Source organism: Astatotilapia calliptera, chromosome 4 (assembly GCF_964374335.1).
Source record: "Astatotilapia calliptera chromosome 4, fAstCal68.1, whole genome shotgun sequence".
NCBI lineage: Eukaryota > Metazoa > Chordata > Actinopteri > Cichliformes > Cichlidae > Astatotilapia > Astatotilapia calliptera.
The window spans coordinates 28,871,897-28,943,985 of record NC_137425.1 but is presented as its reverse complement, the minus strand read 5'-3'; the positions used below and the strand labels follow the sequence as shown (position 1 = coordinate 28,943,985).

At 42.9% G+C, this 72,089-nt stretch overlaps 1 protein-coding gene, 1 long non-coding RNA gene and 2 pseudogenes across 4 annotated transcripts in view; all 4 read left to right on the top strand.

Moving 5' to 3' along the window:
• Positions 1 to 316, top strand: part of LOC145428601 (histone H1 pseudogene) — a 7,980-nt pseudogene extending 7,664 nt beyond the window's left edge. The window contains exon 1 of the transcript XR_013908901.1: positions 1 to 316. This exon is cut by the window's left edge and continues 7,664 nt beyond it. The product of XR_013908901.1 is annotated as a histone H1 pseudogene (transcript).
• A 17,230-nt stretch (positions 317 to 17,546) lies between these two features.
• On the top strand, positions 17,547 to 23,419 carry LOC145428599 (uncharacterized). Its single transcript, XR_013908899.1, has 3 exons — positions 17,547 to 20,131; positions 20,352 to 21,631; positions 22,217 to 23,419. It is a non-coding gene; the product is annotated as an uncharacterized LOC145428599 (long non-coding RNA).
• Positions 23,420 to 36,812: 13,393 nt separating this feature from the next.
• On the top strand, positions 36,813 to 44,799 carry LOC113012366 (histone H1 pseudogene; annotated as a pseudogene). The gene has a single exon (XR_013908900.1). The product of XR_013908900.1 is annotated as a histone H1 pseudogene (transcript).
• A 6,319-nt stretch (positions 44,800 to 51,118) lies between these two features.
• On the top strand, positions 51,119 to 57,829 carry ube2z (ubiquitin-conjugating enzyme E2Z). The gene is made up of 7 exons (XM_080301024.1): positions 51,119 to 52,220; positions 54,164 to 54,236; positions 54,776 to 54,963; positions 56,159 to 56,270; positions 56,352 to 56,464; positions 56,580 to 56,670; positions 56,858 to 57,829. The coding sequence occupies exons 1-7, from the start codon at positions 51,769 to 51,771 to the stop codon at positions 57,038 to 57,040; spliced, it is 1,212 nt and encodes a 403-aa protein (XP_080157150.1). The 5' UTR covers positions 51,119 to 51,768; the 3' UTR covers positions 57,041 to 57,829.
• Positions 57,830 to 72,089: the final 14,260 nt, after the last annotated feature.

Below are 72,089 nucleotides of genomic sequence, written 5' to 3'. Positions count from 1 at the left end.
CTCACCGTGTTATCTAGGATGAACCATCTAGGGTGAGGGGGAGGCTACCCTCTTCCTGACCAAGGATGTTTGACCCTTTGATCAGCAGTCCCCCCCCCCCCCCCCCCACACACACACACACACACACACACACACACACACACACACACACACACACACACAGGCAAGGTACTCTTTGTGTATGTAGATGTCATATGTTAATGAACTTATGCATATTCATGTAACCTCAATAAAAGGACAGTGATACGGGAGAACGGACGAGACCAACTGGAGTCAAGCGGTTGTCCGGTTCTCTCCCGTGCACGAGTAACATGAAGAACTTTGCCTACTTGTGTCTTGCTTGCAGTGTAATTATATTGTCTTCAACGTTCCAGCGAATAGGTTTATGCTACAAACCTATCACTCACTATCCATTGTAGGGTATTGCGATCTGATACGGTGCCGTTACCATACCAGACAGTGATGCAGCTGCTCAGTGTCTCTGTAGAAGGTGATGAGAATGGGTGTTGGGAGATGGGCTTTTCTCAGCTTCCGCTGGAAGTAATGACACCTCTGGGCCTTCTTAGTTATGGAGCTGGGGTTGAGGGACCAGGAGAGGTTCTCCACCAGGTGGACACCAAGGGATTTGGTGCTCTTGACGACCTCCACAGAGCGTCCATCGATGTTAAGTAGACAGTGATCTCTCTGTGCTCTCCTGAAGTCGACAATCATCTCTTTTGTTTTGTCCACGTTCAGAGACAAATTGTTGAATCTACAATAGTCTGTGGTCCTCCATCAGTTCACCTCTCTGTATTCATCGCTCTTGCTGGTGAGACCCACCACAGTCGTCAGACTTGATCATGTGATTCGAACTGTGCATTGCTGCACAGTCATGAGTCAGCAGAATGAACAATTATACTGTCATAGTCTGCACATAATGACTGAGCAGTAGCAATTCCAAATTTGGTAGATAATTGAGAAAAACTTGCAAATTGTCCATCTGCATATAATTGCACAAAAGATTTGAGACCCTTAGAGTGCCAGAAGTGAGCCCGCAGACCAAGGCTCTTCCTAACCTGAGACCAAATTTTAAGAGTATGATGGCTATTATTACTATTACTATTATTATTACTAGGTAAAGAGAGCCTCGCCTCTGTCAGTGCGCCCCAGGGCAGCTGTGGCTACAATGTAGCTTGCCATCGCTAGTGTGTGAATGTGTGTGTGAATGGGTGAATGACTGAATGTAGTGTGAAGCGCTTTGGGGTCCTTAGGGACTAGAAAAGCGCTATACAAATGCAGGCCATTTACCATTTACCATAAAGACAAAGAAAGAGGAAGTGATGAGCCTGAAGTTGCAGGTAAATAAATCTTCCTGTTTGAATGAGACTAAATGGCAATGACGGTTCAAGGTAGTAGTGTCTCCATTACAACATACACCTGATATTTGTGGATTGGAGATCCAGCTTAAGTCTTTGAAGAAGAGCTCTTCTCAAAATTGATGTTTACCATTTCAAATAAATGAGGTTATTAAGGAAGCGAGAGATTTAAAAAAGGATTTGGGAATCAGGATGGGAAGGTAAATGGACTGATTCTTATACAGCGCTTTTCTACAGGGTGGGCCATTTATATGGATACACCGTAATAACATGGGAATGGTTGGTGATATTAAAGTCCTGTTTGTGGCACATTAGTATATGTGAGGGGGCAAACTCCTCAAGATGGGTGGTGACCATGGGGGCCATTTAGAAGTCGGCCATCTTGGATACAACTTTTGTTTTTTAAATAGGAAGAGGGCCATGTGACACATTAAACTTATTGGTAATGTCACAAGAAAAACAATGGTGTGCTTGGTTTCAATGTAACTTTATTCTTTCATAAATTATTTACAAGTTTCTGACCACTTATAAAATGTGTTCAATGTGCTGCCCATTAGGACTGGGCCATATCATACCGTTCACGGTAATACCGGTATAATGTTGGGCAACGACAAGAAAATTAAATATCGCGATAGAATTTGGGTAAAACGCCAGGCGCTGTGCCTTTGTTTTCATACGCACATGGCGGGAAAAGTGTGCCGGCGGCGACGGAGAATGAGGAGGGCGAAAGCGGATCGTTGAATGAAACGGATGAACCAGAAGTGGTTTGTAAAAATGCTGCAGCTTCAGTGGTGTGGAACTGGCAGAGGTGGGTAGTAACGAGCTACATTTACTCCGTTACATTTACTTGAGTAAGTTTTGGAAAAAAAATGTACTTTTAAAGTACCTTTTTTGCATGATACTTTTTACTTTTACTTGAGTACATTTGTGAAGAAGAAACGATACTTTTACTCCGCTACATTTGCAAAATTCGACTCGTTACTTTTTTTTAAATAATTAATTTCACACATTGGATAATACTACTAATATAAATTATGGATCATGCCGCCACTGGAGCTACCGGTAACTCTTTCACCAATCAGACGTAGCCATGCGGTCACATGACCAGATATAAAATGGCAGGCCAAGTAGCCCAAGCCTTTCAACTTCCAAAGACGGACAGAAGAAATACATCAAAAAATGGCAACCGTCTCCGCTAACACTGAACAGGACAAACACCCTTGGCCGCATATGCAAAGCATGTTTCGCTTTAAAGGAGTACAAAAGGACAGCTATATAATGCGATGTCTTCTGTGTGAGCCAAAGCAAACCGACGTTTCAGTGTCGGTTTGCTCAACATCTAACTCAACATCTAACTCAACTCAACTCAAACCTGAGGAAACATGTTTTAAGTTTGCTTTAAATTCCTTTTTTAGCTGTGGTTAAGTGGATGTCAGTCTTACAGCTGCTGTGTCGAGCTTGATTCCTTGAGAGTCGGTGTACTACAACTTTTTGATGTGTCCATAGTCCAACACACATGAATTAAATGGCTGAATGTTGCCACCTCAGTATGCAGTCAAGTACCATAGAGTCTTGCTAATGTCCTAACAAGCAATAATTCGGCGTTTCGCGGTGAGGACATGTTTAATGGTTTCAGGACACTGGTCCTCGAAGACTGGAGCTTGACACCCGTGGGTTAAAGAACCACAGTCTTAGGTCTTGCCCATATTAAAAATGAGATGATTTAAAAAAAAAAAAAATGCACATATCCAGAATCACTCCCTTTCTCCTAGAAACCACATTAGTAATGTTGAAATCTCCCAATTCTTTGAATCTTTGGGCTGAAGGAAGGACAATACTCGGTGTATTTATGCTCAATCAACAATCATTTATTTCCATACAATTCAACACTTAAGAGCATAAGGACCATCATGATGGGGAGACATGCCTGAAGAGGGTCACAGCAAGTCTCAAAATGGTGACTGGTTGCTCAGCTTTTTATAGTCTCTAGTGGCCCCCATCTAGTCGTAAAAGCCAAAACATCACATTCTTTCTCTGTTACAGCGCCTAAGTTATGACCTCGGCAGTTGTCTCTCTGCTTTCTGTAAGGTGGGGGTGTGGAATGTGGTCTGTCTATCTCCCCTATCTTAGACACAGATTCTCCTGCTTACAATCTTCTCTTCATGATTCAACAATTAAGCATGTAACACATTCACAGCAGATCAAGGATACAGAGTGATGCACACTTATCTAATAAACTAATAAGTGAATATGTTCTGTTAACTCAAAAGTATAACGAGAACTAAACTACATACAGCTCACACACTCTATATTAAAGGGTATAATATGATCTACAGCAGTATTCTAATTCAACTACTTTGATTACATATATAAGGTAACATATAATAACAGAATAATCTAATAATTCCCCCTTTTGATCTCTTAAAAGAGATCACTTATAACATGCACTCCAGGGTCGCAAGGTCCAGTTCTTCTTGGTCCTGAGGCCCTCTGTCCCCCTTTAACGGGTGGACCATATGTGGGATGACCTCTGTGTTCACGCAGTTCAGATGCAAGCAAAGTTAGATTTACGACCATAACAGCAGTTACAGATGACACTCCCATCACTCCCCAATTCTCCCACAGCTTTATTTTGGTGCTCCAGTTTTCCACCCCCTTTTTAAAGCCACCTTATACCTTTCAAACGTACTTAGACTAGAACCTCTGTCTAAGGAGCTTTTAACCTTTATTTTTATTGCTGCAGCTACCAGTGTCTTCCAGTTGGGTGATTCTCAGCTTCTTTCTTCGACCTCCGGGGTTAGACCACCCTTTAGTCATTGCACAGTTCTGGGGATTATTCTGCCCCGATTTCAAACAAGGATCTGTGTGTTTTGGGGTCACCACCGTGTCCCCCTTTTTGCCAAGAGGCTCTTGAACCTCGTTGGTCTGGTGTTCCTGGTTTTCGCCAACCCCTTCATGGTTATTGCTGTGTTTATGGGATCCATCTTCTCCAGGAGCCCAAACGCCATGACACTTGACCCCAGTTGCTGTCTCGGCAGTCCCTACATCTGTCTCTGCTGTGAAGGGTCCTCACATCTCCGTGTCCCCGTCTGGTGTCTGTTCCTTTCTCTGCAAGAGACAGAAAACCAAAACACCTCTCTCCCTAGCCTTGATAATCTAATATTGTTATCCATTGTTGTTCTAATGATTCAAATTTGGTTTAAAATATTATGTTCAGGACTCTTTGACCCAGGGACTTATTCTAATCATGATCTATGTGTGTGTAAAAGAAATCAAAAATTAGTGAACCATTTCTAAGTCTAACACATTATATGCTTAAGTTTTACCATAGCTAAATTATTAAACACTCAAATAACGTCATAAGATGTTCATAAAACCATTGTTTGATGTTCGGACTCAACTTCTCCCTTTTTGACACACTCCCATGTGTCAATTCATTGGAGCTAGACAATTAAAAGAGAAGGTTAGTGACATCATATCTCAGAAAGTATCAGAAATTCTTCTCTCGAGTACCGTTGCTCCAGCCTTGTCATCCCAGAGGATCCTCAATCCCGGAAATTTCCCTTCTCCTCATGTAATAAAGTCTGACATCCTTCCATGCCCTGGTAACTGGTCCATCCAGAGCTGTAACATTTTGAAATGTACATACAACAAGCCAAAACACACCTTGGTCACACCAATCCTTTTCTGCCCTGAAGATGTCCAACGCCATCTTAGTCTGGACCAGGGTTGTAATAGTTTTGCAATTTTCATTAGTTTTTATTTTTATTTAGCTTCGACTTCAGATTTTCAATTTTATATCAGTTTTAATCAGTTTTTACCACTTGTTTGCTAGTTTAGTTTAGTTTTGATTAGTTTCAGTTATAGTTTTAGTTGTGTCTGCAATAATTAAGTGTAGCAAAATCCCAGTCCCATCATATCAGTCATGCTCTTGTGCTTGTCCTTGGATATTGTGACTATTAACTCTTGCAGCACCGGGTGCTCCTAGTTTTGTTCAAGTGAATTTATAAACTTTGTGAAGGGAATTGACTCCTCTGCACACTGGAATAAACATAATCAACCTGATCCACATTTTACTGCGTGTTATTTCACCATCTTATTGATTCAAATGCTCCATCCTTATGTGGTTTGCGACATTATGTTTATCCACTCTGTCTCTAAATGTTTGAAGAATTTTCAAGTTTGGGGTCAAATTTTAAGAATTTGACCATAAGTGAAAGTTATGGTGTCATCACCCCCGTCGGGGCTTACCTTTCCCAGTTGTGATGATATTCCTCCCTATTCTTTGCAAATACCCCCTGTTGGTGGCGAGAAACTGTTGGTGTGGTCAAGTGGGTGCTATAGAAACAAAAGCTCAGGACAGAACAGTTATCAGTCATGTACTTCATACAAATTTTGCATATGTTTTATTTCATATTGATCCTCTGAGTGTAATGGTACATTTTAATTTGAATTTATCCAAACTAAACACAATATTTTCTTTATTTACTTTGCTCTTGTTCTTTTGCAGTACCACATCCTATCAAATGTCCCTGTCAATTATATTCTACATTTAATAACTTACTATTTCAAGTGAGAACCTAAATCACGTGGACCAATGTTCATTATTGCATATCTCTATTCTGAATGTGGCAAGTCATTCATAGGTATTGTTAAAGTTTTGGCGATTTTCCTCTATAAAATTTAATTGACTTTTTACAGTGGCCTGCTATGGTTAATAGTAACATATTCCAGTCATGAGTGATATCAATAGTTTTCTCCACTGTAGCATTTGGCATTCCCAATAATATAACATGATACCTTAATCAAAACACAGCTAATATAGCACAGTTTTCTTAATGCAAACAAGAGTAACTCAGCATTACCAACCCAAGAGTTAAGTCTGCAGTTCCACTCTCTCATGTGAAGCCACAGTCTCCTCCTCCAGCCTCTCTTATCCTCCTGCTCCTGAAAAAACAAAACAAAGCGAAGCATCCACCCTTCTCTTGTCCGCTGGGTGAATTGTTTATTGGCATTTATTAATCCTAAAGTTGATGCAGTCATTGTCTCAGTATCAAGTCAGTCAAAACTTTTAGTCGTCAGTCCATCACAGTCCATTCACATGCATACCTCCACACCCATTCATACCAGATTTTGCTGATAATGGAGTCTCTCGCGCACCCTATTCGAGCATCCATCATCAGCAAGATGACGTCATCATTTTAAAAGGAAAACAATTCCTTGTTGTTGTTTTTTTTTTCTTTTTTGACCGGATTGACTCGGTGCAAACCTTTTAGATCAGTGTTCCCTATAAGTGAATTTCTCCCAAGCCAATTACAATCATGGAGAAGCACACTTTGCAACTGTTTACAGTAATAATATTTCATAGCGCTTTAAATTTCAATCTTTCAGGCCTGGTTTAAAGAGCGGATTGTTAAATCATGAACTCACAAAATATCAACATATCACCACCGGTGGATCACACCTCTCAGATGTTTTTTCTTCAGTGCACTGTAACAAAAACGAAAACAGACGTAACCAACAAAATACTAATAGAAATAACACAAACTAGGGCCCGTTGCAGACATGTCCAAGCATAAAACTATCCCTCTCTCGCTTACGAGAAAGAACACAAGCCAAAGCTCACTGATAACATCAAGCTAGCGCTAAGCAAAACCAAAAAATCAACCAGAAATTCACAGGAACGTTTTGCTTCCTGCCGGGACAATATTGTGTGGGGATGAGAAGCTCAGGTGCCGTAACACCTTTTGTTCCTCCTTGAATTAAATTTCAATCACAGAAAATGCCGTACTCCAACCTAAACTTACACTATTAATTCATCATTTTTCACTCTGTGCCACTGTTCCTCATCAGGGCTGTGTGAAGCACAGCAAAGAATTCAGTCAAGGCCTTGAGCCATAAACAGACATCACGCACAGACATTGTTTTCATAACCAAACCGTTTTAGACCTTATTCCTAAAATCTACATAAATGCCCTCTGAGTGACATATAACACATTCTAAGTAATCAATGGTAATCAATGGCTCCTCATAAAAATTATGCATTGGGATGTTTGTGTGCAGCATTTTGCATATCAGCATAAGCAAAGCATTCTTCATTGCATCAGCGTGTGCATGTGTATGTGTGTGCATCACTTCTCAGTGAATCAGCATTCCAATGTGTGTGTGTGTGTATGTGTGTGTGTGTCATTTCTCACTCACTCAACGAGTGCACGTGTTCATGTGTGTATTTCACTTCATTCTGAATCTGTGTGTTTGTAGACGTGTGTGTGTGTGTGTGTGTGTGTGTGTGTGTGTGTGTGTGTGTGTGTGTGTGTTCATCACTTTGCTGTTCTGGTGTTCTGGGTAAACCACGGCCTGAAGCGTGCCCTGGGGTCCTGCCCTCCTCCTTTTCAGTTTGTTTGCGACCATTGCTGCTGCTGCTGCTCAAAGTTCAGTCCGTCCTGGTTCTGACCCCAATTGGGGCAGTCCTTTTTCCAGTGTCCATGCTCACCGCAGGTGAAACCTGCATCTTCTTCTGTGTTTTTTGTCCATTCTGAGGTGCCTTCCGACCTCAGTTAATCCTCCAGTGTCGGTGTTACGGCTGTGGCCATAAGAACACTGTGTGGGCTGTTTGCTCTGTGTCTCTTTACTGTGCTTAAGACTCTCTACAGGTACCTCCCCTAATGAAGAGTAGTGAGCTGATTGGACCATGGAACAGGTGACCACATTCAAAAAGCCGCTCTGACAGCTCCAGAGAGAGAGAGAGAGAGTGTGGAACGAGCGAGTAGCCTGACAGCCGTCGCAGTCCTGACCCTGGTTTCCCCAGCCTGTGTTTATCTTGTGTATTTGTGGGAGTGTGAATTGTAAAAGCCGCTCCTAGTGCTTTAAATGAGAGCTTAGGCACTCGTGGGCTGAAGCGGAAGGGGTGAGCTGCCTTTTCTTTTGGAATTGTTTTCTCCTGTTTTCTTGGTCAGGGAGCGAGGGATAGCTCTGTCATTTGTTTGTTCTTTTTTTCCTTCTTAGGGTTTAGTTAGTCTTTTCTGGTGGGACTTAGTTGGTTTTGTTTATTATTTTGGCCTGGGCTCACCCTGGAGCTATGCTTCTTGTCCTTAAATAAAATCCTTTTTTTTTACTCACAACTGGTTTGGATGTTTGGCTTGGGAACCAGGGCGGGGATTTGTCTCTCTCTCCTCCAACCTTATGTGCGTCCCTACCCGCCTAGACTAGGGGCGTAACATAAATGGGGGCTCGTCCCTTTTCGTTCGTGTGGTTGGTTCGTTTCCTTTTTGCGTTTGTGGTGGGGGGGGGAACGTCGTGCGCGAGTTTTGCGGCTCTGGAGTGCGCGGATGCGGTTGGGTGTCTGCGGTGTTGTGTTTTCCTTTTTCGCTTTGCTCGTGATGTCGTTTGACATGGATGATTTTGCGCAACGTCCCTCCATTGAAAAGTTGGAGCGGTGCACAAAAGCAGATTTGTTGGTAGTGGCTAACTTATTCAGGGTGGATGTTCCGTTGAATGCTAAGAAGGCGGAAATTAAACACTGTTTGGTGGAGAGACTGGTGGACAGGGGAGTGTTTGGGGGGCAGAAAACCTCGCCGAGTGGGTCTGGGAGTTTGGAGACGGCAGTGGGGGCGGAAGCTGCTGGGGCCGTCCCGAAGCCTTCCAAGGGGCGGATGCCGTCGGGGGCGGAAGCTCCTGTCGCCATTCAGTCTCCTGTATTTGACCCGGCTGGCCAGGTTGGGGCGGGTTTGGTGACGGAGGATCTCAGGCTTGCCCTTCGCTTGAAGGAGGTGGAGTTGGCGGCTAAGGCTAAGGAAGTCGAGCTCATGCATCTCCGCATTCGAGCTATGGAGCTTGATCGTTCTCGAGCGAGTGACGCTGCTCCCGTTCCTGTAAGTACACTCCCCGACACTCCCACCATAGACCAGTTTAACGCTAGCAAACAGGTTGTTTTGGTACCTCCTTTTAGGGAAGGAGAGGTTGACTCATATTTCACTGCTTTTGAGCGCATCGCAACCACTTTAAAATGGCCAAAGGACGTCTGGAGTCTGTTGCTGCAATGCAAATTAATAGGAAGAGCGCAGGAGGTCTGTGCGAGTCTTTCTATTGCGGACAGCTTGGATTATGAGGTTGTCAAATCCACTATTTTGCGGGCTTATGAACTTGTCCCAGAGGCGTATCGACAGAAGTTTCGTGCCTGTCGCAAGTTTGATAGTCAAACGTTTGTGGAATTTGCACGTGAGAAAACTGTCTTATTTGACAAGTGGGTGGCTGCCAGTCACGCGGAGGACTTAACTCAGCTAAAGGAGTTGATCCTGCTGGAAGAGTTCAAGACATGTCTCCCTGAAAACATTGTCGTGTATCTTAATGAGCAGAAGGTGGGGTTACTGTCTAAAGCCGCGGTCCTTGCCGACGAGTTTGTGTTAACTCATCGTGCTGCACTTTCGACAGAGCGCCGTGAGTACACTTCCTCACCTCGTCCTGTCAGAAGTTATAGGGTTTCCCCTAAGCGCCAGACACGTTCTGCTGCTATTCCTATGTCAGATCGCAAATGTTTTTATTGTCATGAAATCGGGCACCTCGTTGCTGCTTGCCCATCACTACAGCGCAGGGAGCAGGCCAACACGGTGAGGAAGCCGAAAAGTGTGGGTTTCGTTCGTTCTATGTCAGCTTCCACTTCACCTAGCAATGGAGTGGGAAGTGAAGGCTTTGATGAGAGCTACCGCCCTTTTGTGTCGGAGGGGTTTGTTTCGTTGAATGAAAAAGAGGAGGATCGGGTGCCGATCATGATTCTGCGTGACACTGGGGCCGCGCAGACTCTTATTTTGAAGGGGATTCTACCATTTTCTGTTGACTCTTTTTGTGGTTCGGATGCTCTTGTCTGGGGTGTAAAAATGGATGTACTACGTGTGCCACTGCACAATGTGTTTCTTCAATCGCCGCTCGTTTCGGGTTCGGTACCGGTTGGCGTGCGCGACCAGTTGCCAGTGCCCGGAGTTGCGATGATTCTGGGGAATGATTTGGCTAACGGAAAAGTGTTTTCTACCCCGAGAGTGGTTGAGATACCGGTGCCTGATATTTCATTACCTAACCCTGTCGCTGAGGAGCATTCCTCCTCTGTTTTTCCTGCTTGCGCGGTAACTCGTGCGCATAGGCGCAAGTACGGTGACGTGGATTTATCTGATTCTTTTCTCTGTGCTGGTGGTGGGCCGGAGTTTGAATCTGAAACCCGTGTTCCACTGACGGGAGACTCTGAGGCGATGCTGCCTATTAGCCCATCAGTGACACCTCAACTGTCTTTGGAAATCAACAAAAAGGAGTTGGTTTCGGCACAGCAGAGTGACCCAACTCTTGTGAGTTGTTTTTCCGCGGCCAACTCTAGCGACCAGTACCCTCGTGTTTATAGTGTCGAGGATGACGTGTTGATGCGTACTTGGTATCCGCCTACAGCTGGTGATTTGGGTTGGAATGTGTTTAAACAGGTTCTGGTGCCTCAACAGTACCGACCCAAAGTTCTTGGTCTTGCCCATGACAGTTTTTCTGGACATTTAGGTATTAGGAAAACCTATCACCGCATTCTGCGTCACTTCTTTTGGCCAGGATTGAAGAATGACGTTGCTCAGTATTGTCGTTCTTGTCACACCTGTCAGATTAGTGGTAAGCCTAACCAAGTCATTCCACCCGCTCCATTACACCCTATTCCAGTTTTAGGGGAACCTTTTGAACACATCCTCATCGACTGCGTTGGTCCGCTCCCTAAAACAAAATCGGGTCACCAGTACCTCTTGACTCTGATGTGTGTTGCTACCCGTTTTCCCGAGGCAATTCCGTTGCGCACCCTTAAGGTTAAACCAGTTGTTAAGGCATTGGTGAACTTTTTCTCTATCTTTGGTTTACCAAAAGCTGTTCAAACTGACCAAGGCTCTAATTTCATGTCTAGGATTTTTGCTCAGGTTTTGCAGTCACTTGGCATTAAACATCGGAAATCTAGTGCCTATCATCCGGAGTCGCAAGGTGCGCTCGAGCGGTTTCATCAGACATTGAAATCGATGATGCGGAAATTTTGCCTTGAGTCTCAAAAGGAGTGGGATGAGGGGTTGCCGCTGCTTCTTTTAGCAGTGAGAGAAAGTGTGCAGGAGTCGTTAGGATTTAGCCCTGCTGAGCTGGTGTTCGGTCACACAGTGCGTGGCCCCTTGCGATTGCTTAAGGAGAACTTCCTGTCCGACACTGTTGCCCCTAAGGAAAATGTGTTAGACTATGTGAGCTCTTTCAGAGAGCGTTTGCATAAAGCGTGCGCAATTGCACGGGATGCTCTCAGTGCAACACAAGGTAGGATGAAGAGGAAATTTGATGTGAAGGCTGTGCAGCGAAAATTTGAGGTTGGTGATAAAGTTTTAACACTTTTACCGGTCCCTGGATCTTCCCTCCAGGCCAAGTTCAGTGGTCCGTATACAGTGCAGGCGAAATTGAGTGACACGGATTATGTCATCGACACCCCAGAGCGAAGGAAAAAGTGCCGTGTGTGTCATATTAATATGATGAAGCCCTACTTTGCTGGTGGTGTGTCAACAGTTGCGACTGTGGGGGTGCCGGTTTCCGAAACTCGGTATGACCCAGTAGGTGACGATTTGGTTTTCGGTTGTGCTGTGGGCTGCGCACGACTTAGGAATTCTGAAATCCTACGTGATTTAAGGTCACATTTAACTGGGGTAGACGATGATGTCCGAAATGACGTGTGTCGGTTGATTGAAAATCATCCTAATCTTTTCTCGGACACTCCATCCTGTACCACCGTGTTGGAGCATGATATCGATGTGGGGGACCATCCTCCAATCAAACAGCATGCCTACCGGGTGAATCCCACTAAGCGTGCTCTTTTCCAGACAGAAGTCTCTTATCTGTTGGAGAATTGTCTTGCTGTCCCTAGCTCTAGTGCGTGGAGTTCCCCATGTCTCCTAGTGCCTAAAGCGGATAAGACCCCACGGTTTTGTACAGATTTTCGGAAGGTGAACAGTGTGACCAAGCCTGACTCCTATCCTCTGCCCAGAATGGAGGATTGTGTTGATAGGGTCGGTTCTGCGACCTTCGTTACCAAGCTGGACTTGTTAAAGGGCTATTGGCAAGTTCCCCTAACATCACGTGCTGCCGAAATCTCTGCTTTTGTTACTCCTGACCATTTTCTCCAGTACACTGTCATGCCTTTCGGGTTGCGCAACGCTCCCGCCACATTTCAACGGCTCATGAATATCGTGCTGGGCGGCGTCTGCAAGTGTGAAGTGTATTTGGATGACATTGTCGTCTATTCAGACACCTGGTCAGAGCATATGGAGACACTCACTGATGTGTTCCATCGCTTGGAAAGGGCATCCCTCACCCTCAACCTCGCCAAGTGTGATTTTGGTAAAGCCATGGTAACGTACTTAGGAAAGCAGGTGGGTCAGGGGCAAGTGCGCCCTATCTCGGCCAAAATCCAGGCCATACTGGATTTTCCTGCCCCTCAGACTAGGCGTGAGCTTCGCCGTTTCCTCGGCATGGTGGGCTACTACCGGAGTTTCTGTCAAAACTTCGCGGACATGGTCGCACCTCTCACTAGCCTCACTAGTGTGTTGAGACCTTTTGTGTGGACCTCTGCGTGTCAGAGTGCGTTCCGGGCTGTTAAGACTCTCCTGTGCAGTGCGCCAGTGCTGGCCGCCCCTGATTTTGCACGCCCTTTTAAGTTGGAAGTGGACGCCAGTGCAAACGGGGCAGGTGCCGTATTGCTGCAGGAAGACCATCATGGTGTGGATCACCCAATCGGCTATTTCTCAAAGAAATTCAATGTCCATCAGCGAGGGTACAGCACGATTGAGAAAGAGGCCCTCTCTCTGCTGTTTGCATTGCAGCATTTCGAGGTGTATGTCGGTGGCAGTCCCTCGCCTGTGATTGTTTATACCGACCACAATCCCTTGGTATTCCTAATGCGGATGCGGAACTCGAACCAAAGGCTGATGAGGTGGTCCCTCCTGGTGCAGGACTTCAATTTGGAAATCCGTCATAAAAAGGGCACAGAGAATGTGTTAGCGGATGCCCTATCCCGTGTTTTCCCTTAAACATGACTGTCCAAAACATCTACAAAGGAGATGTCTTTGATTTTGGGAAGGGGGGTGTTACGGCTGTGGCCATAAGAACACTGTGTGGGCTGTTTGCTCTGTGTCTCTTTACTGTGCTTAAGACTCTCTACAGGTACCTCCCCTAATGAAGAGTAGTGAGCTGATTGGACCATGGAACAGGTGACCACATTCAAAAAGCCGCTCTGACAGCTCCAGAGAGAGAGAGAGAGAGTGTGGAACGAGCGAGTAGCCTGACAGCCGTCGCAGTCCTGACCCTGGTTTCCCCAGCCTGTGTTTATCTTGTGTATTTGTGGGAGTGTGAATTGTAAAAGCCGCTCCTAGTGCTTTAAATGAGAGCTTAGGCACTCGTGGGCTGAAGCGGAAGGGGTGAGCTGCCTTTTCTTTTGGAATTGTTTTCTCCTGTTTTCTTGGTCAGGGAGCGAGGGATAGCTCTGTCATTTGTTTGTTCTTTTTTTCCTTCTTAGGGTTTAGTTAGTCTTTTCTGGTGGGACTTAGTTGGTTTTGTTTATTATTTTGGCCTGGGCTCACCCTGGAGCTATGCTTCTTGTCCTTAAATAAAATCCTTTTTTTTTACTCACAACTGGTTTGGATGTTTGGCTTGGGAACCAGGGCGGGGATTTGTCTCTCTCTCCTCCAACCTTATGTGCGTCCCTACCCGCCTAGACTAGGGGCGTAACAGTCGGTCACGCCCTTTTTGCTGCCCGATCATCCGTGTTGGTCCATCACTGTCCTGCACAGTGTAAATGCAGCGTTATCAAGGTCAGCATTCTTTTGCTCGGCCTTACTTTTCCTTCGGGCTTGGCGGGCGTCTTGTCACAGCTCTGTCAGCTGACGCAGTCTGGGAATTTTCCCCCGTGTAGTGAAACGGGCCTTAGGTTTAGTGCCCTCTGTCTCTGCTGCATGAGATCACATTCCTGCAGCACTGTTGACTTTTTCAGGTCGTTGTTGTGGGTCCAGCTGTTGCAGCATTTGGTCAGGGTCACGTATGGGGAGAGCAGGAGTCCAGTCAGCCTCGGCTTTCAGGGCCGGCAAAGCAGCCTGTAATTAAACATATATAGAGAAAAACAAAAAACAAAAACAGACAAAAACAAAAGCAAATGAACAGGAAAATGATGTTGTGTTGGCTGTATTACAACGAGAGGGGAGAAACAACGGGGCAGGCCCTGTGTCAGCCTTCTCTCCCCCTTTTTTTTTTTTTCTCACCATATAATCCACTCATGACCCACCAAGCTGACAGGACAACATGCACCTTGCTAAAATTCTTAAGATCATGTTTAAAAGCCCAAAAAGAAATTTTCTTTCATTCAGTAATCACTTGTATCAATCAATCAGCAGAAAACATGTCACAATTTGAATCTTTTAACCCCTAAATTTGTCATGTCTTCACTGGTTGGTCAGACCAGTGTCTTTTTCTTTGAAGTTAAATTGTTGTCCTGCAACCCAGAGAGTTTATTTGTCAGTAATGTATTTATCCTTTAACAACAGATGTATGTTAAGTTTCGCTGCTTTAGCCTTGGTGGAAAATCTTCACATGTTCATGAGTGTAAGCTGTTTCTTCATTGCATGTGTGTGCATTTGTAGGCAGGCAGGTTAATTTTATCTTTTCTCAAACTAGGCGTTACCTTAAAAGGAGCCTTTCTCTCAGATTTCTCTGCTTGTGTGTGTTTTTGTTTCACCTTTTTGTTGTGATGCTCCGGACGCCTTCCCAACCTCCACAAGTCCGTTGGCCCCAATTTTATGTGTTAAAAACTTCTCTTAATTCCTCCTCTAATTCTCTCCTTGCTGCTGTCTGTTTCACAGCTGCTGATTCGTGCTGGGTGTGGTTCCCATTACCTATAATTTTGCTTCGGCCGCTGTGCTTGTGGGGGCAGTTGGTCCAGGTCCGCAGCTTCCTGTATTAACACACTAAGAGATTTATTTAATTTCATTTTCATCACTGTTAAACAGATAAGCAGGCAACACGCCTACCTTGACAGCGTCATAATTCTCCACTACACACCTCTTACTATCTCTCTTTTTTAATTTTTTTATTTTTATTACACCACAGAGTAATACACCCAATTATGCCCGTCTATCTCTATGTGGCTCCAAATTCCCTCTTTATTTAATTTCACACTCGTCAGGGGACAGGCACACAACAATTTCAACCACTGAAACGAGGAATTCAACCTTTTTATATTTCTTTACTAATCTAGACTCAACCTTTGTTCGCAAAATGTGTCTTGTTCTAGTCCGGAATAAATGTGAACCCGTGATTACACGGCTGTTCCAGTGTTATTTCCGTAGCTAATGCGGGAGTCCTCAGTTCCCAAGTTGCCACCTTGGCATCCAGACGCCGCTGGGCCTGGCCGCGCGTCCACGACCAGGAGGGTCGCCACACCTTGAACAAAATTATTTCCACAGGTACACTAGGCATCAACCTTTGATCCTAAAATGTGTCTTTGCTCTAGCGTCCTCCTAATCAAACACATCAACCGTCACTGTCACTGTGTTCAGATTTCACACACAGAAACACACTCAGCGCGCGCCTCACACACAGCCAGAGCGCGCCTTACACACACAGCGCGTTTCACCATAAGTGAGACACACAGAGAGCGCCTCTCATCAGCAGAAATTTGCACAGAAACCTCTGAGCTCAACTGTTAGATCTTCTTAAAGCACACTGCACCATAGACCAAAATACCCCTTTCTCTGCGCTTATGACCGCCACAACGGGGCAAAGTCGCATCATAAAAGTGATGCTTGCATCCCCGAAGTTATACCTGACATCATAAACCAGGTTTTGCTCTATGTACTTCTTGGCAAGTAAAATTTTACTTTGTTTTATGACCGCAGCCCTTAAAAAACTCGACTGACGCCACAAACCACCGTCAAACCTCTATTCAATGTACTAAAACTAGCACCAACCACTACTGCACTTCACGGCCGCACCACCGGAACACGGCCGTATCATAAACCAAACCTACGGATGTGTTTCGCTCTCGCGTTGCCAGCGTTCAACTGCACCGTGAGCCAGCATCTGCTTTTCCTTAAATCAACTTCTATTTCATAGCCGGCAAGAGCCAGGACGTAACTGACACCATAAACAAACTTCAAACCTCGACTTCAATGTACTGAACTAATGGCCGCGTCTTCAGAAGAAATTCTAATGTATTATTGCTACAGAAGCCAGTATTAGACAAAATTAAATGTGGAAGGTAAAGTGGCTGCAACTAGCTCAACGTAGTGTCTTATTAGTTTCTCGGTAGAAGCAGTTTACTGCAACTAGCTCAACGTAGTGTCTTATTAGTTTCTCGGTAGAAGCAGTTTATTTAACACACTGGAATTCAGCCTCAACTTATGTTGTTAGTATCTCGCGCCAAAAACCAGACACCGACAAATTTAATGTGAAAATACATGTGACTCAGTGAACAGATTAATTTGGAAAGCCCAATATGCACATTTGGTATTTAAAATACAACAGGCTATGCTTACCTTTTTATATTTGGACCGGTCCTCTGTTCACCTCGCCCCACGATCTCACCAAAGGCCAAATCTGCACTTCCTCAGCACACCAAAGATCCGGGTCACGGCACCAAGTTGTTGAAATCTCCCAATTCTTTGAATCTTTGGGCTGAAGGAAGGACAATACTCGGTGTATTTATGCTCAATCAACAATCATTTATTTCCATACAATTCAACACTTAAGAGCATAAGGACCATCATGATGGGGAGACATGCCTGAAGAGGGTCACAGCAAGTCTCAAAATGGTGACGGGTTGCTCAGCTTTTTATAGTCTCTAGTGGCCCCCATCTAGTCGTAAAAGCCAAAACATCACATTCTTTCTCTGTTACAGCGCCTAAGTTATGACCTCGGCAGTTGTCTCTCTGCTTTCTGTAAGGTGGGGGTGTGGAATGTGGTCTGTCTATCTCCCCTATCTTAGACACAGAGTCTCCTGCTTACAATCTTCTCTTCATGATTCAACAATTAAGCATGTAACACATTCACAGCAGATCAAGGATACAGAGTGATGCACACTTATCTAATAAACTAATAAGTGAATATGTTCTGTTAACTCAAAAGTATAACGAGAACTAAACTACATACAGCTCACACACTCTATATTAAAGGGTATAATATGATCTACAGCAGTATTCTAATTCAACTACTTTGATTACATATATAAGGTAACATATAATAACAGAATAATCTAATAGTAATTAAGCCGTTTTTGTCATGGTCCGGAGTCTGTGACTCCGTGTTTATGTTTAGTCTATTAGTATTCTGTGGTTTTGGTTACCTTGGGTGTTTGTATTCTTTTGTTCATGTTCCTATGTTCTGTGTCCCCCAGTCTGTGTTAAGTTGGTGTGTTATGTCATTGCGTGTATGTGTTTCCTGTTTTATTGTGAAGGTCTGCGTCTTATGTGAGTGTTTTCAGTTTGCCTCCCTAGTCTCGTCATGATAATCATTCCCAGCTGTGTTCCCCACCTGCGTGTAATCTCCCTGTGTTCTCTGGGTGTATTTAAGTTGTGTCTTCTGTCATGGTAGTTGCTGGTTCGTCTGCGTTATTTTCCTCGCCGCCATTCTGTGTTTATTCCTCCAGCTTCCTGGTCATTCTCCCTGCAAGGTACCCTCATTAGTGTTCTGGTTTCGTGTTTAGTTTAGTTTTCCCAGTTTAGAGTTATTACCATTCTGTTTCTCGCCACCCCTTTTGTTGTTCTTATCCGGTTGTAAATAAAGCTCATCCTCCACTTAAGCAGTCTGCATTTTGGGTCCTATTTCATATTCCACACGGCTTGCCCCGGCAAACCGTGACAGTTTTAATATTTTTCTTTTCTCCACAATTGACTTTTTGTCCTGACTCTTACTTCAGAGAAGTACAGTTATAAGGTGTCGAAGTTTATGAGGGAAAGCTAAAGGTTTTTTCTTTTGTTTTGTTTTTTTTGAAGGAAAATCTATTGACTAGCACTGCTAAGCTTTGCATACGTTCTTGTTTTGAACTTAATCTGGAATTTCTTTTTTAAGTGGAAACCCATGTAATGTAGGCATGACTTTGTTTCTCTTTCCTTCCTGTAGTCTTCCGGTCAAATCTATCCAATTCACAACTTAAAGCACTCATAAATATTGTGTTTTACATCTGATTGCATAATGATATCCTCTGCACTATGCACTTGAACATATAAAAGTAATGATCACCTCTTTCATTGAATTTTGAGTGTTTTAATCAGCATTGTTACACCTGTGGTGTTCCTGGACAAAAGTAACTGCCATAGGAAATAAACTGGAATCCACTCACTGAATGGCCCACTTATCCCTCCGGTCGCATTCACCCCCCCACTTTAGTGTTCCCTGTCAAAATTGACTGGTCTGTTTTAACAGCTCTTAAATTACCATAACAAACAGTTTTCACCACTAAATTCAGTTGTGTGGGTGCGTCAATGGGTCATTCAGAGGGCCTTTCATTTGGTCGTCCAGTGGGTCGTTCAGGGGGCCTTTCATTTGGTCGTTCAGTCAATGGGTGGGGGGTTGAACATGACAGGAGGGTTAAAAATACGGGATCATCTTTTTTTCCCTCTTTTTTTCTAAGAACTGTATAGAAATTGCTTAGTCACATGTCATTTCATGGTCTATTTTTTTCTGCCAACAGAGGGTTCACTCCAACAAATTGAGGATGTATACGGAATTAATGGACAGCCACAGAAAACGAAAGTCATCCTCTTCTACCGAGCTACCTATGAAGAACGCAAAACTTACAGACTCTTTCACTGGCTCTAGGCGAATAACACAAGCAGCATTTGACAAGCTTCTGCTTACGTTTGTATGTGAGGCCAACCAACCATTTTCTATAGTTGAGACATCATCCTTCAAGACTATGATGGAAACCTTGCAACCTCAGTGTACAGTAATGACAAGGAAAATGTGTTCAAAAATACAAGACGCTGTGAAGAACATGAAAAGCATAATCATCAAAAAACTGAGCACTGCATGAACTATGTTGCTACCACAAGAGACTGCTGGTCTGCCAGACAGTATAGCTACTTAGGAGTGACTTGTCACTAGATAGATGATATCTCTTTAGAAAGGCATTCTGCTGCACTGGCTTGTAGACCTCTTAAAGGTTCACACACATTTGATGTTCTTGCTGCTCCATTAGAGGAAATCCATTCAGAGTATCACATCAGAGAAAAGGTCACCCGGACGACAACAGACAGTGGTTCAAACTTCTTGAAGGCCTTTCGATTATATGGTGAGGACAAAGAGGAAGGAACAACCAATTGGCAGGAGGATAGTGGGCCTATCCTTGATGATGCAGAAGACAGTGAGTTAGAGGTGGAGTATCAAGATGTGTTTGCCGTTTTGGATGATAACACAGGTCTGGAGTACCAGCTTCCAAGGCACCAAAAGTGTGCATGTCATCTACTCAATCTTATATCAACAGTTGATGCCACTGCTGCAGAAGCTACCAATGATACATACAAGAGACTGTCTCGGTCTGCTTTTGCAAAATGTCATGCTCTGTGGAATAAAACCAGCAGGTCAATCATGGCTTATGAAAGAGTGGAACGTGAGTGCAAGTTGCAGTTTCTTCGACCCAATCAAACTCGTTGGAGCTCCCTGTTCCTTGCTGTGGAAAGATTTGTGCGCATTCATAAAGAGCAAGGAGAGAAAACAATCCGCAATGTTTGCACGGCATTAAAGGTAAAGATGTAAGTTGATGGAACTTGTTTTTAAATATTAAATTGTGACTAATGTGTGAATCCACCCCTTTTTTTTAAGTGACTTTGACTGACACTGAAAAATGTAAATATTATCAATTACTTATAGTTTTACTGTCGCATTTTGCAATCATTTGCAAATTTTAAAGACAGTTATTACATTGCTGTAGAAATGGCTATGATCTATTTCTGTTTTTACACTTTTTTTTAGATTCAATCTGCTGAAATGGGATTTTTGGTTGCGTACACTGCTGTGATGAAGCCTGTTGCCATGGCCCTTAATATCCTCCAAGGGGAATCATCTGTGCACATGGGCTTCTTGCTGCCAACACTTTACCAGTTGCTGGAGAAGCTGAGGAAGCTGGAGTCATCTTGCAAAATGTGTAGACCTCTTGTTGATGCGCTGCGGGATGGAATCCAGAAGCGTTTTGGAGAAATGATGAAAGACCCTGAGCTCTTAAATTGTGAGCCACTAGATTTTGACTTATAATGACTTTTCTTGTTACTGTGATTTGGGATTATAGTGTTAGTTGGGGGGAAAAAAGGCTGACAAAAGTTAGGGGAAAAAAACATCTCCGGTGTGATAAAATTTTTCATGCCAAACATCAGCAGCTCGGCAGTCTATACAGCAGACTAATGCACAGACTTAACCATATATCTTTCCACAGGTCTGACCTTCATCAGACATCAACTAGACACAGAGTTGGGTGAGGCCAGCACAAACAGCAGCCTATCTGATGAAGATGACTTCTTTGGGTCCATGGGGTCAGGAAATCCAGAAGCAGTGGAGCTGGAGAGGTACCTTTCATGTCCATTCACTGGAGGTATGGATGTATTGCATGGCTTTCCTCAGATCAAGAAGCTGTCAGTCAAAGTCAATACAGCTCTTTGTAGTTGAGTGTAGTTTTTATTTGAAATATTTTCATTCTGATGTTTGTATTGCATGTTTTTAGTGTTTTCATATTACATTGTGTTAATCCACTGTCTATACTTCAGGGTATTTTAGTATACAAAGAACATTTTATAGTTTTGTTAGAATGTCTATTCCTGTGGAATTTTAGCACAGATGTGTTGTGTGTGTGTGTGTGTTTTTTTGTTTTTTGTTTTTTTTTTATTCCTGCTGTCCGCCTTGGGAATAAACTTTTCCTGACAGCAAATTCAAAAGTGTTCAATTTTTTGGTGTTAATAGTCTCCTTGCAAAAGTAGAGTTAATTTTACTCTAAGCAGAGTCACATTCTTTTAATGTAACTCTGAGGTGTAAAATGATAGTAGTTAAAATCGAGTGTTAAAAATGAGTGTTTCTCTGTCAAATCTGGAGGTGTTACAATGGAAACATTAACTCTTGACCTCTTAACTCTGAACTCCTAGAGGGGCTATGACACCAACAGAGTAAATTCGCAGACTTCGCCCTCAGCACGGCTCCAATCGAAGCTGAAGTGTAGCCGTTTCAGAACATTTTGCTCTACATATTTGAGTTGTTTGCCATGCTTGGTAAGTATTTTTTCAAAGATTGTTTCAATTGTTATTAGCTTTTACTTCTGTGGCTATTTGGAGTTGAGACAAAGCTGTGTGAAAGGCATTAGCCATGTTGCTCGCTGATAGCATAATATTCTGTTTTAGCTAGCTGAAAGGTATTGTTTGCGGGCAAATACCACAGCCTTGAAAAAAGCTTGCATGTGAATTTTCAGTCAAACGTTTGGTCAAATACACCTAAAACAATGTCTAGAATGTGAAATGTTGGTATAATGGTGCTACTTGAAGCCTGAAAACGATTGCCCATAAAAAAAAACAAAAAACGAGCAAACAGCAGTAGCTGACGTCCTGACTCGATTCTACGGAAGCATTTAGATCCCTCCAGAGTTTTGTGCACACGGTTTAGGTAAAAATTAAAAAGGTTGAGGTTTTACATTTAGTTCAGTATTACCTGTTGCCTGTGTCCTTGTCTTTTGGGAAAATACTTTACACAAGTAATGGCTCAAAGAGGATTCCTTTTTTTTTTTACTGTGCTGCAATTGTTTACTGGATTATTTGTGCCATTAATTAGTGTCAACTAATTTTTATTCGATCTCCGCACAGGATATGCTTGTGAAGATGGAATATGGGGGAGAGCAGAAGTGCGTTGAAGTTCCACAAAGGGATGAATGAAGGACATGCATATTGTATTGAAGAAATAAGTGATGAGAATGCTGTTATTTGCATTTACCATGTCAGACCTTTTGATAAACAAAATTCTAATGAAAGTGAGAACATGTATACTTAGGGCTGCTCAATTAATCGAATTTTAATCACGATTACGATCTGGGCTTTCAACGATCATTAAAAATGACTGAGCCGATTATTAGCCCCTACCTCATTTATCCGCGACACCTTAAAGGCCGGTCCGTGAAAATATTGTCGGGCATAAACCGGTCCGTGGCGCAAAAAAGGGTGGAGACCGCTGATTAAGAGGACCCGAGGGAAGCTCGGAAAGCTAAGCAGAAGTTATTTGGAGAGTGACTGCCGTTGGTTGAAAAGAGTTAAAAAAAAAAAAAAACTTCAGTGGTGTTGCACACTATTTTATATTATTTTTTTAAAGTCATTGTTAACCCTTTAAAGCCGGTCAGAGCAGCACGCTCCGTTTTGCGTAACTATTTTTAAATCCCTGTAGAACCTGAACCGTGTAAGCTAGCGCAATAATTTGTTTTGCATATGAAACCGGAGGAGTTGTACTTACATCTGATGCCATCAGCTTGTCCTCGGTCACGGTTTCGTTCCACATATAGCTTTGCAAAAACTGCATAAAAAGCGCTTGCAGGAACAAAAACATAATATTCCAGAAACACGCTTTGCCGTTCCTATCAGCTGTTCGTAACACTTCCCACAGTGAAATGATGCACATGCTGTTTTCTTTGCAAATTTGCATCATAGGATTGTTTTTTGTTTTTCCTGCAGTATATAAAAATTGCTGTATCTCCAAAATAAAACTATGAAGACACTCAAAATAAATTTCCTGTGGTGGGAAACTATTTTTTGCAACTTTATTGTATTTAAAGTTTTGAGGGATAAACCTCTTAAACTTCTCCAAGTAGAAATATATGTAAACAAAACAAAAGCGATTTTCAATTTTTTTTGTAGTTTATTGCACTTTTTTGCAATTTATGTAATTACTATGCACTTAATGCATACATATTATTAAAATATGGGCTATAACAGTTGTATTGATGTATAGCAACTTGAAATGCTCCCACAAATGGCACTACAGCATGTAAAAAAAATAAATAAAAATAATATAAGCTCTGGTGGACTTGGTTCTATAGTAGGTCTTAAAGGGTTAAATAAATATCGTCAAATAATCGTGATCTCAATTTCAGTGAAAATAATCGTGATTATCATTTTTGCCATAATCGAGCAGCCCTATGTATACTGTTACATCTTTCAGAAAATGTTTTGAAATTGTGGTGCACAGTTCAGAATAAATGTTTTTCAAAAACCATTGCATCTTTTTAGTAAATGTTTATTTCCAAAAGAAATTTATAGAAGTTCAGAACAGTAAAATTCCCGCTTTTTAGAATGAATTAGAAGATAACTCTTACGTAGTTAAACTAAAATACTCTTTGAGAGTTAATATATAAACTCTTAACACCAAGTGTTAAATTGTCAACTCCAGACAGATTTGGTGTTTAACACTAAATCAGAGTTAACGTACCAACTCTCCAAAAAGAGTTAAATTAACACTCTCTGGTGTGGACCCATATAGACACTTTAATAGTGTTGAAATCAAATCCGACAGTGTTAATTTGGACATGCTGGATTTGCTGTGTACCTTTTGCATCTCTGTGTCATTTGTTTCTGATTTACTTAATCCCTCCTTGTATTTAAAAGAACCACCCCTAGTACAGGGACGTGCAGAGAGGTTTAAAGGGGCGGGTGCTCAAAGTTAAAAAGGGGCACATTGAACCATGCTGAATAACAACAACACACATTCATCAAGAATCTAATATGGGAAGGGCAGGGCTGTGTTGATCTGAGACTGTAGACATTAAAAAGTCCACAGGAGAGATGGTAGCTGATTAAACAAGTGTCATGAGATAATAACAAAATGCAAAGATTGGTGACAGCGCTTGGAACCATAAGGCAACGAAAAACTGTGACATAAACTCGGCTCTGCCTGTGAATTAGGGCTGCTCGATTATGGCAAAAATGATAATCACGATTATTTTCACTGAAATTGAGATCACGATTATTTGACAATATTTATTTAACCCTTTAAGACCTACCATAGAACCAAGTCCACCAGAGCTTATATTATTATTTTTTTTACATGTTGTAGTGCCATTTGTGGGAGCATTTCAAGTTGCTATACATCAATACAACTGTTATAGCCCATATTTTAATAATATGTATGCATTAAGTCCATAGTAATTACATAAATTGCAAAAAAGTGCAATAAACTACAAAAAAAATTGAAAATCGCTTTTGTTTTGTTTACATATATTTCTACTTGGAGAAATTTAAGAGGTTTATCCCTCAAAACTTTAAATACAATAAAGTTGCAAAAAAAATAGTTTCCCACCACAGGAAATTTATTTTGAGTGTCTTCATAGTTTTATTTTGGAGATACAGCAATTTTTATATACTGCAGGAAAAACAAAAAACAATCCTATGATGCAAATTTGCAAAGAAAACAGCATGTGCATCATTTTACTGTGGGAAGTGTTACGAACAGCTGATAGGAACGGCACAGCGTGTTTCTGGAATATTATGTTTTTGTTCCTGCAAGCGCTTTTTATGCAATTTTTGCAAAGCTATATGTGGAACGAAACCGTGACCTAGGACAAGCTGATGGCATCAGATGTAAGTACAACTCCTCCGGTTTCATATGCAAAACAAATTATTGCGCTAGCTTACACGGTTCAGATTCTACAGGGATTTAAAAATAGTTACGCAAAACGGAGCGTGCTGCTCTGACCGGCTTTAAAGGGTTAACAATAACTTTTAAAAAATAATATAAAATAGTGTGCAACACCACTGAAGTTTTTTTTTTTTTTTAACTCTCTTTTCAACCAACGGCAGTCACTCTCCAAATAACTTCTGCTTAGCTTTCCGAGCTTCCCTCGGGTCCTCTTAATCAGCGGTCTCCACCCTTTTTTGCGCCACGGACTGGTTTATGCCCGACAATATTTTCACAGACGGCCTTTAAGGTGTCGCGGATAAATGAGGGAGGGGCTAATAATCGGCTCAGTCATTTTTAATGATCGTTGAAAGCCCAGATCGTAATCGTGATTAAAATTCGATTAATTGAGCAGCCCTACTGTGAATCACTCTTTGCTTCTCTTCTTCCTTCCTTCCCATCATTTCATATATCACTCTCCACTTGCTGTCTATCTGAGAACAAGGCACAACTTGCTATTGCAATAAACTATAATCTAATTATCCACACCTAACAACTCTTGCACTTAATCTATAATAAAATGATGACAGAAAAATGTTATAGCACTGCCTTTAGTAGCCTCATACAGCTCCTACTGTTTCCTCCTCATGTCCTTACCAGCCATGTCTGCACAATGTTATATCATGAGTAATATTTTTTTAAATCCAGCTAAATAAAACACACACATGCACACACAGTGACATTTTAGACCTCCTTCAAAATACTGTATATACTATGGGCATCCTTACATTATTATTTATTACTAGAGCTACAATAATAAAGCAATGAGGAGGGGGAAGTAATAAATATGAAATAATGTATTTATGATGATTCCATTTGTTTCACTATCCACTCTGTGCAGGGCAAAGCTTATTACATTTTTAAACTGTAGAGATACAATCATTTTACTGCTGTAAAATCCAACTTTTGTCTTATTTAAAATATAAATCTAATATAATCTGCTTCTTAATGTATGTTCTTTAAAATACAGCGTGTGTTTTTTAATATATTATAATTATAATAATTATTATGTGGACATGCATATTAGATCGTTTTTTAGTGAAATATAATCCCTCCAGAAAGGCAGGAAATGCCCAGAAACTTACTTTAAAACTAAATATGTTCCCTAAAACGGTGACAGAGCTACAGACCCATGACAGCCAGGTAGCCAGCAGCTATGACCAGCACTACTTGTGCAGTTAATAAAAGGACAGGTAATGTTTGTCGCGCTGTTGCACACACAGCACGCTCGTTTGTTTCAGTTCGTCAGTTGCAACAAGACAGCTTACCAACGTGTACGTAATAAGCGAATACTCCTGGGTGCTACACACTACAGTGTACGCTGTACACCTACTTACTGGGTTTGTCGCATCAGTCTGTGTCTCTGAGTTAACTTGTGTTTCTCCTACAGCTCCGGACCGCAAAAAATGCGCGTGCTCTTTGTGAGCTCGTTCCCGTAACGCCGTCGAGGGCGATCATTGGTTAAATGTGATCATGTGACTGATGCAAGCCAGATCCTTTTATTTAGCAAAACTATGATTAATAGTTAAATATTATTGTTGAGGGGCACAGACAGGACTCCGCACGCACACACACATAAAATAAATTAATTAATTAATTAAAAAAATTTAAAAGTTGCCTCAACAAAAGGGCACTTTGGGCACTCATCGGGAAAGGGGCGGGTGCTCAAGCCCCTCTAGCCCCCCCCTCTGCACGTCCCTGCCCTAGTATGACATTCTGGCGCATCAGCTGTAGTCTGTTATGTTGAAGTTGCCTCGTTCTAATGTTTTCTCTGAGGCTGCTGTAAATGCGAATATATTTACTGTGGGTTTTGCTTGAAAAAGCTTTACGTTGTGAAAAACTGAAATCTTGAAATTAGAATTGTTGTGCCTTATTTTGTGGATCTTTTTACATATATTCCTTTTGAAAATACTAAAATTTGTATATTTATTTATTTTTCTTTGTCTGATAGCATTTATTTATAAAATAAATCGGACATTTCAAACAGTTACTCGCTACTTACTCAGTACTTGAGTAGCCTTTTCACCAAGTACTTTTTTACTCTTACTCGAGTAACTTTTTTGACGACTACTTTTCACTTTTACTTGAGTAATAATATTTTAAAGTAATGATACTCTTACTTGAGTACAAGTTCTGGATACTCGACCCACCTCTGGGAACTGGTTTAGCTTTCGATCGTCAGATACACAACAAAGCACTATTTTTGGTAGAGCATGCTAGCATGCTCATCACTGAACAAAATCTTCTGCGTGAACTGAAGGTCCTGTTCCACTTTTTGTTTTGCCCATTCTGCAAATTCTGTGCGCCGATCTGGGTCATCCTCGTTGAGATGCTGCTGTAGCTGGAGTTTGTAAGGGTGCCATTTGTCTATTTATCCATCCATCCATCCATCCATCTGCTTCCGCTTATCCTTTTCAGGTATTGCACTGCCTGGTGCAATAATCAAAGTTTCTGTTTTGGCCGGGTTTAGCTGTAAGCAGTTATTGTTCAACCATTGTTTAATGTTGGTTAAACAGTCAATCAGATTGGAGAGCTTATGAGCTTCAGCAGGCTTAAACGAATAATATCGCTGAATATCGTCAGCAAAAAGATGATAAGATACTTCAGGAAACTGCTGTATTATCTGACTTAAAGGAAGAATGTATATTAAAAACAAAATAGGTCCCAGCACAGAGCCCTGAGGAACTCCACACAACAACTCTGTAGATTCCGACATGATCTGGTTTGCAGATACACTAAAACTCCTTTCAGATATATAAGATGAAAACCAGTCTAGAACAGAGCCAGACATCCCAACCAGGTCTCTCAGTCTGTTTATCAGGATGGTATGGTTGACTGTATCAAAGGCTGAGGTAAGGTCTAACAAGACCAGGACTGTGTATTCTCCGGAGTCTGCTGACATCATAATATCATAATATCATTAGTAACTTTCAGTAGTGCTGTCTCAGTGGAATGCAATTTACGGAACCCAGATTGAAAACGGCCTATTTCTCCAAGTATGCCGTAAGGTGGACAGCTACTGCCTTCTCAAGGAGTTTTGACATAAATGGGAGTTTGGAGATAGGTCTTAAATTTTGAAGTAGTGTTGGGTCCAGGTTGGGTTTTTTGAGCCTTGGTTCCACAATGGCATGTTTAAAAAAACTGGGGAACACCCCAGTCTGAAGAGAAACATTAAAAAGGTTCACAACCCAAGGACCAATGGTGTCAAAGGCATTAATAAAAAGCTTAGTGGGGATAATGTCTGAGGGGCTCTCGGATGGCTTCATTTTGTCAACCAGGGCTGCTATTTCATCATATGTTACAGTTGTAAAAGTTGACCAGGAGTACAAAGGGAGTGCCTGACTCAGAGAACAAGAAAGCTTTGGGGAGATTTTAGCATTGTTGTCGTTAATCTTATCAACAAAAAATCGGAGGAGTTTATTACTATCTACTTTAGAGTGTACATCTAAAGGTACCACATCTGGGGAGACAATAGCACTAACTTTGTCAAAAAGAAACTTGGGATTTCTCTTGTTTTTTCTTATGAGTCTAGAAAAATATTCAGATCTAACAGTTCTCACTGTGTCATTTAAGGAGAGCATGAGATCTCGAAGATGGAGCCTGTGTACGTCAAGTTTGGTTTTCTTCCATAGTCGTTCTATTTTGCGGCATATTCTCCTTAAGTTTAAGATAGACTCATTTATCCAAGGGCATGTCTTCTTTTGTAAAGCCGAGCTTGTTTTAATAGGTGCCACTTGATCCAAAATGGATGTGCATTCCCTATTAAAAGACTGAATAAGAACATTTACATCGTTTCCGGTAAAAAGTGGAGACCTGTCAAACATAATGGAGAACCTCTCAGCAGTAGTCTCAGTTATTATGCGTCTATGAGTTTTTAACTTCACAGGCGTCTGTTTAGAGCTAAAATTAAGTTCAACAAAGATACAGTTATGATCACTCAAATGTACATCCTCAGCAAACACATTGCCAATGTTGAGGCCCAAGGAAAAAACAAGGTCCAAGATATGGCCTTTTAAATGGGTTGGACCGGAGACATGTTGGACAAAATTAAAAGACTCAGATATAGATAGAAGTTCAGCTGCAGAGTTAGATGAGGCATCATCAATATGAATGTTAAAATCCCCAAGAATTAAAACTTTCTCCAGCTTGATAATAGAAGATAAGAAGTCCATAAAATCCTTTAAGAACTCAGTAGCAGGGCCAGGAGGGCGATAGACTAAAACACAATAAAAGATGTTCGAAGAGCCCACCTTAATTGTTTGCGACTCAAAGAAAGAATAGTTTTCAGTTTGCATACCTCTGCAGGTGAAACTGTCCTTAAAGACAACGGCAATACCTCCACCACGGCAACCCAAACGGGGGGCGCTCAAGTAAGAGCAGTCTGCAGGACGCAGTTCGTTTAGGTGAATAAATTCGCCTTCCCTCTGCCATGTTTCGGTGAGAAACAGAAAGTCCAGGCTTTTCCTTGTGAAGAGCTCATTCAGAGAGAAGGATTTGTTTGCAATGGAGCGGGCGTTCAAGAGCGCAATCCGATTAAAAGCTGGCGGCGCAGGTTTCCCATCAGCTTGTCGGAGTGGAATTGACAGCAAACACCGTGTTCGCACGCGAGGTCTCCAGCAGCGCCACGGAACCGGCGGGGCCAACCACCGGTTGTGCGATGCGGGCTGTGAGGCCACAGTGGTGGGGGGATAATCGGCAAAATCCAGAGTATCAGATTGGCAGGATCCACGCTGTAGTGGCTGCAAGTACGTGTTTCCAATCAAATCCGGAAGGGTAACTGGCAGCAGAAACCGGGGACGCCTCCAGACGAGTCGGGAGATCTCCGATCTGTAGGCTCGTCTGATGTGTACCTGGATGCCGGCCCTACAGCCTCTTTTCCTCGATTTCTTCTTGGAATTGCTTAGGGCACGTTTCGCCGGTAGCAAGAAGTAATCCGGTGAGGTGGAAGAGTGCACAAATGGTGGGGGGAAAGTTTTTCTATAACTGTCCCAGTCATCATAAAGACATTCCATAGACTCTTTGATGTGGAGCAAGGAAGAACGGTCGTAAATCACAGCAGCATAGCTCCATATATTAAACGTCAGGGCTGATATAAAAGCATAAAATACAATACAGCGTAGGCAGGTAGACGTCAAGCCGAGCAAAGGCGCCATCTTCCTGTCACAGCACATTGTTCCTTCAGTGGGCCAGTTTCAGTCATTGCAAACGTACTGTTTCTAAGGTTGGGGAAACCTGCAGTCAGCTGAGACTGAAGAAGTCACTTGGATGAGTGATGAAACTTTTCTCCCACTGAAAACTTTACATCCAGATGAACAAATTCAACCATTTGGGATCAGGAAGCTTGTCAGTGAATACCTCAGGCAGTAGAAACCTAAGAAAAAGGAGCAAGAGGAGGAACCATCATGAGAGGACAAGCCCTTGCACAATATGTAGGGGAGACCGGGGATAGTTGTAACATTTTTGACATTTCTGTCTGTAAATTAAAGCTCTTTTAAGGTAGTGGATTCAAAATGTAATGCAAAGTATTTACATGTCACTGCTATTAAATAGTGCAGCTATTTTCTCTGCAGCACAATTATCCATTGCATGGTATGGCCTCAAACACGAAGAGTGAAATGTTACAATTAACCCCATAGTCTGGGTTAGTTGTAACATATCCCGGGGTAAAATGTAACACAATGAAATAAGGGTACTAACAAAACATTAACATGTAATCTTTGTTTATTCAACACATGAATGCACTTACATCCATTTATGTAGCTGTGTGTGTGTGTGACCGAATGCAGAAATCTAGCTTTTGAACATATTCCAGCCCCCCAAAAAAGACAAATTATAAAATTTTCTGAAACTGAATATTTCATTAATTTTGGTTGGTCTTCCTTGAGTTTGGCCTCATTGGCTCAGTGGGCATTATAACCTACACCAATTTTGAACATAACAATGAAGCTGAAAAAATGTAGTTGTTCACCAGCATCGCAATTCCATTACTTTTTTTCATGGCTTACCTTGGTGTGGTTTGCAAAGTGCTTCAGAAAGATGAGGAAATCTGTTTCTTGCACCCATCCTGACTTATTTCCACTACCAGTACTTCCTACTGGTCCATCTCTGACACAGAGGTCTGCATAATGTATGTGTGGGAACACAAACAGTGGAGGAATTGTGTTGCCAATGGCATTAACCGCATATACAAATGCGACCAGTGAACCTCTCTCGCTGATGTCGCTGCCCCAACTTGTTTAATATAAGTTAAAGTAAAAGTGTGGTAAGTTGTAACATCTGCATTATTGTTACAACTAACCCAGACTGTTGCTGTTACAACTGACCCAGACTCCTATAGCCATGAACTAGCTAACATTACAGCCAACGGCTAAAACATTAGCACTAAAGACCTACACAGAATATATCCCCATAGACATACAAATAACACAATTTAAGTTTGATGAGTTTAACTGCAAAGCAGATAATGCTATTAGAAATTGAAATAAAGTAGAAAAACTTACTTTTTGGCATACAAATAACTTTTTTTCATGTTAAATTGTCTGTGTTTGACAAAATGTGCTGATTTTTCACATGTGATAGCAGAACTGAGTTGGGCATGCACAGGATGAGTCACATTATTTGAAACTTAGCCCTGATTGGAGAAATTGGAAGTGTTACAACTGACCCACGTTACAACTATCCCCGGTCTCCCCCACCAGATAGGATTTCTGGATGTCAGCCAATTCCTCTACCAGTGACTGGATAAAGCTGGACTGAAAGACAGCACAGAGGCACGAATCATGGCAGCACAGGAACAAGCTCTGAGCACAAGATCCATAGAGGCTGGGGTCTTTCACACAAGACAAGATCCCAGGTGCAGGCTATGTAAAGATGCCCCTGAGACAATCCAGCACATAACAGCAGGGTGCAAGATGCTAGCATAGTGTACAGAAACATCTGTGCCGAGTATGGTCTGGAAGTCCTGAGGTCAAAATGGGAGACGCCCATTGATGATAAACGTCTCCAATGATATTAAAACATGTTACTACAAAACATGTTAATATATTATGAAAATGGGAAAAATTAACATCCGAAAAGCAAATAAGATGCGACTGAAAGGTGTGGCACTATGTGCCGTGCATTGTGAATGATGCACACTGTTTGAAAACACATGACAACCACTTCAATAAAAGTTAACATTGAAAATATACCTTATCTGACAGTGGATCATGGGGGCAGGAGCCTAAGCAGGGAACGCCAGACCTTCTCACCAGATACTTCTTCCAGCTTATCTGGGGAAATATTAAGGCATTCCCAGGCCATATAATTGATATATTCTTTCCAGTGGGTCCTGGGTCTACTCCGGGACCTCCTGCCGTTAGGATAGGCCCGGTCGAAACACCTTACCCAGGAGGCACACACCTCAGCTGGCTCCTTTTGATGTGAAGGAGCAGTGGCTCCACTCCTAACCCTTGCCAAATACTAATCTCCTCACCGTATTTCTAAGGGAAATCCTAGCCACCTTTTGGACAAAGCTCATTTTCTGATCTAATTTTATTGCCTAAGCTCTTTACTGTGTTTTTTTACTTACTGATCAGTAAGTGTTTACTCTGATTATAGGTCAAGGGAGCTGAGGGCTGTTTTCCAAACTGACTTTTATAGAATAGGACTTAGCTTTTGCAACTACAATACTTCACAGGTGCTGACCATTAGAATAAATGTAAGTCTTGATTTTATTACAGGGCTGAGTCTATGCATTGGAAGGGCAACCATCTTTGACACAAAGCATTCGGCTCAACTCATTTTCCAACTCCAAATTAAAGAAACAAAAAACAAAACGTATATTTAAAAAGTACAAAAATATCTTACAAATTATCCAAGACATATTATCTCTGTTTTAGATTACAGAGGGAAAGGAGGAGACAAACTGAGATATTTTCTGCAAATGAAGAATCACAAAACTCAGAGACTAGGACAGTTGATACTGCGGTAAAGTGAGCCGTCATTTGTGAGCCGCGGTCAAGCCAGCCGCCTCCTATCCGCCGCATAAATTTCCTTGCGCTTTTACACCAGTCTTTACGGTAGCGCCTTTTCGCTTTATATCCTGATTGAAAGCCTAGACTCGCGCACACACGCACGCGCGTGAACAGTCACACGCACTCGCGCACACAAATTACAATGGAACAGCCCAATACAGCCATCGTGACAGTCTGGTTGCATATTCAAAAATTCATTAAAAATCATTCTTAAAAGTTGATGCCAAGCTTTCAACACAATCCTCTTCTCGGACACCTACTTTACCTCTGGGCCAGTTTTTACCCAGATTTACTGTAATATTACTCAGAAATCACAGTAAACTCATATTCAGTGCAATACAGTCAATGCACTACAATTATGTTTATTTCAAAAATTCATTAAAAGTCATCCTGAATAGTTGAGGTCCAACTTTCAACACATCCCTCCTCTGGGACACCTACTGTACCTGTGTGCCAATTTTCATCCAGATTTACTGTAGAATTCCTCAGAAATTAAAGGGTACTTGTATTCAATGCAATACAGTCAATACAATAGAATTATGTCAATTTTCAGAAATTCATTAAAAGTCATCCTGAATAGTTGAGGTCCAACTTTCAACACATCCCCCCTCTGGGACACCTACTGTACCTGTGTGCCAAGTTTCATCCAGATTTACTGTAGAATTCCTCAGAAATTAATGGAAACATTTATTCAATCTAATACAGCCAATACACTACAATTGTGTCAATTTTCAGAAATTCATTAAAAATCATCCTGAGTAGTTGACGTCCAACTTTCAACACATCCCTCCTCTAGGACACCTACTGTACCTGTGTGACAAGTTTCATCCAGATTTACTGTAGAATTCCTCAGAAATTAAAGGGTACTTGTATTCAATGCAGTCGGCCAATACACTACAATTATGTCAATTTTCAAAAATTCATTAAAAATCATCCTGAGTAGTTGATGTCCAACTTTCAACACATCCCTCCTCTAGGACACCTACTGTACCTGTGTGCCAGGTTTCAGCCAGATTTACTGTAGAATTCCTCAGAAATTAAAGGGTACTTGTATCCAATGCAGTCGGCCAATACAGTAAAATTATGTCAATTTTCAAAAATTCATTAAAAATCATCCTGAGTAGTTGATGTACAACTTTCAACACATCCCCCCTCTGGGACACCTACTGTACCTGTGTGCCAAGTTTCATCCAGATTTACTGTAGAATTCCTCAGAAATTAAAGGGTACTTGTATTCAATGCAGTCGGCCAATACACTACAATTATGTCAATCTTCAAAAATTCATTAAAAATCATCCTGAGTAGTTGATGTCCAACTTTCAACACATCCCTCCTCTGGGACACCTACTGTACCTGTGTGACAAGTTTCATCCAGATTTACTGTAGAATTCCTCAGAAATTAATGGAAACATTTATTCAATCTAATACAGCCAATACACTACAATTATGGAAATTTCAGAAATTCATTAAAAATCATCCTGAGTAGTTGAGGTCCAACTTTCAACACATCCCTCCTCCGGGAAACCTGCTGTACGTCTGGGCCAAGTTTCAGCCAGATTTACTGTAATATTCTTCAGAAATTGCAGGGAACTTATGTTCAGTGCAAGAAAGGCTGAAAGACGACCACCCCTGAACAAGACACACAAGCTGAAACGTCAAGACTGGGCCAAGAAATATCTCAAGACTGGTTTTTCTAAGGTTTTATGGACTGATGAAATGAGAGTGAGTCTTGATGGGCCAGATGGATGGGCCCGTGGCTGGATTGGTAAAGGGCAGATAGCTCCAGTCCGACTCAGACGCCAGCAAGGTGGAGGTGGAGTACTGGTTTGGGCTGGTATCATTAAAGATGAGCTTGTGGGGCCTTTTCGGGTTGAGGATGGAGTCGAGCTCAACTCCCAGTCCTACTGCCAGTTTCTCGAAGACACCTTCTTCAAGCAGTGGTACAGGAAGAAGTCTGCATCCTTCAAGAAAAACATGATTTTCATGCAGGACAATGCTCCATCACACGCGTCCAAGTACTCCACAGCGTGGCTGGCAAGAAAGGGTATAAAAGAAGAAAAACTAATGACATGGCCTCCTTGTTCACCTGATCTGAACCCCATTGAGAACCTGTGGTCCATCATCAAATGTGAGATTTACAAGGAGGGAAAACAGTACACCTCTCTGAACAGTGTCTGGGAGGCTGTGGTTGCTGCTGCACGCAATGTTGATGGTGAACAGATCAAAACACTGACAGAATCCATGGATGGCAGGCTTTTGAGTGTCCTTGCAAAGAAAGGTGGCTATATTGGTCGCTGATTTGTTGTTGTTTTGTTTTTGAATGTCGGCGAGGATTCCGCACGGCACTCCCCTCCATTCACCTCGCGAATCTCCGCTCTCTTCCAAACAAAGTCGACGAATTACTGCTCTTAAACCGGACTAACAAGGACTTTGCACACTCTGCTGCCCTCTGCTTCACTGAAACCTGGCTCAGTGAGCGAGTCCCAGACGCTGTCTTAAATCTGCCGGGCTTCCAACTTCACCGGGCGGACCGCGAAACAGAGCTCTCAGGGAAAACAAAGGGTGGTGGAGTCTGCTTCTACATTAATGAAGGTTGGTGTACTGATGTCACAGTGTTACAGAAACACTGCAGCCCACACTTGGAAAGTTTTCTCATCAACTGTAAACCTTTTTATTCACCGCAGGAGTTTTCTTCCTTCATGCTGGTCGGAGTTTACATCCCTCCACAGGCCAACGCGAACAACGCACTGTGCGAGCTGGCTGACCAGATTACTACCCTGGAGAGGAAATTCCCGGATTCCTTTACAATTATTCTTGGGGATTTTAACAGAGCAAACCTAAACTACGAACTCCCTAAATACAGACAGCATATAGACTGCCCCACCAGGGACAACATCATACTGGATCACTGCTACACCACTCTAAAAGATGCCTATCGCTCTGTGCCTCGGGTAGCTTTGGGACATTCTGATCACTGCATGGTCCATCTTATTCCAGTTTATAGGCAAAAACTCAAACGTGCCAAGCCTGTAGTCAAAACTGTGAAGAAGTGGACTAACGCAGCAAAGCATGAACTGCAGGACTGTTTTGACTCCACTGATTGGACTGTTTTTGAAGCTGCATCTGAGAACCTAGATGAGCTCACGGACACTGTGACATCATACATCAGTTTCTGTGAAGACGTGTGTGTGCCAACAAAGACCTTTTGCACATACAACAACAATAAACCATGGTTCACTCCTAAACTCCAACATCTTCGCAAGGCCAAGGAGGACGCCTACAGAAGTGGTGACAGGGTCCTGTACAAGCAAGCCAGGAACACACTGACCAAGGAGATCAAAGCAGCTAAAAGGATCTACTCCCAGAAGCTGGAAGAACAGCTCTCAGCCAACGACCCTGCATCAGTGTGGAGGGGCCTGCAGGAAATCACCAGCTACAGATGCCCCCCACCCACTATTGAAGCAAACAAAGACCTGGCCAACGAGTTAAACACTTTCTATTGCAGGTTTGAGACGGACAGACTCCCACGCCCCACCCTCCCCTCCCCAGGGACATTGCTTCAGACATTGACCCCCAACACACCTTCCACCTCTCCCCCCTTCACCCTGCCCCTCCCCAATCAAGACTCAACGACCACCCCCACCCTCCCCAATCCAGACTCAACGACCACCACCACCCTCTCCAACCCAGACTCAACGACCTCCACCACACCTCTCACCCCCTGTTAGATTTGTATTGTTGATTGTCATTTATGCTTAGAAATATTTACTTATATATGCTTAGAGTTTTGTAATTAGTTGTAGATTGGTAGAGGTTTTGATCCTTGATAGTCTGCAAACTTTGTGTGTATTAGACAGCACTTTGGGAGCATGAGAGGTCATACCGTGTCTTATTGTTTTATGGTAGGATTAACGTAGCTACGTCTGTTCTAGTCTAAGTGCTCTTTGTTTAGATGAACTGCAGGACTTCCTCACCGTGTTATCTAGGATGAACCATCTAGGGTGAGGGGGAGGCTACCCTCTTCCTGACCAAGGATGTTTAACCCTTTGATCAGCAACACACACACACACACACACACACACACACACACACACACACACACACACACACACACACACACACACACACACACAGGCAAGGTACTCTTTGTTTGTATGTAGACGTCGTATGTTAATGAACCTATGCATATTCATGTAACCTCAATAAAAGGGCAGTGTTACAGGAGGACGGACGAGACCAACTGGAGTCAAGCGGTTGTCCGGTTCTCTCCCGTGCACGAGTAACATGAAGAACTTTGCCTATTTGTGTCTTGCTTAGCAGTGTAATTATATTGTCTTAACGTTCCAGCGAATAGGTTTATGCTACAAACCTAACATTAATTGGTCCTTCGAGCCGGATCCCTGGAATCGCATTCACCGAGGGGAGGAGAGGCACGCTGAAAGCCTGACGTCAGCCAGGAAGTTCCTGTGGATTCGCGGTCTGTCTTTTCTCCTCGATGAATGACGGTCGGCGGGATTCGGGCTGATATTACACTCTAAGCAACGCCAAGTAAGTTTAAAGAGGCCGACTCTATAACCGTGTCGTTGTGCAGTCTCCGCCACTGTGTGAGGCGTTGAGAAGAGGCCGACTCTATAACCGTGTCGTTGTGCAGTCTCCGCCACTGTGTGAGGCGTTGAGAAGAGGCCGACTCTATAACCGTGTCGTTGTGCAGTCTCCGCCACTGTGTGAGGCGTTGAGAAGTTCGCTACTTTGTGTAGCGATACCCGGGTTCCTTGCTACTTTGTGGAGCAAGAGGTTCCTCGCTACTTTGTGTGGCTAGAGGTGAGTTCTCCGCCGCTTTGTGGGGCGTTGAGAAGTTCCGCGGGGTCCAGACTGTGCTGGACGATAGGCCTATTTTGTGTTGTTTTTGTTGTCGTTGTCATTGTTGTCATCGTTGTTGTTGTGTGTGAGTGTGTGCGGAGCAGAACATGTGGTCTGTGACACCGACTGTTGTTGTTATCATGGGTTTCTAAGCAACCAAGAGTGAGTCGGAGGGAGACAGACGTTTGTGCTGGACTTTGCTCCTGGCAGCACAAAGTATTTATGTAAAAAAGAGAGAGAGCGACGGCTCCACAGCTGCGCGGGTTCACGCGAGCGCGGTCACGCGGGTTTCACGCGGACCTGAGCCGTGCGGTTAATCGCAGGCTTAAAAATGGAAGAGATTAAAATGTTAGAAGTTTTCAGAAAACACACCAGCCTTGAAGAGCGTGTGGAGAAGGCCAGCCCACATCAGCAGCTATGCTCTGGTGGGTGGCTGTCCCCCCACCCCTTGCTGACACAAAACGTTAACTCTTCAGCCTGTGTGCCAGACCATAGACGTAATTGAGGTGGATAGTTGTTAAAAGTCATCTACATTACGCTTGTGATTGCTTAAATTCAGTACGATGACATGTGAGGTGAAGTGATATAGATAAATATTTAAACTACTGAAGTGCATAGAGGCACTTGACCTGTGTGGAAGACTGTCGTCTTATTATGAACCATTGTTGAGATGTAGAGCACACCTGTGAAAACAACTAATATGCTGAACCCTGTATGAAACATCTAAAAGTACATGATGGAGAAGCTGAGTTGAATATGAAAGTGTAAGACTTTGCCACTGTGGGCAGAGCAACTACTGTGTGATGTTGCGTTGCAGTTTTTTTTTTTCTTCTGAGCTGATGAGCAGGCTACACATTATCAGATCGAGAGCTGTCTGAGAACTACTCTAAGAGAGGGAAACAGCACTATGATAACTATGATAACTTGAGTGTGCAGCGTTTCCGTGAGCAGTTTTCCTGCATCTTGACTTGTGTGTAGAGTGTTCATAACATCAGCATCATGTTTTTGATTATTTGTTTGTTGGGTTGAAAAATAGTTAAATAAACTGGTGATCATATTTACGGATCACCATGGCACATATCATCAGCCATGTGATTTATTTTTGCAGATGACAAAGTGAGTGTGAATGTGTCTGACATCACAGTGTTTTTGTGCACTGTGCAAGAGTAATTGCCTTTGATTGTGAGTGACAGCGGTGATTTTGCAGGTCACCAGCTATTGTAAATAAAAAAAATTTAAAAAAAAGAGTGAATAAGAGGGAGAATTTATATTGTAGGAAAAAATAATCATAGGAAAAAGGTTTTGTGTTGATCAACCAAAAAAAACAACTACAATTTCATTTTCTGCTTTTAAGAAAGGACTGTTCACAAAAACACAGAGCGAGAGAGAGAGAGAGATATGTGTTGATTAAGCAGTGATGATAATAATGAAATGTCTTAGTTTGTCACTTTCAGGTGAAAAGCAGACCTGAATCAATTTTCCACATGCAGCGGTCGGAAGAAAGTTATAGTTTAACATCATTGGAAACATGCAGGCCAAGTTTCTGGCTGACTTATTTACAGTGCCATGTGTTTCTCAACCTCACAAGCGAGCTCACTCCTCCCTGAAGATAAGGAATGCAGCTCCATGATAAAGAGACAGCAGCAAGTCCTGAGCACAAAAAGTCCCAGCAGCAGCAGCAGAAGAAAGCAAACCCATCTTCCTGTCTGATTGGATGAATTCCACGGAGGGGCGAGCAAGATGGCGGTGGCAGCATGTTGAAATGCTCAAAAAGGACTGAGTGACTCGGGCAAGCCACATGCAGCTAGCATGCTGGCTAGCGACATGAAAGAAATGGACCCTTCATGATGCGTTCAACGTGCCAGCGCTGTGGTGGGAAAGGCTCCATCATAAACACGCCCTGCGCCGAGGTTCAGGCCAAGAAGAAGAAGACGATGACTTCCAAGCCCAAGAAGGTCAGCCTCAGCGTGGGCGAGCTGATTGTGAAAGCCGTGGCCGCTTCCAAGGAGCGCAACGGCCTGTCCGTGGCCGCCCTCAAGAAGGCTCTGGCTGCCGGAGGCTACGATGTGGACAAGAACAAGGCCCGTGTCAAGACCGCCATCAAGAGTCTGGTGGCGAAGGGCACTCTGGTGCAGACCAAGGGCACCGGGGCCTCCGGATCCTTCAAGATGAACAGGGTTACTGAGACCAAAGCTAAGACGCCCGCCGCGGCCAAAGCCAAGAAACCGGCAGCAGCTGCTAAGAAGTCGCCCAGGAAGGCAGCAGCAGCAGCACTTCAGCCACTAGCACGAAGTCAACCGCATCAGAGGACAATAGTGAGAGTGGCTGTGACTTCACTGTGCATGTGAAGAAAACGTTTGAGGAGAACTGAACAGTTGGAGTTTGACATTTGCCACCTGTGGAGTAAAATGGCAAGAAGAGACAGTGGGACACAGGACAAAGCTGAAGGAGAACTGCCGGCTGTTGGACTGTTGAAGTGGGAGAGGACAACAGAGTGAGAAGACTAGGTGAGAACACATAGGAATTATTTAATGTGGGAAATCAAAATTTGGGTTAGCAAACCTGGGGAAAAACAAAACTGACTGCTTAAGTTGGAAAATTGAGACGGAGTCTGAAACATTGCGAAAATAGAAACATATACAAAATCACACACACACAAGCAGAACATGCATTAACCCTACTAACAATTCCAAACACAAAATGACTCATGAAGACTCATAGCACATTAGTTAAGAAATGATTAAATAATAGCAGAGAAGTGTGTAGGAAAGGCAGCTTTAAGAACATGCTCTGCTGGAGATGCAGCTCCACAGACATGCATTAGACCTGCCTAATAACACAAACACATGTAATGAAAATTAGCTTGTTATCTTTCATCAGTGTTACAATAGTGTCAATTTAGCAGACACTTGTTATCAAATGCTGAATTTATCCTAAAGAAAAAAAATTGACTCTCCAAGTTGCAGGACAACAATTTAACTTTTGTGAGAAAAAAGATCCTGGTTTGACCAACCAGTGATCAGACAATAAATTTAGTTGTTAAAATGGTAAATTGGGAGAAGCTTCCTGCTTGATTGAGGCAGCACATGTAATTTACTGTATGAGGGAAATTGTCTTTTGTGATACTATTTTGAACATGCTTTTCTGTCGTCCTGTCAACTTAGTGGGTTAATAGTTGATATGCAAATTAGTGATCGGTTTTAGATTAATGAAAGGTGACTGAATTCTAGCACGAGTGAATGAGATGTGTTGGAGTTGTTGTGTGTTGAGTGGAGACTCTAAAACACTGAGTTTCCTGCTTTGATGTGCGAGTGAATCCTGTATTTAGATACACAACTCTGAATACGTCAGAACAGACTGTTTTGTGAAGTGCATGACAGCATGTCACATGTTTTATGATGAAGGGAAAAGGAAAATTGAATAAAATAGATCTGTGGCCTAAATGAGTGAAGAGCACAGACCTGGTAATTAAACTCATAGCTAATAAGACATTAGGATTATGTTGTGTGTTGTGCAGCTGATGGTTGATTTGGAGTGAATCTAGCTGATGATTTTTCTTTTGTTGTGAAGTCGAGCCTGCCGATTAGTATGATGGTATGATAAACCATGCTAATGGTATGATTTACCCTCCTGAGATGAGGAGTTTGTGTCATGACTTAACAAGGCCTTTTTATTTTTGATACTTTCACAGTGCACTGAAAGTTTTGTTTGATAATCTCTGTTCTTTAAGCAGATCTGCACGTCGGGAATTAAAAGCGCTACACGTCGTCGAGAAAATTGTGCCAAGTGAGTTCTCCACATTTAAATGGACTCTGGAGAAAGCCACTTATTTGGGACAATTATTAAATGACAGTCCCAGTCCAAAAGGATTCAGCGATGTAATCCAAACTAAAGTTCTTCTTTTTCTTTTTGAAATGACGTCATTTTGCTGAGAGTGGAAACTAAATGCGACGATAGGTTCCACTATCAGCAAAGAAAGAAAGAATGAATGCATGAATGAGTGAGTGAAAGGAAAACAAACTGACTGACTGGTAAAAGCTGACAAAAGCTGACAAGACTTTACTGATGTAACACGACTGTGTGAAGTTGACCCCCGCCTGGCAGGGGTGCAGATGAGTCTGTGTGTGCTTCCCTTTACAGGAGCAGAAAGATGACAGCAACACTCGAGGTTGTGTGATGATTTAACATTTTAAATGCCATTTTCTGTGTCTGTGAATTTACTATGTGTGCGTCATTCACTAGCTTGTGTGCTCACAGAGATATCTGTGACAAAGTATGCATACGCCTGCGCAAGCGCTAACATTTGCATTTTCGTTTTTACAGCATTACGGTTCTTCATGTGTTTGATCATGTGATTTATAGGAATACTGGCTAATGTTTCTCTACTACGAGATTTCTGGGTTTATGTGTGAAGAAAACTGTAGTTACAGGCATATGTTGATGGAGAAATTAATATAGTTTGAGACATACTGTGATGAGACCAGTGTTACTGTTTCCACAGCGAGTGTTAACTTAATGGTGTTTTATGGCACCTCTAGAATCCGTTGACCTGTGTCTGACCTCCGTCTGACCACAGTCAATGTGTATTGCTAATGTTTGTTTCTTTGAGAATGCTGTGGTAGATTCAGCTGAAGCGGACAAGTGACATGGGTAAAACAAATAAGAGATTACGGTATTTATGGAATAGTTTATTATGGGCTCATTTGCTGGCCACTTTTGAACCCATAATAATAATATATGAGTGGAGTGACTTTGCTTAAGAGAAGTCACTGATTACATTAATGTTAACAGAGTACATGGGATAATCCATGTCTGAGGTGAATTAGGGTAATAGTTGTAGTTACTGATTTGAGAAAACCTGCACATGACACTTGTCTTGCTGATGTTGAATGCTTATTACTCTTATGATACAATTGTTTACAGGTATGAAGTTTGATTTCACTTCCAGATTTTGCTTTCCAGGCCGTGATGGCCTATAAGTGAAGTTCACTGAATTAAAGAATGTGGTTTGATGATTGTTGACATGCTCTCCAAATAGAAGTTTTTCTTCTTAGCAAGGAAATACAGGTGCAGCAGTAATCTCCTGAGAAATCTTCAGAGGCCCAGTGAGAAGCGTGAACCATTCCAGGCATAGCCGACAGCCAGGCAGTGGTTGAGGTCAAAGGTCAAGCTGGTTGGGGCCCATCATGAGATCAGACCTTGGAGCCACAGCAAGGACCATGAAACTGCCTGCAAAATAGAGGAGAGGATCGTCCACAAGATGGGAGCTGAGGCCAGGAGAGAGGCTTCAGGAGGATCAGAGATCATCTTCAGCACAGCAGACATCACACAGAGAGCTGTGCTACTGAGCTTCCAGGAGATTTTAAATAAAATGAAAGATTCAATATTGACGCTGAGGAAGACAACTAAGGTGTACGACGTGCTCTGCCTTAAACCTTCAGCAGCGTTGGAACATGAAAGCTCGTGGGATGAGGGGAGCGTGCCAAGCTCCATCGACAGCGCAGAAGGAGTTCGAGGATGACATCATGATTCTGTGAAAGCACAGGAACCAGAAGCTATGGTGGTGATGACAGCAGTTTCCTATGAACATCACCTAATGCTGTGCCACTATACTGTGCATACGATGACACTCTGAAGGCTGCTGGGATCATAACAGCAGTAAGATGACGGAACCCAGCACCCTTTCCACAGAGAGCTTTTTCTGCAGAGCGTGGACAATTAAGGAGTCATAAATATCCCCCTCACAAGACGAAGGTCTGAAGTCAGGTGATGGGGGCTGGTAGGAGGCCATAAAACTAGAGTGCTGAGAGGTCTGCAGCTTGGAAATAGCTGAGACCCATGTTGACGAACAACAAAACCAACTGGTATGTTTGAATGTCTATTCTACATACATTTGGGCTCTGGTCCTATGGACAGTGATGGAAACAACTGGAAGAGACATTCATGACGCCCTGCAGAGCTTAAACCACTCTGCAGAGAGACATGTGATGTGCACACCCGGAGGAAGCACCGCCAAGCTGAGATGTTTTTGAAAATGTTACTTTTTTAGTTTCACTATTAAATTAACAATTTCTTTGGTTGCTCGTAAGATGCAGTTTGCCATGAGATGAGCTCAATGAATGGGATAACTGCTGATACATTTGTTAAACTGTGTACTTTTCAGTAATTTAGGGTGATTTGACATATGCTGAGTATAAAAAGGTTTGCATTGAAACTGTCAGACATGAGGTATTCATACCTGGGAACTTTTTAAGCATAAAGGTCAAAAAGGGGGGAAATGTTAGATTTGTATTGTTGATTGTCATTTATGCTTAGAAATATTTACTTATATATGCTTAGAGTTTTGTAATTAGTTGTAGATTGGTAGAGGTTTTGATCCTTGATAGTCTGCAAACTTTGTGTGTATTAGACAGCACTTTGGGAGCATGAGAGGTCATACCGTGTCTTATTGTTTTATGGTAGGATTAACGTAGCTACGTCTGTTCTAGTCTAAGTGCTCTTTGTTTAGATGAACTGCAGGACTTCCTCACCGTGTTATCTAGGATGAACCATCTAGGGTGAGGGGGAGGCTACCCTCTTCCTGACCAAGGATGTTTAACCCTTTGATCAGCAACACACACACACACACACACACACACACACACACACACACACACACACACACACACACACACACACACACACACACACACACAGGCAAGGTACTCTTTGTTTGTATGTAGACGTCGTATGTTAATGAACCTATGCATATTCATGTAACCTCAATAAAAGGGCAGTGTTACAGGAGGACGGACGAGACCAACTGGAGTCAAGCGGTTGTCCGGTTCTCTCCCGTGCACGAGTAACATGAAGAACTTTGCCTATTTGTGTCTTGCTTAGCAGTGTAATTATATTGTCTTAACGTTCCAGCGAATAGGTTTATGCTACAAACCTAACACCCCCCTTTCCTCCTCCCTGAAACTAAGAATACACACTCAGGATGTGAGCCGACTATTCCAGAAACAGAAGCCCAGGAAAGCCCCCGGACCAGATGGCGTCTCACCCTCCTGCCTCAAAACCTGTGCTGAACAGCTGGCTCCCATCTTTACTCGCATCTTCAACAGATCCCTGGAGCTGTGTGAAGTTCCCTCCTGCTTCAAACGCTCCACCATCATCCCTGTTCCCAAGAAACCCACCATCACAGGACTGGATGACTACAGACCTGTCGCCTTGACGTCTGTGGTCATGAAATCCTTCGAACGACTGGTGTTAGCCCATCTGAAAGACATTACAGGCCACCAGCTGGACCCTCTGCAGTTTGCCTACCGGGCAAACAGGTCAGTGGATGATGCAGTGAACATGGGGCTGCATTACATCCTGCAACACCTTGACCGCCCGGGAACTTATGCCAGGGTCCTGTTTGTGGACTTTAGTTCGGCTTTTAACACCATTGTGCCTGAACTTCTTTCCTCCAAACTCTCCCAGCTCAGCGTGTCACCAGCTACCTGTCAGTGGATCACCAGCTTCCTGACAGACAGAAAGCAACAAGTGAGGCTGGGGGAGATCACCTCTGAAACCCAGTCCCTCAGTATTGGTGCCCCTCAAGGATGTGTCCTCTCACCACTACTGTTCTCCCTCTACACTAACGACTGCACCTCCAATAACTCTGCTGTCAAACTCCTAAAGTTTGCAGATGACACCACTGTCATTGGCCTCATTCAAGATGGTGATGAGTCTGCATACCGGCAGGAAGTTGAGCGGCTGGTACTCTGGTGCAGTCAGCACAATCTGGAGCTGAACACTCTTAAGACTGTAGAGATGACAGTGGACTTCAGGAGACATCCCTCAACTCTGCTCCCCCTCAGACAGCCCTGTGTCGACTGTGAAGATCTTCAAGTTCCTGGGTACAACCATCTCCCAGGCCCTGAAGTGGGAGACCAACATCAACTCCATCCTCAAAAAGACCCAGCAGAGGATGTACTTCCTGAGACAACTGGGGAAGTACAGTCTTCCACAGGAGCTGCTGATCCAGTTCTACACTGCGGTCATTGAGTCTGTCCTGTGCTCCTCCATCACAGTCTGGTATGGAGCAGCCACTAAACAGGACAGGAGCAGACTGCAGCGGACTGTACGGGCAGCAGAAAGGATCATCAGCGCCCCCCTGCCCTCCATCCAGGATCTGTACCTCTCAAGAACCAGGAAACGGGCAGGGAAAATCATCGCAGACCCCTCACACCCTGCACACAGACTTTTTGATCTGCTGCCCTCTGGCAGACGGTACAGAAGCCTGCAGACCAGGACCACCCGACACAGGAACAGTTTCTTTCCCCTCGCCATCTCCCTTCTTAACAGTTGACCTGTCACACTGCTCCCACTGCCAGACTGCAACTGCACCTTATGTACATTTTGTAGTATTCATTCCACCTCATTCATTTCTGTATTTTATGTATATAAGTTTAGATTCGTTATTTATAGTTGGTTTACATAGCTTTGTGTATGTATGTGTAATGTGTATATATAGACACTTGTGTGTGTGTGTGTGTGTGTGTGTGTGTGTGTGTGTGTGTGTGTGTGTGTGTGTGTGTGTGTGTGTGTGTGTGTGTGTGTGTGTGTGTGTGTAAGATTTACATTGCTGTGCTTGAGAGCCACCATCTACCGGAACAAAATTCCCTGTATGTGTCTGCACATATACTTGGCCAATAAACAGGATTCTGATTCTGATTCTGAGATGTATATTTGTGAATGTGGAGATGTTATATTGGTTTCACTGGTAAAAATAAATAATTGAAATGGGTATATATTTGTTTTTTGTTAAGTTGCCTAATAATTATGCACAGTAATAGTCACCTGCACACACAGATATCCCCCTAAAATAACTAAAACTAAAAACAAACTAAAAACTACTTCCAAAAACATTCAGCTTTGATATTAATGAGTTTTTTGGGTTCATTGAGAACATGGTTGTTGTTCAATAATAAAATTATTCCTCAAAAATACAACTTGCCTAATAATTCTGCACTCCCTGTAGGTCTGTTGACAGAGCTCTGTACAGGTCTGCTCGAGCTGACCTGAAAAGGGGTCCCACCTGTCCAGCAACAACACATGGCATGGAATAATAGACATCATAAACCACAGAGGCAGAACTGTGAAAACAGAAAACCTGAGTGTGCAGCTAGCAGAGGACATAAACAGCTTCTTTGCCCGCTTTGAAACACCACAACAGCAGCATTCATCTGCCTCAGCCCTGCTCCCATCCTCATCCTCACCTGGTTCCTGCACCGCTCCATTCACTGTAACGGAGCACGATGTCAGATGAGTGTTCCTAGCAGTGAACCCCAGGAAGGCGTCCAGACGGAATACGTGGTAAAGTGCTAAGACCATGTGCCCACCAGCTCACCCTCATCTCCACCAGAATCTTCAACCTCTCACTGGATGAAGCAGCCATCCCATCCTGTCTAAAATCAGCCACAATCATCCCAGTACCAAAGAAGTCTCCCATCACCAGCCTGAACTATTATTGCCCTGTGAAATGCTTTGAGAGACTAGTCCCCCCCAGAATTCGACCCCCACCAGTTTGCATACTGTGCAAACAGATTCACAGAAGATGCCATCACCCTCCACTCGGTGCTGAGTCACCTAGAACAGCGGCAGAGCTACGCCAGAATGCTCTTTGTGGACTACAGCTCACCCTTCCACCACTCGCCCATTGAGAGCCTACTAACTTACTGCATCACAGTATGGTACAGCAGCTGCACTAAGGCGGATAGAGCCACCCTCCCAGCATGTTTGCAATGAGTAGGAGATGCTCTGTATCTCACTGTACAACTGTATAGTGACAAAGGTATTGGGTTCTTTTCTAAAAATTGCTATAAACAGAGGAACCCAAACTGATGAAAAGTGGCGAATATTTTTTTTCAAATGACTATTTTTAGTGGATTTTTGATATAGAAGCAGAATGACAGAATGTTAAAAGAAGTTACTTTTAGTCATTCTAAGCTGGGCATTGCGTTCTCTGGCTGTTCAAAGCCATGGAACTTTAGACTTTCCAAGCAAATAATGATGGCCATACTGATGTTCTTTTCAGTACATTTTACTTTATGTTCATTTTCATTTTTATGATGTTTCTATTTTTACATAATTCCTCCCACATAGCAAAATTGGTATGGCCTGGATCTGTCACACACAATGTGCTTACACATGGCCTGCGTACCGCAAAGAATGACGGCCCTATGGTGGCCCAGATCTGGTTTACCAGAGGTGGCCCACACATGAGCCAGCACAAGGCCAGTTGCAGACACACTGCTGGCCCTGTGCTGGCCCAGAACAGTTTCAGCTCTGGCCCCAGATGTCAGCCTAATGTGTACCTTAGCCATGTAAGCCATGTAATAACAACATGTGCTGGAACATAATAGTGCAAAAGTAACATGACGAAACTCTGTTCAGACAGTGAATGGACTGATTCTTATACAGCACTTTTTTACTCACCCATATTACTCAAAGTGCTCTATACAACATGTCACATTCACCCAATCAGGCCAAATGTGGCATGCCATCACATAAACAGTGCCATCTTACCATGCCAGAAGTCAGCCAGCAGTGCCGGCTTGACACCAGATCCAGGCAAGACCCGTCTGCTATGTGGGATGACTTGTTCTTTTGGCATTTTAGTTGTGGATTATGTTTGGACTGTGTCTCTTGCCCTTTCAGTATTGTTTCCTTGTGCTTCTAAGTGTCCCTTTGTTTCTTTTTAGGTTATGTAGTATGGGTTAGAGATATTTTGTATGTTGTTTTTGTTTAATAAATCCACCTTTTGGATTATTCCCTGATGTGCCTGAGTTCTGTTATTTAGTGTCACTTTGAAAGGACACACATCCAGCATTGACATATAATTGTTCTTTCAATTTTTGATAAAGATTACAGTGAATTGAGATGTAACTTGGCCCAGAGGTACGGTAGGACGCCCAGAGTAAGAAAGTGTTGAAAGTTGGACCTCAACTATTATGGATGATTTTTAATGAATTTTTGAAATTTCCATAATTGTAGTGTATTGGCTGTATTGAATTGCATATAAATATCCTTTAATTTCTGAGGAATTTTACAGTGAATCTGGATGAAACCTGGCACACAGGTACAGTAGGTGTCCCAGAGAAGGAATGTGTTGAAAGTTGGACCTCAACTACTCAGGATAATTTTTAATGAATTTCTGAAAATTGACATAATTCTATTGTACTGACTGTATTAGCTTGAATAAATGTTTCCATTAATTTCTGAGGAATTCTACAGTAAATCGGGCTGAAACCTGGCACACAGGTACAGTAGGTGTCCCAGAGGGGGGATGTGTTGAAAGTTGGACATCAACTACTCAGGATGATTTTTAATTAATTTCTGAAAATTGACATAATTATAGTGTATTGGCTGTATTGCATTGAATACAAGTACCCTTTAATTTCTGAGGAATTCTACAGTAAATCTGGCTGAAACCTGGCACACAGGTACAGTAGGTGTCCCAGAGAAGGAATCTGTTGAAAGTTGGACATCAACTACTCAGGATGATTTTTAATGAATTTTTGAAAATTGACACAATTGTAGTGTATTGGCTGTATTAGCTTGAATAAATGTTTCCATTAATTTCTGAGGAATTCTACAGTAAATCTGGATGAAACTTGGCACACAGGTACAGTAGGTGTCCCAGAGGAGGGATGTGTTGAAAGTTGGACATCAACTACTCAGGATGATTTTTAATGAATTTTTGAAAATTGACATAATTATATTGTATTGGCTGACTGCATTGGATACAAGTACCCTTTAATTTCTGATGAATTCTACAGTAAATCGGGCTGAAACCTGGCACACAGGTACAGTAGGTGTCCCAGAGGGGGGATGTGTTGAAAGTTGTACATCAACTACTCAGGATGATTTTTAATGAATTTTTGAAAATTGACATAATTCTACTGTATTGGCCGACTGCATAGGATACAAGTACCCTTTCATTTCTGAGGAATTCTACAGTAAATCTGGCTGAAACCTGGCACACAGGTACAGTAGGTGTCCTAGAGGAGGGATGTGTTGAAAGTTGGACATCAACTACTCAGGATGATTTTTAATGAATTCTTGAAAATTGACATAATTGTAGTGTATTGGCCGACTGCATTGAATACAAGTACCCTTTAATTTCTGAGGAATTCTACAGTAAATCTGGATGAAACTTGGCACACAGGTACAGTAGGTGTCCTAGAGGAGGGATGTGTTGAAAGTTGGACGTCAACTACTCAGGATGATTTTTAATGAATTTTTGAAAATTGACACAATTGTAGTGTATTGGCTGTATTAGCTTGAATAAATGTTTCCATTAATTTCTGAGGAATTCTACAGTAAATCTGGATGAAACTTGGCACACAGGTACAGTAGGTGTCCCAGAGGGGGGATGTGTTGAAAGTTGGACATCAACTACTCAGGATGATTTTTAATGAATTTCTGAAAATTGACATAATTCTATTGTATTGACTGTATTGCACTGAATACAAGTACCCTTTAATTTCTGAGGAATTCTACAGTAAATCTGGATGAAACTTGGCACACAGGTACAGTAGGTGTCCCAGAGGGGGGATGTGTTGAAAGTTGGACCTCAACTATTCAGGATGACTTTTAATGAATTTCTGAAAATTGACATAATTCTATTGTATTGACTGTATTGCATTGAATACAAGTACCCTTTAATTTCTGAGGAATTCTACAGTAAATCTGGATGAAAATTGGCACACAGGTACAGTAGGTGTCCCAGAGGAGGGATGTGTTGAAAGTTGGACCTCAACTATTCAGGATGACTTTTAATGAATTTTTGAAATAAACATAATTGTAGTGCATTGACTGTATTGCACTGAATATGAGTTTACTGTGATTTCTGAGTAATATTACAGTAAATCTGGGTAAGAACTGGCCCAGAGGTAAAGTAGGTGTCCGAGAAGAGGATTGTGTTGAAAGCTTGGCATCAACTTTTAAGAATGATTTTTAATGAATTTTTGAATATGCAACCAGACTGTCACGATGGCTGTTCCATTGTAATTTGTGTGCGCGAGTGCGTGTGACTGTTCACGCGCGTGCGTGTGCGCGCGAGTCTAGGCTTTCAATCAGGATATAAAGCGAAAAGGCGCTACCGTAAAGACTGGTGTAAAAGCGCAAGGAAATTTATGCGGCGGATAGGAGGCGGCTGGCTTGACCGCGGCTCACAAATGACGGCTCACTTTACCGCGGTCAGTTGATTGTGAGGGCACAATAACTTCCCATTGTTTTGGAAGTTTTGAGCTGGGCCTTGCTTAAACGCTAGCTGCAAAAGCTGAAATGATGGTGGGTTGTTGTTGTTGTTTTGTATTATTGTTTTCAGGAATTTTACTTTGAAAACTTTTGCCCGGATGTGCCGTGGCTTTATTATTTCCGTGTTCTTAACTGGTGACAAATACAAGCTCCTAAAGTTGCGATGGTAAAAGACTAGTAGGGATGTGGTTGGTAATAAACCAAATGTTCTGGGGATTTAATGGTTTGAACCAGTATCCAGAGGGCAGTAGTAACCGTAACACTGTGACGTGGCAATTTTGCTGAAGACCGAGCAGTTTTTTGGAGGCCTGGGGGTAAAGCTAACAGTCAAGCTAACGATAAATATCCATTATGTCTTGGGAAGAATTGCCTTGCTTTCTGGCCTCGCCTCTGCCCGGTTTCTTTGCTGTCTGATCTGCGTTGGGCAACAAAGGAAGCAGGTAACTTGAAACTCTACTGTCAATGCTGCGCGGGAGAAAAATATAAATTACTCAACACCAACGGGTTTACTGTAGCTTGTTAGCTTGTGGGCCATGGCGGACAGCTTTGGAGATGAGTCCAGCAGCAGTGCCCTAGGCTTAGACGTTACTACGGGACAGGGGAGCGGAGCCTCACAGCTTCCGATTTTGTCTAACTCTCTGTCGGTGGGAATGTCGGCAACTGGCGGTGTGCACTCCAGCTCCAACCCGACCTCTCCGCCTCTTGCTGTCGCCGCGCAGAGTGGCCTAACAGCTGTGGTGGCCCCTATGTCCGCTGTCACTGCTACCCCGGTCAGTTTTGGGAACACATTGACTCCCGGCTCTTCACCACCAGTCGTGGCCGTGTCTCCCACATTGCATGCCTCCTCGCCTCTCCCCGGTGTTGGGCTAGGGGCGGCAGGAGCGGGCCTCCTATCTCAAATCAATGCCACTTCTTGGGACCCAACTCTTAGCACGGATTGGGACAACGAAAAAGCTTCCCAGCAGTGCATCCTGAGGATAAAGAGGTAATTCTAGGAAACACAGAACTCTGACGGAGGTGGGCATATTTACGTAATCTAGACCTGCAATCGAAAGTGAAATCTTTCCGTAAAGTTTTTAACAGCATCTAAAACGTCACATTTGACGGAGACATTTGGGAAACTAGAGGTCTGTAATAAGAAGCGAGATTTCGTCTGACCCAGGTAACTACAGGGTTAACCTTGGCTCTTCTGTTCACTATCTGTTTTCGGGTTAACTTCGTACCAGAATTTGTCGCCATGGTAATTTATGATGTGAATTTAACCTCCCCCAGAGCAGGTCAAGTTCGAGATTAGAGACCAGCAGGTGTTAAATCGTTGCCTTCTGAGGAATCTGTTATCGAGAAAATTGACCATTCCCTAGAAGGTCACACAGAGGGTCTGAAGTTGTTGTTGTTTTGTTTTAATAGCGTGTAAAGTCTTTGGCTTTCACTGATGAGCATCAGTAATAAATATAGATTCTTAGATACAGCTTTATTCCATGGTTTTATTTTATTTTTTTTATGTTAGAAGCAGAGAGTTTTACAGCAATTTTATTGTTCTAGAAGGATTAATGATCTTAACACTACTTAAACTGCTCTGCTTCAAACCCTTCAACACCCCTGTGTCTGTAGCTGAAAGAATAAAAACTAAAACTTTCTGAAACCACCACATTTTCACTCAGTCTTTTATTTGTGGCATGTTTTGCCGTTTTAAACTAAGCCTGGGTTTTTAAGTGGGACTAGTTCAAAGTTTCAGAGCTCTAATGTGTAGCCATCACCTCAGAAATAAACACCAGCACTGAGAGTGCACTCAGTGATAAATAATTAACTGTAATTTAAAAGTTTATTTATAGGGCTTTGTGTGTTAAATAACCAGATTAATAATTTTCTGCAGCATTAACCATGTGTCTTCTTCGCAGTTGTTGGTTACTGGTATAATTTCAATGCTTTTTATATATTTTTGTTATCACAATTTTATCATCATCTAATAATATTGTTGATTGAATTGGTGGCATTTATAGGGATTGTTTTCTGTGGAATAAGAGTCATATGGCCTTTGAAACTCCTGTTTTAGATAAGATGTTGCCAACACCACCTGGTTTACACAAACATGCAGGGAAAACTTTGGCTTAACTTTGCAAGTTGATAACCTGATTTTTGAGACGGCTTATTGCGATTACCAATCTTACGGTAAACAAATCCAGAAAACTGAGAGATACCCTGGGTATGTTGAAATCCCTTTGAGCAGTATTTTAGACGATAGTGCACTCAGCCTATGTTTAAAGATGTTGCTTTAGTTTGACCCACACATACATGAACACACTTCTTTGATTTTTAACATGTCATTAATTTGTTGCTTAATAAACAAAAAATAAAGTTATTGAGGAATCACTTGACCCAAATTAATGAAATGTACTATTTCACTTAATTTACCTGTTTAAGCAGCTGGATAGCTTGAACATTCTTGTTTCCTTTGAGTCTTTTTCTGGAAATTCTAGTATCATGACAACTCTGGTAAATAATTCCTGTCTAATATATAAATGCAAACAGATTGCCAACATGTTGGTATCAGTCTGAATGAGTCTTTGTTACAAGTCGAGAGGACTCGACTCAGCTGGTTGTATGATGCAGTTTATCGCTGTTAATTGCTGTATTATCAGAAACACACTGCATGTAATTGCCAACTTGACTATGGTAGTTTTTTGGGTTTTTTTTTTTTAATGACTGCGTTAGTATGTTTGAAAAATTCACATTAGAGCAACTTTAGAGTTCAGTACTGTACTTAAATGTATTTTTAATAATAGATTTCTGAAAATATTAAGCTCCTTCACCTCCAGGACATACTGTTTTACTAGTGGATTGCTGGAATGTTTAGGGGCATATTTCTTTGTGGGTTCTCTCTCCAGTTTTCAGTGTTTCACAAACCTCATCTGTTTATTTTGTCTGTAGGGATATCATGTCCATCTACAAGGAACCTCCACCAGGGATGTTCGTGGTCCCTGATCCTCAGGACATGACCAAGGTAAAAGGCAAAGTACAGTCTGAAAGATTTACCAACCTTTGACATCATTAACATGTTAACTTGATAGCCAATCAGATTTCACTAGGCTTCTTATTCCTGGGCTTGATGGAAATCAGGATCAGCACTGGACTTCCTCTGGAGTACTGAAAGCACATTGAGACGACTGTTGTTGTGATTTGGCGCTGTATATAAAAAAATAAAAAATGAAAGAAGTGGTATAGCTGTAAAAAGTGCAAAACAGCGAAGTGAAGAGTCCTTTAAACTGTGACTACCTCAGTGGTGTTTTCCATTCAACTGGAGTTGTACCGGTGCTGACAGCAACCATTTACTAATGGAGAAAAACCTTTAGATCAGAGTCAAAAAAATTGATAATGACTCAGCACGAGTCATTTGTTTTCTAGATTAAATTTCTTTGCTAATTGGTCTGTTCTTTCCTAGCATTCCTCTCTGCCTATAGACATCGTTTTAGACCACCTTATGAATCCCCATCCTGTCTTTCTCTCATCCTTTAATCCCACTCCTGTGCCTCATGACTTCAGATCCATGCCCTGATCACAGGGCCATTTGACACGCCATATGAGGGTGGCTTCTTCCTCTTCCTGTTCCGCTGTCCCCCTGACTATCCAATTCATCCACCACGGGTCAAGCTCATCACCACTGGGCACAACACTGTCCGTTTCAATCCCAACTTCTACCGCAATGGCAAAGTATGCCTCAGCATCCTGGGGTGAGTCATGGTTTCTAACTTTAGTCTCCAAGGGAACTCATGAAGAATTACCATGTTCACTGCATACGTTTCTGTTCATCAGCTGGGCCATAAGCAGCCTATTTTAAAAAAAAAAAAAAAAAAAAAAAAAAAAAAGGAAAAAGTCTGGGTCAACATATTCAATTTGCACTCTACATGGGATACAATTTTTTTTTTTTTTTTTTTTTTTTTTTTAAAGATTGAGGAAAATAAGCAAAAATGCCCAAACAAAAACATTGCCCAATGCAGAGGTTATTTTTAGACCAGCAAGTGATCAGTGAGTAAACTAGCAAAACCTCGAATTAGTTATAGTTAAAACTCGATGTTCAAAGTAATATCTCAGAATGCCTTGTTTTGTCTAACTAGCAACCCAAAATCTAAAAGGAAAAGGAAAAACACTTAAAATACTTATTTGTAGGGATTGTTGTCTGTCGAATACTCGTACATTAGGCATGTGCTAGTCCAATATTATTGGTCAGACACTTGAGACAAAAAGCTGGATATTGTCTGTTTGTGACAGTGGACAAATCCTTGGTCTGAGCCATTAGATCATGGATGGGCAACTCCAGGCCTCGAGGGCCGGTGTCCTGCAGGTTTTAGATCTCACTCTGGGTCAACACACCTGAATCAAATGATTAGTTCATTACCAGGCCTCCAAAGAACTACAAAACATGTTGTGGACGTAATTTAGCCATTTGAATCAGCTGTGTTGGATCAAGGATACAGCTAAAACCTGCAGGACACCGGCCCTCGAGGCCTGGAGTTGCCCACCCCTGCATTAGATGGACTTTTTCTCTTTCTTTTAAAGTGTGACTGAAAACTGAAAAGATCCTACAAAAGAAATGCTTTCTCTCTCTCCCACTATTGGTCATGCAATTTCACTCTAATTATGTTCACCAGACATGGTGAACATAATTAGAACACTGACCTTTACACATTAATAATAAAAAGAAATAGATCCTCACAGTGAGGAATACATGTTATTAATTTAAAACTAGTCAGATGTCCACGGTTTGTAAATATATGTTATCAAAAATTTACAACTTTATTTGTGATTCATAATTTTTAGGTCTTAAAATAAGTCATTTTACATCAATGATTTAGATTATTTTTTTAAAATTATGCAAGAACCCATTGTAAGAATGCAACAAACTGTTTCTGTGATCTTTGCGTGTAGGACATGGACAGGGCCGGCATGGAGTCCAGCTCAGAGTATCTCATCTGTGCTCATCTCAATCCAGTCTCTGATGACGGAGAACCCCTATCACAATGAACCTGGCTTTGAACAGGTACAGTCAACAAAGAGATATAGATATATGAGAGTTTTATGTCGCCACCAATCCATCACACCTTGTCATTCTGTTTCACAGGAGCGTCACCCAGGGGACAGTAAGAATTACAATGAGTGCATCCGCCATGAAACCATGAGAGTGGCTGTGTGTGACATGCTGGAGGGAAAAGTTCTTTGTCCTGAAGCTTTGTTGTGAGATCCTTATTTTTATTTTTCTTCTTTCTATTTTCCTTTATCACTTGCATTCCATCTTTGTTTTCTAGCTGTTAACTAAATGTATCAAGCGTGTGAATGTGTTTATTTTTAGGAGTGTGATGGAGAAGTCCTTCCTTGAATACTATGATTTCTACGAGGGCGTTTGCAAAGAGAGATTGCATCTGCAGGGGCAGAACATGCAGGTGAGTATTTATTTTTTTTCTGTTGGATTATTTTTGTCTAATCAAACAGTGCTTTCAGTATAAAATCATTCTTAATGTCAATAATGCAATATCACATGACTTTGTGACAGCACTGTGTGAGCCGGGAAAGTAAAGATTATAAATGGCAATCTTTTCCTCTTCCAAACATGACGTTGCCTTTTTCCAGGACCCATTTGGGGAGAAGCGTGGCCGTTTCGACTACCAGGGCTTGTTGGCTCGTCTCGGCGCAACCCACAGACGACTGCGAGAGAAAAACCTGGCAGAGGATAACCACAATGACAACGACTCAGACTCAGACACCAGCTCTTCAGGGACAGACCCCGACAGTCAGGGCAGCTCACAGCCCTGACTTCTTGGACAGTGCTAGACTTGTAGCCGAAAACTAAAGACAAGAGAACTGTTTTTTTGTGTATCTTTGTTTCTTTTGCTGCATCGGAGCAACATCACGGAAGACGATGTGAGTCTTTCTTGGGAATACGATTGGAATCGAGTATCTATTGTATAAATAATACAGAAAACTAAAGAAGAGGTGGTTCCTTTTTGCTGAAAATAATTAAAAAAAAAAAAAAAAACAGCAATCTGCAAGCCAAGTGCTGGAAAGCTTGACCTGCAGCTTTGGATTTGTGCTACTTGTAGCTAGCCAGTTACCATTTTGATCTGCGACTCTAAAAGCTCAATTTGACATTCTGGATACTTGTGAAAAGAAAAGGTTATAGTGACGGCTTGAACCTTCTATGATGTTCCACTTTGATCCCCAAGCACAAACATGTTTTCTATCTTTTCCACACCAATGAAATACTGTCTGTTAGGGACCTGTGAAGAGGAGGCCTGAAGCTTGGAGCTGGTTTAAGCAAAATCAAAGGACCTTATCCTGGGAATGTCAGGATGATTGGCCTGATTTGGTTGAAGCAGGGTAAGATCAAAGAAGGTGCTCCCCGTCTTTGATTTCAAGAGGGAAGGCAAAGTTATCCTGTGTAACGCGGAAGATGGAGAAAGTGACTGCAGTGGATTTGTGAGTCAGTGCCTTGTCTCCTCTAAGAGTAAAGCCATGCCAGACCTCTTCCAGACTTAACATCAATTGTTTCTTCAGTCAGGCCACAAAAAAATAAAATAAAAAAAATAAAATAAAAATTCAGCAGCTCTGGATTTCTACAATATTTCTTGTGTATTAGCCTCTACAAAAAGTTCTGTTTAGCTTTCAGCTCTAATTGTCCTGTTGAACTGGTGCTTAGAGAAGGAGACATTTTAATTTCATTAACATCATTATGCCTTTTTGTTATTTTTCTTTGCTGTAATCAGACATCAGACTAACAATACCTTAAAATATGTACGATGCATTATTTGTAATCCTAGCTGGGGTTTGGTTTTTTTTTTTGTTTTTAATCAGTCAATTTTTCAAACCAAATTGTCTCACACTTTCACTAGATTAACTTTAATTCAGGGAAATTAATGGAAGGAATACAAAACTTTGTTCTTGTATGGACAGTGAATTAACCCAACCAGTTTGTTCTTCTCAGGCTTTTTCTATGCTTTGGTAGTTGTTTCTCCATTATCCAACCCTTGAAGGTAGCTGTCGCAGTGAACTAATATTCATTTGTTATTTCAGGTTTCTGCTTTTCACCAATAAATGACAGTCACGGCACCATTGGAGTTACACAATCACAAGGTACTAAAGTGACAGGTGTTGCTGCTTATGCTCTGAACTCAACGAGAGGGTTTTCTCTTGGGGAAACAAAGGGGCACAGAGAGAGGAGGAAAATGCTTGGTTGACATGCTGAGATTTTTCCTTCTGTCTTTATACAATACTCATATTTGCACTGAAAGAAATGTGTGTGTGGTGGCGGAAAAGCCTTCATTTCAGGACATCATTAGGTCAATGTAATGATGCTTCAGATGAGCACCTTCATCCTGGTAAACAGTTTATTGGTGTTTTTCTGTAGGCCATGTTTGTATCAGGACTTAGACCCACATTACAACTTGGCAAGAAAACAAACTATTGTAACATTAACGATACCCAGTTGTTTTTCACTTCAATGACTGCAGCTTGTAATAGCTTCAGTTTAACTCTTTAAGATCTGCTCTGAAGAAGAGGAATGATATTGATATCCTTTGTCATTGTGCCTGCTGCATATAAGTTGATGGCACTAAAAAAAATAAAATGCGATTTTTGAAAGTTCTTTGAGTTGAATGAGAAGGTGCATTGTGCTCTTAAGCTGTCCCATGAGTAAACTTGTGAAGTTGTTTTTCTGACTGTGGTAAATGTGTACTTTTACATCAACACGATTGCTACAAAGATGCTGTTTCATTTCATTGCTCAAATTCTTACCAAAACCTTTCCTTTGATAGCCATTTCCATTGTTCAATAAAGCAATATTTGCTTTAATCAAGTTTTTTTTTTTTTCTTTTTCCCAACGATACTGACCATTTTTGTCACTGTGGAGGCAGCAACTACTGGTTAAAATGTAATGTTATAGTTAAATTCCAATGTTAGGGTGAAATTCACATGCAATACATGAACATGCATTAATGTGTCAAATACAACACATCCACAAGAATTAAAAATCACTTACACTTAAGCCACCTGCAGCTTAGCTTAACGGAAAAGTTGCAAGTCACACTTTCTTCGAGTGGAGATGTAATGACTAAAAGGTTACCAGCACTTCTGTAACTAAAAAAAACTGTGTTTTCTAATTTAATTGCTACATAAACCTACATAAAATGTAGGTGGAACTATTTGTCACAATCAAGCTGCAGCCTTCAGGTTTTAAAAATGAACACAACTTGGAGCTGTGGCAAAGTGCTGGATTCTGTAGAAGCATGAAGTTAAGGGCATCTCTGAGGCATCACCTCTGCTAATGCTAGTCACTGGAGGCCTTGAGGCGACTTTTGTTGTGATTTGGCACTATATAAATAAAATTGAATTGAATTGGAACTTTCCCCTGCATTTGTCTTTTAGGGCTTGAAATTTATCTGACAAATAATATCACCTGCTTTGTGGGACAGGCCATCCAAGAAGTGGGTATTTGAAATTCTAGTATTTTCTTTAAAACTTTGTTTTCTCGGGCTCTTATTTGGTACTAATAAGCATTGCACTTGCACAGGTTATGGATGCAGCTTGCTAAGCAGCTTGCTAGCTTTAATAATCTTATGCCCAAAACCAGTGGGTACCATCAGGACAGCTGTGTCCACCTTTTATATGCAATGTATTCCCAACTGCATCTTACTGTCTGAACAACTAAAATGTTGTGATTGGAATCCCCAAACCAGACTGCATTTGTACATTTTCATCATACAGAATGGTGGTAGGTAGGATATTTAGCTTGTAATCATAAGGAAGAAAAAACAAGTTCACCCATTAAGAGAATATCTAACTTTCATAAAATCCATTCATGATTTATCTGGGCATTAATAGCTCTGAGTATACTGGATATGATATTGGGACAGAGCTATGCTACATGTTTCCTAGCTTGTGCTAAGCTAACAGACATTCATGATCGAGTCTCATCATCAAGGAGAAAGAAAATCATATGGCCATTCTCTCATATTCATCTCTCTAGACTAAAACATTATAGTGTTTTGACTATCTTCTGCCTTCCATTGTCCTACAGAGTTTGTGTTTAATTGCAGTGTTGATGGAGTCAGTTTCTGCCCTCAGCTTTGTGTCAGACTCTTGTTTGATTGCCATAATGGCATTTCTAACATAGGGCATTCCTTTTTGTTATCAAATGGTTATGAGAAGCTGCTTCTAGCAAAGTTTTGTGATTGCCAAAATGTTCAATTCAACATGCCCTGAAAGGAACAACAGGGATTATATCCTTGTTTGCTTGTGCTGTGCTTAAAGTGTTTTTTGTGGTTCAAAAATGCCTGGATTCACAACAGGTCTTGAGCATGGTGATATTGTGCAGAAGTGTTGGAAAAGCATAGAATAAAGTGCTGTTCAGTCCTGATGCATATGACTGGTCTTTTTTGTTGTTGTTCCCTAAATTTGGTTTTATTTTATTGTTTTAATGAATGTGGTTAGATGTGAACTCCCTGTTTTCTTACATAACTCGAGTTTGGACTCCAACACCATCTTTTTTGTCAAGGAAAAACCAAATCACAGAAGTTCGTAAAAGTAAAGGATCTCCATAATGTCTTAGTTCATTCAAAGGTAGAACTATCCACTGAAAACACCTGTGTTTACTCGATTTTTTAACTTATTCTTTGCATATAGCCATAGATGTCCTGTGCAGGAAAGAATATTCAGGTATGATGATGTTTTGTGTGAATAAAATAATGTTACCAGTCACTTTGCAATATTTCCTAACCTGTAAAAGGTAAAAAACATTTACAACATAAATATTGATGTGATGAATTCATACAAATGAAACTTCCAGAGCATCAAGGCTTGCAATCTCACAGAAACTGCCTTTTTTAAGGAATGTGCTTAGCAAATTACACCTATGAACTGATTTGCAGGTCTTGGGTAGCTCAGATGTTAGAACATCAGGTTGAATCTGAGGGTCCAGGATTAAAGTCTTTTGCAATGACTGTAGAAAACATGGGTGCCCAACATTTTTTATCACCCATTGGTTTCTGGCTGTACAGGTCACAAACTTTGCCTCCTCCATGTTAGCACATGTAACAAGAACTATAACGGTGTGTTCACACCAAACGCGATAGACGCGACCAAAACGCGCCAGATGCCCCTAGCTTGACGCGTGCACATTCGCACCTCGATGCGCGTCCAACGCGAATTATTACAAGCGGAAATGTGGGAGGAAGTAGTGCCAGACGGTATGTTTGCAAGATGGCAGCTGTCGATCTAGCGTTGGAAGAGAGAGTCTCCCCTCTCTATTTACTGTGGAGAGCAGAGCAGCGGCGTAAAGGACGTCCTCGCCGTACCTGGGTCCATCAGGTCCTCCAGAAGCGTGAGCAGTTTGGTGAGTTTCACCACTTGCTCCTGGAGCTGCATCTGGATGACGGCCACTTTCCCTCGCCCAATTTAAGGAACTGCTGTCCCGCGTTGGTCCAAGCATCGCCTGCCTAGACACCAACTACAGGAGCTCAATCCCACCTGCAGAGCACCTGTCCGTCTGCCTGAGGTTAGTAAAAGTGTTTAATACAGTAGTCCTTTATTGATGCCTGTGCTAATATATGTGAAACTATCCGTTTATACACTGAAAACATGGCTGTGGTATGCTATCAGTAAATGCCGTCGGTGTTTACTGATAGCAAACTGTGGTATGGAGACGACTGTTTATAATTTTTCTAGTGATACTCAGAAGGTCTCATCAAGTCCTGATTTAATTCGATTTATGCTATGTTATCAGTGTTTGCAATGATAGCATGGCTGTGGTGTCATATCAATGTATTTTCTCGGTGTTTGCTGATATCAAACTGTGGTGTGAGGACCACTGTTGGTAATCTTTGTAGTGATACTGAGAAGGTCTATCTTATAAAGACATTAATTTTTTTTTTATTTAGACCTGGTTTAATTCTGGTATAGAATCAGTTGAATATTTGTATATAATCCCTGCAGCTGTCAGACTCTATAACAGGGGTCACCAGCAGAGATGGGCAGTAACGCGTTACAAGTAACGCGTTACTGTAATCTGATTGCTTTTTTCAAGTAACGAGTAAAGTAAGGGATTACTATTGCAAAAACGGTAATTAGATTACCGTTACTAACGCTGCGTTACTGCGTTACTAAAACCGTGATTTTTTGCGAGAATGTCTCACGACAGTGACGTAAGCGAGTGCGCCGTTAGTGACAACAGCTGTGTGCAGATCAATAATGGATCACATATCGATTGTGGGAGAGAGTATGAGCGTGCAGCGTTTAAAGCGTGGAAGTACTGACTAAAAACATTAGCGTCCATCGTGCATGGGAAGAAAACTTCTTTTTACAGCGAAAAAAACCCCTAAACTTCCAAGCAAGCACTGAGTGCGCTACCACGTAATGGGAAATTCATAGAGAAACTTGCGGATTCTTCAACTGACCACGGCACACCTGCACCAGGGTAAACCTCCGCCTACCGCAGTCCTGCTTTACAGGTGAAAATAGAGCAACAGGACCGCTGAGTCTTTGACTTTATTTATTTTCTGCTGTGTTTTACTTGCATCTATTTGAAAGACTGAGTGTAAACACAAAAAATATTTTATTTTATGTGCTGGAATGTGTAGAAAATAGGTTTAAATGTTAAACTAATTTATTCAAGTCAGAGAATGTTGCATATAATTAAATTTTTGCTTGATGCATAAAGTTAAAAGATTAAAACTGATAAAACAAGTTAAAAAAAGTGACTTTTCCATTTGATTACATTTTGTATGATGGATTATGTAGAAAAAGTAGAATTGGGCTGAAAGATCTATCGCTTTATCACCTCTTCAGGTTGTAAATCGTGTTTTTAAAAAGCAACTAAGTAACTAAGTAACTAAGCAATTAATTACTTTTGAAAATAAGTAATCAGTAAAGTAACGGGATTACTTTTTTGGGGAAGTAATCAGTAATTAGTTACTGATTTTTAGATGATTTGTGTTCCACTAGTGTTATTTGAATATATGAGGTTTTTTCGTTTGTTTAAAACACCCCATTGCCTAGTGAGTTGTTTCACTAACGGTTTTCAGTTGTAGTAATAAATCTTCTGTTTTTCTTTTTATCTAACCCTCCTGCCTCTGAGCTCATTTATGTTATATCCTCTGTCGCCTAGCAGAGCCGGGCCGTAACAGTGTCGTACAGCTCCGGGTGGTCTGCAACCGCGTTTATTAGCCTTTCCTCCATATTGAATGAAGAATGAAGGGCTTTGGCTGGACCTGCCCCTTTGAACTAGGTCAGAGCCACGTCACCAGGCTCCTGATTGGTTGTTGCTGCGCGAATTGACGCTGGAGTTCAAATGTTTCCAACTCAAGCGGTAGATGCGATACGTGCGAATGCACAAAATTCACCACACAAACTGACGCGCATATTTTTATTCGCACGTTTTCGTGACGCAAATCTGCTTCTGAATTTTCGCGGGACCCCCAGTTGCGTGTCATCGCGCTTCTCCATTGACTTTACATGTAAACCTGACGCTCTGGTCACGTCTATCAGTGTGAACGCACCATTAGGACCACTTTTTTTTTTTTTCGAAACATGGGCATTGTTTCTTCTTCTTCTTCTTTTTTTTTTAAATTTTATTTTCACTTGCTACACACAGGACAGACAAGGCTTGGGGAAAGAAAAACATCCAAAATGAAAACTGCAGTCGTGGTGCTTTCAATTGTACTCAGAACTCGGAAATTCTGCCTTCCGAGTAGGAAGATGTAGGTAACACTAGACTGCAGATGAACTGCATACAGGGCTGGACTGGGACAAAAAATCGGCCCGGGCATTTATAGGAAAAATCATAAAGCCTTTGAATGAAAACAAATGCTGTTGTGACAGTGATGTACACTGTTTTGATGGTATATATGCCATCAAAACAGTCTATCAATTGTTTGTTGTAAGATTCAGATAAGTAATTTTTAAAAGCTAGACATTTTAAATGAGAATAAGAAAGAAAAGTATTTCTTTGTGCCCCCCTTTCCCTGTTAATGCCCTACCTGGCCCCCCTGGCAAAACTTTGCCAGACCCGCCCCTTCTTGTTTTCAGTAGCAAGTGATGACCCGCCACAATATGAAACAGGAATGTACCGCCGTGTAATCCATTTATTTCAACAAAGTAAATGTATTCTAAATACCACCTTTTTAAACGGTACCTATAACGGAATACAGTTACTCATATTTAGTATTTTAAATACGTAACGGCGGTACATGTATTCCATTACTCCCCAACACTGTATATAAGCCATGCTTTTTTTCTAAATACCGTAGCGGGTCAGGGCTGTTCGGGGTTTTGTTTTGACAGTTATGTTTTGTTGTTCTGTTGTCATGGTTACAGGTGACGCTCTCTCTGCGACTGTGTGTTTCCGGGTGAGAGAGCGCCTTTTTTTGTTGTTGTTGTGGTGTGCTGGTCTGCCTGTGTTAATAAACGGCTGTGCTCCCTGGCTAGCTCACGGGAAGCAAGACCAAACGATACCTCCGTCTCCTCCTTGTCTGAGCTCGCCACATTGGTGTCAGAAGTGGGATTGCTCACCCTCGCCGTAATGGAGAGAGACATTCCGAGACTGGAGCAAGCATTCGAGGAGAGCATTCACTGCTTGGGAAGCTGGTGATTGAAGAGAGAGGAAGCGAGCGGCCATGTAAATCCCCCGACGGGGGACAGACGCTAGGGCAATACTTCATGGGCTACCTCTGTCGACCCACACACCGTGTCCCCAACCACGAGCAGTTATGCCTACCACGCCAGCTAAGGTACCGGGCTATACAACGGACTAACCCCGCTAGAGCCCTACCTCTCACAAGTCCGGCTAGCCGTGAGGCATAGTGGCTGGAGCGATGAAGAGGCTGCCACACACCTAGCACTAGCATTGGAAGGAGATGCACTGCAGGTACTCCTTGACCTAGCCCCGGCAGAGCAGCATGAGCTCCAGGCCCTCACCATGGCACTCGAGAGGCGATTCGGGCAGCGGCACTCCACTGATCAAAGCAGGGAGCAGCTGACCAACCGGAGCCGTCGGCCGGGGGAGAGCCTGGGCGCCTTTGCTTGCTGTATGCACGTCGTGGCTACCTGGAGTTCCCAGCAGCAGCCCATGAGGAGCTTAGCTTGCATGCTTTTCTGCGAGGACTTTTTCAATTCAATTAAATTCAATTTTATTTATATAGCGCCAAATCACAACAAAAGTCGCCTCAAGGCACTTCATTTCCAGAGCGACTACGCCAACACGTCCGCCTGGCCATGCCTCAAACTCTCCGTGAGGTGCTCCTTGAGGCTGAAAGGACCGAGCTGGTGCTCACCTCGCGACCTAACCAGCAGGTGCCCCCCCAAATTACCCCCAAATCAGAGCTGCAGACTGCGACGGGGAGGGGGAGGTCGCGGAGATATGCCAGCTGCAACCCTCGGTGCCCCGGAGGCGTCCTCGTCGACCGACCAACCGCTGCTACCGGTGTGATGAGCCTGGCCATGTGGCGCGTGACTGCCCAGCACCTGCCCCGAAGACCAGAACTACGCAGCCTCAGGGAAACGGGGAGGGACCGGTGTAGCGAGGGGACCACCGCTCCAGCTTCCTGCCCCCCTCCAAGGACAATGCACGGTGGTGGGCCGAGTCGGGCACCTCAAGGGACTCTACCTGAGCTGCTGTGTTGAGGAACAGCCATGCTGGGCCCTGGTGGACACGGGGTCTACCATTTCCCTAATACGACCTGGTGTGCTCCCTGGAATGTCCGGGCTGCTTGTGAAGGGTTGGTCACCCACCGACACCCAGCTGATGACAGTGACGGGAGAGAGAACTGACATGCGGGGGAAGAAACCGTTGCGGATCCGAGTGAAGGATCTGGAGCTGGTGCACAACTTCTGGCTTGCTGACATTCAGGACCAGTGCATCATCGGCCTTGATCTGCTGACCCGCTGGGGGGCCTGCGTTGACACCGCAAAGCTGGCTATCACTCTTGGCGCAGAGACTTTTGCCCTCCAGCACAGCCAAAAGCAAGGAGCGAAGGGGACCACACGAGACAGGCGTCGGGCAGCTGCCGCTCAGCAGATTTCGGATGCTGGTGGCTCCGGGTCATCTCCACTCGCCTCAGCCTCAGCCTCTCAGCCCAACAAACCTCACTCGACCGAGACCATTGAGGCTGTTGATGACCTTTGGCAGCGCAGCAGCGTAGGTCTCAACGTCGACCAGCGCCAGCGGTTGAGGTGCCTCATGGACGAGAATGTGGACATCTTTGCCGCCAGTGACAAAGACTGTAGGCAGACGAGTCTGGTCCAGCACACCATCGACACCGGCTCTGCTCAGCCCATCCGTCTAAGCCCACACCGGCTGCCCCTCACAAAATGGCAGGTAGCGGAAGAGAAGATCCATGAGATGGCTGCGGCTGGGTTGATCGAGCCGTCCAATAGCCCATGGGCGGCACCCGTGGTTCTGGTGGGGAAGAAGGATGGCAGCCCGAGGTTCTGCGTGGACTTTCGCTGTCTCAATGCAGTCACCAAGAAGGACTCGTACCCGCTTCCGCGGATCGACGAGACCCTAGATTACGTTACCGGCTCCAGCTGGTTCAGCTCCCTCGACCTACGCAGCGGTTACTGGCAGGTGGAGCTAGCCCCCGAAGCAAGGCCTAAGACTGCATTCACCATTGGACAGGGGCTGTAACAGTTCAGGGTCATGCCATTTGGGCTCTGCAATGCGCCAGCGACGTTTGAGAGGCTGATGGAGAGGGTGCTCGTGAACATCCCTCGCAGCCGCTGTGTTGTGTACCTGGATGACCTGTTGGTGCACGGTGGTGACTTCGACAGTGCACTGTCTCACCTGAGCGAGGTCTTCAGTGCCATCCGACGAGCTGGGCTGCGGCTCAACCCTGCGAAGTGCCGGCTGTTGGCGAGAGAGACCACGTTCGTGGGCCATGTGATCAGCGCTCAAGGTATCGCCACCGACCCCGCAAAGGTGGCTGCGGTCCGGGACTGGCCGACTCCCTCAAACGTCAAAGAACTTCCTGGGCCTAGCCTCCTACTATCGTCGGTTCATCAAGGGGTTTGCGACGATGGCCAGCCCCCTCCACCGCCTGACTGACAAGGGACAGCTGTTTGGCTGGGGGGATGCCTGTGCTGCGGCTTTTGCACAGCTGAAGGAGGCTCTCACCAGAGCCCCAGTCCTGGCCTATCCCGACGCCCGGCAACCTTTCATTGTGGACACTGATGCTAGCAATGTAGGAGTCGGGGCGGTCCTTTCCCAGCAGGACGAGGCTGGAGAACGGGTGGTGGCGTACTTCAGTCGTGCTCTGGGGCGAGCCGAGAGGAACTACTGCATGACTCGGCGGGAGCTGCTGGCCGTAGTGCTGGCGGTGCGGCACTTCCGGCCATACCTGCACGGCTGCCAGTTTCTCCTGCGCACTGACCATGCATCTCTGACTTGGCTCCTGAACTTCAAACACCCAGAAGGTCAGATGGCCCGCTGGTTGCAGGTCCTTCAGGGCTACGACTTTGAGATCCAGCATCGGGCAGGTCGACAGCATGGCAACGCTGATGCCCTCTCCAGACGGCCCTGCATGGCCGTCGAGTGCCGCTACTGTCTGCGACAGGAGGAGCAGGCCCAGGAAGCGCTGGGGGTGGCTACTGCTCAGGCCGCGGTCAGCGGAGGGGGATGGCTCACATTGACCACGCAGCAGCTGAAGCGGGAGCAGGAGGCCACTGTGACGTTGGTTCAGGTGGGGGCCTGGCTGGAGGCGGCGCAACGCCCAGACTGGACGGGGGTGTCGGGACAGGAGCCCGAAGTGAAGGCCTACTACTCCCAGTACAACAACCTGGAGACCCACGACGGCCTCCTGTACCGGAGATGGCGGGCCCCCGGTCAGGGCAGAGATCTCCTGCAGCTGTTGGTGCCTCGGTCGCTGCGGTTGCAGGTGCTCGAGCTTGTCCACGGCTCGGTGGGGGTCGGCCACTATGGGAATGCCAAAACTCTCCGCCGTCTCAGGGGACGGTTCTACTGGCCTGGCTGTCGACGGGATGTGGAACTTCATGTGCACTGCTGTGACACCTGCACGGCACAGAAGGGCCCAACTCAATGCTCCACTGCCCCCCTTCAGCAGTATCTGGTGGGGGCCCCAATGGAAAGAGTGGGAGTGGCCGTCCTAGGGCCTTTCCCTGTCACAGAGTCAGGGAACCGGTATGTGTTGGTGGCTATGGACTATTTCACGAAGTGGCCAGAGGCCTAGGCGGTGCCGGACCAGAGCGCAGCGACGACGGCCAAGAAGCTGGTGGAGGAGATGTTCACCCGTTTTGGGGTCCCGGCTGAGCTCCACAGTGACCAGGGGCGTAACTTTGAATCGAAGGTCTTCGGGGAGATCTGCCGGCGGCTGGGGGTGGAGAAGATGAGAACCACACCGCTCCATATCCGTATCCATATAAATGGCCCACCTTACCATCACTTGGGCTCCAGGGGGCACACATTTTTTGTTTTTTACCCTATTTAAGGAAGGCATTAGGGGCACAGCAAAATATGAAGAGCGGAAGGGTAGCTCAAAAAAAAAATAATACAAAAATGCACAAAAGAGAGACCTGTAGGACCTGATGGATACACTGGGTTGGCTAGGACCATTAAACAAAATGGAGGTGTTATTAGCAGAGAAGGCATTTGTGTCACACTGGCAGAGGAACTAATTGACAAGCCATGTATGTTGCCACTGGCAGATGTTCCACTCGAGAAAGACTCCTTTTAATCAATAGTGACAACAACATTGTGAGGGTGTCCCCAGAGATGGAACATTCAACTTTGTAAACATCTTGGGTAACAACACACCAGATAATCTCATCACCAACATTCATGGAGCTGCGTCTTATCAGTGGGAATGGTTGAGATAACTTCTTTAGAAATTACAACTGTAAGAACAAAACTAACAGTAGTTTAACTTTTTGGTAACATCTTACAATTAAATATTAATCAAATACAGTAACACCCTGCCAAAGGTTTTCTTTCAACAAATAGAAATACATACTTTTAGTCTGTGTCATCTCTGTGCTTGTTCCAGTAGACCTCAGTGCAGCGTTCCATAATTTTGACCATAATACTTTATTAGAGAGATTATAGCATATCGTAGGTATTAAAGGTACTGTGCTTACATTGGTTTGAATCATAGGTTAATTATCGACTTCCACGGGGATCTGTGCTATATTTTATATTTTCTCATTTCAGATCATTCCCTGTAAACCCAAGTGTGTAAAATATTCCAGTCCACCTGACATCAACAATGTGGTGTGGTGTGCGATGTGTGATGTCACAGTGTTGGACTGGTGTGAATATTTTAGACACTATAATATAATTTTCAATTATTTTGTTCCTAATTCTGATGCCTGTTTAAACTTCAGCAGACTGTCTTGACCATGTCTGATGGATTGCCTGATTCTTATATTGCGTTTTTCTACTCTCCCGGAGCACTTAAAGCACTTTATACAACATAACTCATTCACCCATTCATACAAGTACTATTTTCTATGCTTAAGTGCTTTCGATCTAACATTCACACACATTCATACTATGATGGATGTATTGCATAGCAACTTCAATTCAATTCAATTTATTTATATAGCGCCAACAACAGTCGCCTCAACACGCTTTATATTGTAAGGTAGATTCTACAATAATAGATACAGAGAAAAACCCAGCAATCATTAGACCCTGTAGCCGTCGCATTGAAATGTAATTATTATGTGATTGCAATGTTCAAAATTTGGTGTTTAATCTGGATTCATGTTGTGTTGTCGCCGCCTACTGGTGGACCTGAGTGTGGCGCTTTGTGGTGCGCATGCTTTGGGGTGATGCTCAATTAAGCGCACATGTCACCAGAGACTGAAGGATTGAGTCAGAAAGAGAAGGCTGGCTTGTGTAAAGGTGGAAATATGGACGATATGGACTACAATTGCTCATGAATGTTCAGTAGAAAGGCGCACACGGTATGTCGGTGCATTTACTTTGTGTGTACGTTTTATTTGAATTGTAATTTTTGTTCTGCTGATGTAATATCTGTGTTTTTCATTGATCATTTCACCATAGTTTTTCACGGTGTTTGCTGGTGAAAAGAAGATTAAAATACTGGCTGAACATCAGTGCGAGCGTGGCTCTTTATTCTACTTCAAACATGAAAAACCTTCAGGAGCAGTTACAGACCCCCTATGAGCAAGCACTGTGGCGACAGTGGGAAGGAAAAACTCCCTTTTAACAGGAAGGAACCTCCGGCAGAACCAGGCTCAGGGAGGGACAGGGCCATCTGCTGCTACCGGTTGGGGTGAAAGAAAGAAGACAGGATAAAGACATGCTGTGGAAGAGAGACAGGAGGTTAATAACAGGTATGATTCAATGCAGAGAGGTCGATTAACACATAGTGAGTGAGAAAGGTGACTGGAAAGAAAAAACTCAATGCATCATGGGAATCCCCGGGAAGACTCCGTCTATTGCAGCATGACTAAGGGAGGATTCAGGGTCACCTGGTCCAGCCCTAACTATATGCTTTAGCAAAAAGAAAAGTTTGAAGCCTAATCTTAAAAGTAGAGATAGTGTCTGTCTCCTGAATCCAAACACAGAAGAGGGGTCTGAAAACTGAAGGCTCTCCCTTCCATTCTACTTTTAAATACTCTAGGAACAACAAGTAAGCCTGCAGTGTGAGAGCGAAGTGCTCTAATAGGGTGATATGGTACTACAAGGTCATTAAGATAAGATGGGGCCTGATTATTTAAGACCTTGTATGTGAGGAGCAGGATTTTGAATTCTATTCTGGATTTCACAGGGAGCCAATGAAGGGAAGCCAATACAGGAGAAATCTGCTCTCTCTTTCTAGTCCCTGGGACTGGTATCTTGCCCAAAGATATTTGGCATGAAGACTGGAAACCACCAACCTTCTGATTAATAGAAGGTTGGTGGGCTACAGGACATGTGGTGTCCTGTAGATCACTTTACCTCCTGAGCTACAGGACACCACATGTCACTATATGTCTACATGCCTAAATGCTTTGAGTTGATGCTAATGTGAAAGGTTGATTAGATATTTGAGGAAAAAATCTAAATGTTTTTAATGACTAAGTTTTTAAAGATGGTGGGAAGGTTTTATTCATTCATCACAGAGTTTTATTGACTGATTATTCATCTTTTGAGAAATGTGAAAACACATTTTGATTTTTGTAATGTCTGTAGTACACATGACATCACATTGAAAAATGCCTTAACTGCTTTGAGACCTGCATTAAAAGTGGTGAGAATGGTTTTTATGATGTGAGAATTAAGCCAAGTATATTGAGATAATAATTCATTTATTTAAATGTAATTAAAAAAAATACAGAGCTCCAGTTTGTATAAACACAAACCTAACAGCTTCTCTCCCTAGCTGGGGTGTGCTCTAGCCCCCCCCCACAACCCTGATCTGGATACGTTGAAGAAAATGGATGGATGGATGGATGGAAGAAAGATGTATTGTAACAGTTGAATGATGTGCTTTGCTTTTATGCAATGTTAGCGGATGAAGCTTACGGAGTTTCAAGTATTAATAAATAGCCCATTTCCACAATTAAAAATGAGTAATTGTTGTTTACAGTTTAGTCTCCACAAACACATGCTTTCAGTCTAGCACACACTAACCCTCTCCATGATATTTTGTTTACTTCGCTTATTCCAGCAGTTGAAAATTTTCCACCAATAATTTCAATGCATTTCTGTTCGTATCTCTTTTGCCCTATTGAGTAAAAGTTCAGAGATTATAAATAGGAACTATTGTGGGGGATGCCTGTGATGTCGAAGGCATGTTAGATTGAAAAGCAGGAGTTGCATGAACCTGAGAGGTTTTTTTAGTCTTCCACAACA

Excerpts from the sequence above, each read along its gene's own strand:
- ube2z (XM_080301024.1), top strand. The coding sequence starts at position 51,769 with ATGGCGGACAGCTTTGGAGATGAGTCCAGCAGCAGTGCCCTAGGCTTA. Across the intron at positions 56,271-56,351 it reads ATGAACCTGGCTTTGAACAG|GAGCGTCACCCAGGGGACAG; the intron begins GTACAGTCAACA and ends TCTGTTTCACAG. Across the intron at positions 56,671-56,857 it reads TGCAGGGGCAGAACATGCAG|GACCCATTTGGGGAGAAGCG; the intron begins GTGAGTATTTAT and ends GCCTTTTTCCAG.